Raw genomic sequence first — 72089 nt, forward strand, 5'->3', positions numbered from 1 at the left:
AATTGATACGTCACCACATACCTCGGTCACCCGCAAAGCTCATAACGTAATCAGATAAGTTCGGAATCACTTATCCAAAAAATAAGAAACATGCTTAAACAAAGTAGATCACTAAAACATAATATGATAACTAACCCATAAACTCGGATTGATCCAGAGAAAACGGATAAAATAACGTCTATAAAGCCGAACTAATATTCTCGGTTAAGGATCAGGTTCCATTCTCAATCTTTTATTCTTTACTTAACTCATTCACTAAAGATCACTATTGACTTGAGCGTCGGAGTATCTTTTGCAGGTATTTTCACCGCGGTGTTCGATCCAGGTCGACATATAGCTCTTCTTCTTTGACAGCCGCCTGTTCGAAATTACTAAAACTCGGCCAACCCAATACCAGGACGAATCAATAATAATAATAATAAAGCAAAAGATTCACTCGAGTATAGATTATAAATAGAGAGGGACCTATCTCTCTTCAAAGATATGTCATTTTTACTTTAATTAACCATTTCATTGTATAGATACTAACTTTAGCATCGGAATATCTTTATAGCCCACCAACGACCAAGACAACTTGTCAATTCAAAGAACTCGCGTCCAGGTCCAGATCTTTCATCACATAACCCAATGCTCTTGATCCGACAGCATCCGATCCGTCATTTTTCCGACCAACCGAACAAATAATAATAATAATAATAATAATAATACATATAATTTGAAAGACGATGAGAAATTTGATTGTATTGTTACCCTAATCGAAACCAAGCATAGACAAGAAACAGTAAAGGGTTGTGGCATAGGCATATAAGGTTTCCTTGAATGTTATAGAGGTCAATTGAAGTCCTACAGTAGAATCATTTATTTCCGGAAGCAATCAAACAACCCATGAAAATAACTTTACACCAAGGATAATGCAAAAAATAAAAAAAATAAAATATTATTACTACAAACCAAAAAAAGAAAAAAGAAAGAGGATTGATCTCAATCCGAAGAAACAGACCTCGTAGTCTCAACCAGAAGTGGATAAGAAGGGCGATGGAAGTAGCTATCCACATTCACATCCTCCAAACAACTTTAATTAGCCACCCACATACCTGGCCCCTAAACACATCACGACAATTTCAACTCATCAAAATTAATTTTATGTCCAAATACCAAAAAAAAAAAAAAAAAAAAAATTCTATCTCACTATAATAATAATAATAATAAGGAGAAGTATTTAATTTGGTGAAAATTTAGGTCCTGTCCACTTCACGTGAAATTGATAGTTGAGAGTCGTTAGATGAAAATTTAGTCAAATCAGTCAAATCATATAACGACTCTCAATTATCAACTTCACGTGAAATAGACTACACCTAAGTTTCCACTATTTAATTTTAATACACTCTTAATATAAAACAATTTTTCATACATATTCTATACAATTATATAATATTACATTAATAAATATAACTATCGTCTCTTAAATAATTATATAAATAATTATGTAAAAATATAAATATAACTGAATAAATATATAAAATATGTTATATTATCAAACTATATATTAAAATTAATAATGTCATTGTTTATTTATTACCTTTCGTGTGACAACAACAGCAAGTGTTCTCGTAGCCAAATGTTATGTTATTATTTGTGTATATAAACAACTCGCTACTTGCACTGTAGATATCTATGTAATAATATTATATATATTTTAATATATGAACATACATACAGTACGTAGTAGTCAGTACAGTTACATATATAACAATTCTACGTCTTTAACTAATTAATTAATTAAAGCAGCCAGAATTGATGATAAGATTCTTAAGAACAAGATTTATAACTATTCAATCTTCGTCCTTTTTTGAAGTATTGTTGCAACCTGATATATTAGTCTACACTTGTTCACATAAGTCGATGTAATTAAATAATAATAATTTTGAAAAGTATCTCATATATAAGATATAGTATATATGAAAATGACAAAATATATTTGAAAATTAAAGCTGTGAGGCCAGAAAAGTTCGTTGTCCTTTCCTAAATCCTAATTCCTTATAGTCGCAGGGATGATGGGGTCGCAAAATATCTTTGTGATTAAGCGCCAACTTGAAAGACCTGCTCATGATAATGCCTATACTTGGATTAACTATTCATACAATTGACAAATAATCATATAATTGGCTTATAATTATTGTATTTGATTAATTGGACCAACATTAATTATTGTCCAATAAATATAGTTGCCTTAGAAGTTAGAAATACTATTACTCTTATTTTATTAATTTCTCCAACATATCCCATCTCCTTCCTAATTTAGTTTTGTGTTTTGAGGTTGCTTTAGAGTATTGACAAGTGACATACAATAATATCTATCTGCGCAATCTCATTCATCATCCTATTGTTAGTCATATTTAATTTTGTTTTCATAGCGTCAATAAAATAACATTATTAGGGACTTCAACCCATATCACGTGTTTTAACTTTTAACTATCCCTGCATTTTCTTTTTCTAATTATGCAACGATGTTCTTTTTACAAATTAAAAAAGAATTATTTGGTTATTAGTTCTCGTTCTTGCATTAATTTCGACAGATCCAAGTCCCATAATCCACAATGGTGTAATGTATCAATGTACATCCCCATGTGGTTCATTTCTGGTAGTCCTAGCTATTTTCTTGTCTCCTTCCTCTAATTAATTAAATGTTATTGGAACACATAATGCATGAAACTATATATAAAATTTGATTAAAATAGGTTTAATTATTCTGTTGGTCTTATAATTTCACCAAATTTTTAATTAGATCCTTATACTTTTTTCCTTTTAATTGGGTCTCTACACTGCTTTTAATTTTGTAATTACATCATTTTCATGTTAAAAATGTTAAAATTAACATAATATTTTTACCAAAATACATGCGGTTAAAGATTTAATTAAGTTTTTAATTATAAATACCTTCAATTTGCGAAGAAATGTTCAGTTAACTCTAATATTTTTTACACTAGGAAGGACTTAATTACAAAATTAAAGCAGTGTAAGGATCCAATTGAAAGGAAAAAAAATATAGGGACCTAATTAAAAATTTGGTGAAAATATAAGGACCAACAGAATAATTAAACCATTAAAAAACTTATATATAAAATAAGTAAATTTAAAGAGGGAACTACCTACACACGGGTGGCATCTATATATATATATATATATATATATATATATATATATATATATATATATATATATATATATATATCCGAGTCACATTCCCTTTGTAATTTTGATTGGCATGGTTAGGGAAGAATTAAAGAGAGAAGAGAGGATCACAGATTTTGACATAGCCCTCCATTATTTGGTTTGGCCTTTGTGACAATAATAGTATCCACGTTAGTCTCTTTAGTCTTTAAAGCAGAGACTATTCTACTATATTTTCTCTAATGTTGCTTCATTTTGTACTAATAAAATGGAACACTTTGAGAAATAATGTTCCATACCTTTTTGCCTATGACACCATAGTGCAACAGTAATTACTAATAATACCTATCAAGTCCTGTATAACTTTATATATTGAGGTTCATAAGGTAGAGGACTATAAACATGTTTGAAGCCTTGACTCTTTCCATGTCTACATACACTATTTAAGATATTTTGTTTAGGTATAAAAAAATATATTTTACAAAGAAAAGGTCTAAGGCATGGTCCAAGGCGTTTGCCCATTGAAGATACCCTCCTAAGGCTGAAAGAGTCGCTTCTTCATCTTAACAATATTAATTAATTAATATCATAAAAGTCATGGCCACAATTATTCTGAACCTAAAAAAATATGTAACGTAGAAGAAAAGGAGCAAGGAAAGGTTTGGCCATTCCTACAAGCTACAAGTCAACTCTTTCAATCAATGATGAACATTTTTATTATTATTATTATTATTGGTAGTGTTGATGCTTTTTACAAGTTTCTATGGTACTGAGATTCCAATCAATGATGAGAATTTTTTTTGGAGGGGTCACTAGATTACTCGCTCATTTTCACGCCTTCTAAATATCAAAATCATAATCAACATGGTTGGTCTTCGATGGAAGTTGTGTTAATGTTGCAAGTGTGAGAAGTGTTAAAGTTAGTCTCATATCATAAAAAACAAGAAAGAATGAGAAGTTTATAAGATGAGAGATCCATTAACTTAGTATCTTAAGGAAAAATGAGGAGTTGGACAGTGGTCAGTGCTAGTGACATCATCACACACTCCACCTGGATTTTTTGTTAAATTTATATACACCATTTTTATATACATTTCTTTTTAAAATAATTAATAAAAAATAAAAAACAGAATATTTATCTTTAGTGTTATAAAAAACATGAAAAAAATGGAAAAAACATCAGATCCCTCATCTGATCTGAAATTGTAACAATTGTAGTAGATGAGGATCAACTACATTTTAGGCCTCAAAACTAGCCTTCACGAGATTTTCTTTTCTGAATTCTGTCAGAAGTTAGTTAAAAAAAAAAAACTATTCCCCGGTAACTTTTTGTTGAGAAATTCCTCTTTATTTAGAATTTCTTTTTATATGTAAATAAAATAAATCAATATTCGTAATTTTTTAAACATTTATCTATTTAAAATTTAAAATATATATCGGATGTAGCTAGTGGATATAAAATGATTATACATATGTTTCGAATATACTGTATCCGAAATATAGAAAGAATTTGAATGCATTGATCTCGAGTACACCTGAGATCTAATTTATTTGGTAAATTCACTAAATTGAGTGCACCCAAAATACATGCATAATCATCTTATACACATTGCATTCGATACGTGGTTCAGGTTTTAAATAGATAAATATTTTTGGTGTCACACATATTTGTAGTTCAATTTATTTATTTATTGTTTACATCAACTTCAATTCATGAGATACAACATAATTACCATATAGTAATATCAAGAATGACGCATTGGTGATAGAAAGGTCTATAATGAAACGTTGTTAGGAAATTATATTCCTCCAGCTGCTCCAAGAACATGGGTCTTTATCATCATGGTTGGATGATTTTGGGGTAGACAATCCCTAATGGATTACAATATTATGTCCTTTTCTGTTGCCTATTTTGCTCATAAATCATTTCTCAGTTCAATGCGAAGAGAAAACACATATATAACAAGACACGTAAGTAGAAAACCATTTGCCTCACGGCTCCTATATTTTTTACCTAATTCTCCATTTGTTCATTAAATCAATTGAAAACAGACTTGGACATGTGAAACATCCAAATTTTGCTTCACTCTCAAATCATCATTAATTCATAAATACTCTATATTAACTATACTGTACCCAAGAATTTCGGCTTCATCTGAGCTATACCTCGACGCAACGGTTGTTTCTCAACTGTTCATATGCTCGAATCTCGGAATCAGCATGCACGCCAGCATATCCGGCTAATCCACTCACCAAAATCTCAGATCTCACTGACCGTTTAGGCTACACGCTGAACCTATATATCCGAAGTGGAGAGTTGAATAACATATAGCACAAAATACCTCTACTAGACGAGGCTATTCCATCTCTAAGTCCACTCAAAATTACTTATCTCCGACCTTGTATATTCGGCTTTAGTTTCGTTTATTCTATTATTAACTTGAGCGTCGGAGTCCCTTTTGCAGGTACCATGCTCGGGTTCAAGTTCACAAGGATAACGTCGGATCAGGTGTATTAGATAGACAACCAGACCGACGTACAGTATCCTTGCAAGAACATTAACAATTAACATGTAACAAGTTTCTCTAATTCATCAACATTACTCTATTCATATGAAAATATCTTTATAAAAAAATAATTAAGATGTATTGAACACATATTTTCTGAAATAATTTGGTCAAATTAGCATATGAAGATTGTATTAAGCTTAAGAAGAGAAGATTATTGTAGTGTGAGGTGGGAAAAGCATGGGAATGGAATGGGAAGAATTAAAGGGAAGTAATAGAGAAGTAGGGATGGGTATTTAGTGTTGTTTTGTAATGGGCAGTGATGCGTTGTTGTTATATGTTTGTGGATATGGGAATCAATGTCTAAGTGGTGAGTGGCGACACATACATACATAAACGACCACATAAGGTGCTAAATGCTAATTCCTCTGCTTATGCTTATTTGTCAGACTGGCCGTACACACCACACATGCTATGCTCTTCAATTTTTGAGTGTGGTAGGCCTTCTTGCCCTGACACAACCTACCCAATACCAATTCTTCTTCTTCTTCCTCATCTCACTCTCTTTCTATTCACCTTCCTAATAATGTAACTCATCATACATACAATGCTTTCATTAAATAAATAATACAATGCACCGTACCTAATATTAAGACGTTATTATCAACATATATCTCATTCAAGTTAAATTATACTGTATTTTGGCGGGGTTGAATTCAGGAATTTCATTTTATCTGCCATATTTTTTCTTTTTTTGATGGTATGTTATTTATTTACCTTGTCGAATTATTTTAATTTTGGTTTGTCTTATTTTGGGCCATGAAAACAATAACCTTTATATAAATGATGGCCGTTTGTAAGTAATGAATAATCTTAACCTGTTAGAAGCAAACAAAATAGGGCTTTTAAGGTAAATTACAAAAAAAAGTTCTTGTTCTTATATCGCAACACCTAGACTTGGTCTTAGAAAGACAGGATGACCCAACATACAAATAAAAAGAAAATAATTGAAGGCCCAGTGGATCCTAATGTGTGCACATACCCACCAATTTTTGTTGGTATATTTAGGCCCATCTCATCTCGAACAAACTACAAAGGGTTCCAATCCTAAATAAGCTAAAAAATTATAGTAATTGTGGTGTGTGTGAGTGTTATGTGTGTTGTGTAAAAGAACAAAAAAAAAAAAAGGAGTAGGGGATGGATCATGACCAAAAAACGAAAAAGTAATTGATGGATCTTTCTATGGTCAAGATTAGATTGGAAGGTAGATCCAGCGCTCCTAATATCTATTTTTACTAAGCAATTTTGTTAGAAAATTAATAAAACTGAAAGAGTACATAAAAAGTACATGAGAGATAATGGTAATTATAAAGATAAAACTAAAAATATATAAACTGAAATTGTAATTATATTTATATATTCTATAAAGCTGAATTATGTCTCAATGGGAGACTCCTTTATTGTTGTCATGTGTTAAAATGAAAGAATAATTTAATAAAAATTATTATTTTTTAATTTAAAAATATTATTCGTCTACTAAAATCAATTATTAAAATCAACCACCAATGTGTATAAATATATTATGATTTAATTTACTTTTAATATTTATTTATATCTAAATATATATTTTAGATTAGTAATTAATTTTAGTAGTTAATTTTAATATACATATAACATGCTTATTTTTAACGAGTAATCGGCTAATAAAGCGGTGAACGCATAAAGTTAAGATAAAAAAAAAGAAAAATTTTAAACACAACGAATAAATATTAACTAATTATTGAGAGAAAAAAATTTCAATCGTTTTCTAATTGATTTTAACCATAAAAGATTTATGCAACATAAGAGTTTTACTATTATCTAGTACATTGATCACGAGGACAAGATTTAATAAAGTCCAATAAAAGTAAGAGAAAAAAGAAAAATTTTAAACACAAAAATAAATATTAACTAATTATTGAGAACAAAAATTTTCAATCATTTTCTAATTGATTTTAAGCATAAAAGACTTATGCCACATAAGAGTTTCCCGAGAATGAAGATCTAATAATACATGGTAATATCTAAAGGTTCATAAATCTATAAGATTATCAGACTTAAAACAGTTAATGGCTTGGATAAAGCTTAGGACAACACGTGAAGAAGCTCCATTAAAAGTTACTTGCTAATAATGATAGACATATTGGGAATCCCGAGACATGAAGCTTTCGGTGCTCTCCGCAAATCTAGCCGAGCCCTTGAAACCTTTTGCATCAGTTTTCAACTCTCAAGTTCGAATCAACACAAATGCTAGCAACTAATAGAAAGAGTAAATAGTAACATGATGTTCTAAGTGTAGCCTTGTTTGTATCTGCGGAAGAGATCCTCAGTGTTAGCATTTCTAAAAGCACAAAAGCCAACCAAATATATGATGATTAATGCAACGATGGAGATGATCAAAATGACATTGGCCCTCTTCCACTCCTTCCTGAGATGAGCCAACAAACCAGCCTTGCAGGAGTCACACGCATAGCAAAGTTGTGTTTGGTCGTTGCTCCACTGAAGGCAATCCATGTCCTCCGCACTGTTTATCGGGCTTATCCAATACGTTGGATTCACAAACGTGTACCCACATAGTGTTGGGGGCTTACAACACCCTGACTACAACACACACCACACCACCATTAATTGATTCATTAAAATCTTAAAGCTATTAAATAATAGAAAAGTCTAGTGACCAGCAATTTTTGTGTTTTGTAGCCAGCACTTAATCATCAAAAGAAAAATAAGTGATCTTTTACCATTGAATGTAATATCACACCGTTAAAAAGACTATTAATGGCTAATTGATGGTTACAAAACACAAAAGTTGCTGCCCCTACCACTCCTCTTAAATAATTATATGGAAGTTGGTACCTGCATTGGTGTAAGATGTGCGTTGAAGAAATCCTGAGGCATTCGGAATCTCTGATTGAGGTCGGCACACATGTTACTGGAGCTAAGGCAGGCTCTGATCTGGTCCCATTTGAAGGAGCTTCTCACCCGTCTTCTTAGGAACGAAGAGAAATCGTCCAGATGGTACTCCAAGTAAGCACGGTTGGGTTCTATCACTCCATGGCCACGAATGGTGACCATGTACACAAACACCACCATGATGACCAGCAACACTATGAGCACGAGCATGGCTACCAGGTACGATATAAGGAGGCAGGGGATCCTGAAGAAGGCTCCGACCAGACCTGCCAAAGCCACGACAAGCACGAGAATGCCGAGGATTATGACCGGCCATTGGAGGAACTTCACGCACGAGTCTGCTGGCTCGTTTGTTAGCCATATGCCGGCGCCGATTATGGGGATTGAGAGTATCACCGCCACTAGGTTTATGCCTCCGATCACATTGTTGCTGAGTGCCATTTTGCTTTGCTTCTTTGGGAAGAGTGGCTTTCAAGTGTGAATAAAATTGGATGCTGTGTGATTTTGTTTTTTCTTTGTTAGGCTAGGCAGCCCTACACATAATTAATTACTCACCTTGGATGCTTGCACCAACATACTACTCCTGTTCATTTCTTATTATTTTTATGTAAAAAATTTAAGTATAATCAATTTCACCTAAAGTTAATAATTGAGACAATAATAATATTATAAGAAGCTTATCGCGTATTAACGGTAATGAATTAATGATTAAATGGAATTGCTCTGATCTAAAATACATGCAGGGAGATCACCATGACCATATCACGTATTTAATGTTTTCATTCTTAGTAAATTTTCTATATAAATATTTACAAGTGCTAAAATATAATAATAATATAAGTGATAATTATAGTATTTAAAAAGGATGCTTAATTTATTAAAAATAAAATTAATATTTAATTTAAAAAATATAAAAAATAATTTTTAAATTTTTAAAATTTTATATAAAAAATAAATTAAGAAAAAAATAATCATGAAATAATGAACAGCATATAATTGGTCAATAATATAATAGAATATGGGATTTGGTCTTTGGAGGGATTATATATGTGAGGAGCGCTTTCCTTTCTGAAAAGGTGTACCTTGTACAGTAACAGTGACGTTGGGGGATGAGACGAGAGGGAGAGGGAAATTTTGGCGGGAAAGAGAGGAAGTGGTTGCCAGCAATATCCACATAAGGGGCAGGGGTAAGCTACAGGGGTAAAATTGGAACAAAATCACCCTCCTCATGCCTTGTCAGCTTCTTTGTTGACTATTTTGACATTCCTTCCATACAACTGTTTATGATTCCCTCCTCATGCTTTGTCATCTTCTCCTTCAAAGTAGCCCCTAAATAAATTGGGATTGCCTTCCAAACATGTTACACAAATTACAAATTACATTTTCAGTAGTTTATTTGTTTAGTATGTATACTTATTGTAAACTATGGACTGTTTTTAACACTTTATTTTTTTATACTGGGTTTACAATAGTGTTTATCCGGATTATGAATTGTTAGAGTGTTAATTTTAAATATGTTATTATTTAAATTAAAATATAAAAATCAAATTCTCTAATTTTTGGGATATAAAAGTTAAATTTTTTAATTTTTGAAATTAAACTTTTTATTTTTTAGAGAAAGTCTAAGGAGCTAGCAGATTTTGTAGTTTTTAACCATTAATTAGCCATCAATAATGTTTTTAATGGTGTAAGATTGTATCTAATTGTGTAGAATCATTCAATTTTCTTTTGATGGATAAGTGCTGATCAAAATTTAACAAAAGTGTAGCACTCTTCTATTTTTTATTTAAAAAAATTTAAAAATTTGGAGTATAGAAATTATGAAAACTTCTACTGTTTTTAATTGTATTTGCAAAAATATATATTTATTTATCTGAATAAAATATACTAGTGGTTAATCTATATTTACCATGTTTCTGAATAAGGTTATCCAGTTGTAATGAAATTGACGTATGAGAGATGAGAGCAGCAAAATGGTGATACTTGGACACATTGTATCCTCACAAAACCTCTTATCTCTTTCTTTCTGCTCTCTTCTCTCTTCTCTTGTGTTCCATTCTCAATGGCAGCAACATTAGAATCAGCACTCTCCATATTCGCATCTCACTCTCACCGTTTCTCCAACAACAACACTCGTCTCTCTCCAAACCTCTCTTCTCTCTCCTTCTCTTTCAATGCCTCCACACCAAGATCATTCTCCTTCCTCTGCTCCACATTGCAAGAAGCACAACCACACACACCTACAACTCAGGAACAACCCAAGAACGTCAAGAAGAAGCTCTATGTCTTCAACTTACCTTGGTCTATGTCCGTTGCTGACATCAAAGACCTGTTTGGCCAATGCGGGACTGTAACAGACGTCGAGGTTTGTTTGCCCAACATTCTTTTATTATTACCCGTTAAGTTATGCTTTTGCCTCTAATTTAAATAAGTATTATAGTAGATCATAAAGAACAAACAAGGCAAGAGCAGGGGTTTTGCCTTCGTTACTATGGCTTCAGGGGAAGAGGCTCTTGCTGTCGTTCACAAGTTCAATTCTCATGTAAGTTTTATTCATCCACAATTTAATATATAGTTTTCTCTTCTTGTCACATTGTTGATAGAGTCAGGTAAAAACTCAGTGCATTCGACTTCACGTGAAGTTGATATCTGAGAGTAGTCCTTAAATAATTTGACTGATTTGACTAAATTTTCATCTAACAACTCAGTTATCAATTTTACGTGAAGTCTACTACATATGAGTTTTTACCTTAATTAAATTGGTAATTTAGAAAATCAATGTATCTATGTATGACTTGCATTGAGGCTCATTAAGTGTTTTGTGATTCAGCAAATATCAGGAAGGGAAATAAGGATAGAGCTTGCCAAGAGATTCAAGAAGCCGCCGCCTCCTCCTCCACCGTCTCCGAGTCCCCCTGCCAGCGAGACACGTCACGTGGTATATGTAGCCAACCTTGCATGGAAAGTAAGATCACCCGTTCTCAGACAATTCTTCACTGATAATTTCAAAACCCCAGTTTCGTCCAGGGTTGTCTTTGACAGCCCTGCCGGAAGATCTGCAGGGTATGGATTTGTTTCTTTCCTCACAAAAGAGGATGCAGAGGCTGCAATTTCTGCTTTGGATGGGAAGGTACTTCTCAATTTTGCAATTTCATGATTTTGATGATTAATTGTGTTTAGTCCTTAATGCTAAATATAGAGAGCAACTTTAGCTGAAATTATTGTTCATCAGAAGAAATACTTCTATGTTATTGTTGGAATCTATTTAGGGTATTGTGTAACAATGTATCACATAATGTTGTGAGAAAAGAAGTGATTTATATTGCTATAGTTTACACAAATTAGTGCTTTCGATTTTTTTATATTGTTTTGTCTTTTAAAGGTTTAGTTACTCTGTTAGTTTCTATAGTTTTGTGAAATTTTTAATTAGGTCTTTGTACTTTTTTTCTTTTTAACTGAGTTCTTGCACCAAAATTTTTTTTAATTGAATCTTTACACTTTTTTTTTCTTTTTATTTGGATTCCCTGCACCACTATTTTTTTAGCTGGATCCTTATAAAATTAAGCTAATTATTGCCAAAAGAGACCTAATTGAAAAAAAATGGTGCAGGGACCCAATTAAAAGAAAAAAAAAAAAAGTATAGAGACCTAATTGAAAATTTCGCAAAACTATAGAAACTAATAGAGTAATTAAACATTTTTTAAACAAACGATTACAAATCGGACCGTCCAATTTTTATTTTCAAAATAAAAAAAATTTAAAAGTACAAATCGAACCCTCCAATTTGTAATTTATTTTTTTCTTCAAACAAATCGAACCGTCTTATTTGAATAATATCAATTAAAAAAAATGCTATATCAAAAAAAATCTAATATTTCAATAACAATATATTACACATATATTTAATCAATATAAAAAAAATTAGCCTGAATTTTTATGTTTATTTAGGTTGATTTTGTCATTGTGATTAAATTACATTCTTGGCCCATTATTAAATACTTCTTATTGTACATTCTCACAATAGTATATGAATTTGAAGTTTATTCTTAAATTATTATCATAAATTTAACATGTCATGATTCTATGGTCTTTTGTTTTTAGAATAAGCAAAATATAACTAATCTTTGTCATGGACTTAGAATTGCTATTTTTTTTTTTTTTGCTTTTTACTTATAAAAAGTTATATTAATATTGTTTGGTACAATTTTTTAAATGTCTTTAATTTTCTAAGAAATTGTTTCAAAGTTTTTGAAGAAGTCAAAATAATTTGACTTTTTCCTTTTCAAAAACTATAAATCACTCTTATTTATTAAAATAATTTGAAAATAAATATTTTTATGATAAAAATCTAAATACAAAATAACTTATTTATAAGCTATTTTTAATATAAGTTCTTTATGTTTTAAGTTATTTATGAACTCTATGTGTTATTTTGAGTTTCATTGTCTACTTGATTGAGCTTTTGGTTGTGTTTTCCTTTTGCAGGAATTAATGGAGCGACCACTTCGTCTTAAGTTGAGTGAAAAGAAAGTCAAAGCAGCTCCAACTGAAAGGGATGAAGACCAAGCTCCTGAATTGGATCAAGAGAAGCTCAAAGAAGCTGAAACTGAAAAGGAGGAAATCCATGATTCTGATGCTCAGCTGGAACAATCATAAATCCTAACCCTTTTTCTTATAATTGATTCTTGGAGCTGGATTGCCTCATTTATACACAACTTCGATGGATAACTCCTTTTTCACTCATGTTCACTTTTTCTAATACCCTTAAAAATGTGGTTGAAAAGCTTTTAAGAAATCAATTTTCGACATAAATCTTCATATATAGTATCTTTATTTCTAAGCAAGTTTTCCACTCACATTTTTAAGGGTGTAACTCAATAATCTTGCGAATTAATGAAGTTGCAAACAATGTACATTTGAGTTTGAAACTAATAAGTTCAACCATAAATCATTATACGATAAGACTTTGGTGTATGTATAAATAGGTTTTTCCTTTTATTGAACGCATTTATGCTTGGGCTATGCCAAAATCATAGAGACACGCAAGAAGTGGCACATAAATAAACCTTACATTAACTAACTTGGGTTGGTCGAGTGATCAGTTCACTTGTTCGTTTGGCCAGCAGTAAACCCTTAAATAGAGCTCAGATCCACGACGGATTAATCCTTAACCCGTTGGGTTGAGAAATATTATGGGCAAAAAAAAAAATAATAAAGCTTACATTCACAAAACATGCTTGCAACTGAATAAGACACAAATAGACTTGAAAACACACATTTTTATATATTTATCAAAACTCAACTCAACTCTTTCTCTTTGCCAACAATTCTTATCGTGTTACCTAGTTCGAAACCAAGAGAAGATATATATATTCCTCTAATTTTGTGAATATAATTACCAAATAATCATAAAGTGAACGTACGTATAAATTTATTTCTGAAGGAAAAGTGCTATTGCTTCCATCCCCCCAAAAAATTCATGCAAAAACAATGACAACCAGTCTTGATTCACGTCTTGTTCAATATTACAAAACACTTTGATTTAAAAGTTTAAGACTGTTTAACAGATTTTCTACAAATCAGAATTAAAAGGATTTTTGTAAGAAGTTTTTAGGTTGGTTTGAAATCTAATATTTAGGAGCAAAATCTACTCTTTTTTCGTGGATACTAATTTACCATGCATTAAAGTCTTTCATTTTTGTCATAATAAAGAAGAAAAGATTTTTGTTGATTTTTTTAAAAATGGACTAAAATAAAAATTAATAAAACTCGCAAATTGAAATAACTGAATGTAAAGTTTGTTGTAAATGTAAATAAAAAAAATAATAACAAATTTAGAAATGTAAAATAATTGAACTTTAAATTTGCTGAAAAAAATAAATTGCATTAATTGAAATTACACAAATTGTAAAGAAAAAAGTATAAACACATAGAAGAAATCCTATAAAGAAAGAACTCTTATCAGACTCAATTGTTAAATATGTGAGTGTGTTAGAACTTTTTATGAAAAAGAATTCCAATCTTTAAAGTGTTGTTGTGCTATCCTATTTATAAACATCTTTCACTAATTCTCTAGTGAGACTTGTTAATCTGACGATGGCTTAATAAAGTAACCGTTTTCGCCAAACATGTCATAATAACTGCTCCCTATGCTCCGTTTGGTTAATATATACGTTCATCAGAGACATGGACACAGTGGTACATGTATACTATTTGTTTGTTGAGACATAAAATTTTAAAAGACACGGTTATACACAGATACACATAAAAGACATATATTTAGTGTATCTCTTTCAAATTGTGACACTAAGACACAACCCATAAGACACAAATTTTTCCAATTCTATCCCTAATTATTTTTTAAAATTTCAACCATTGTCCTTTATCTTTAACACTTAAGTTGTTTTAGTTTGGGAATAAAATGGACTTTTGAATTAAATACATGTATCTTGTGTATTATCACCAAACATGTTATAAAATTTATGTATCTTTGTATTCATGTATATTTGTATCTTTGTGTCTATGTCTCTATTTTTTTGAGACAACAACCAAATACTGCCTTAGCTATGTTCATTACTCTACAAAAACTATTCTACCATCAAGTCGACTTCAATCCCAAATTGAATTATAACTCTCAAAATCAATTTAAGTCTTTCTTACTGTCGAAATTTTATAAACAAACATGCCAAATCTATCAATCGAACCTTTCTCTCGATCTCAATAAACATTATTAATCTGAATCTTGACTCATCGATCTGCCAATATTTTTATTGAGTAACAAAGCCACAATTGTTACCATAATGATTGTCATTTGGATTCAAGCTATGCATGTGCTCCTAGCTTTCTTTAGTAAAAAAGATTCGTTTTTGACCACATAAATAACAATAAGATCTAAGAGCTAGTAAAACTTTGAAGTTGGGTTACAACGTCAAATCATGCTTCAATCAAGAGCTTTCCTTTGCTGAGAAATGATATAGGCACAATTTTTAGAATTAAGAATTCTAGATAAAAAATAAAAAATATATTTTTATATTATAAAAATTAGACGTAAGAAATTTTTTTTTTGTCAAATAGATTAGACAGCCTCTAATCCTAGGCATTATTTATGTATTATACACCCATACAACACACTCACACACACTACACGAGTTCATTTAAGGGTTCATTTTCTTCTCATAAGACTTGAATTCGAGTGCAGCTTCTTATAAGACAGCAGATTCTGCCACTAGCTCCAAGTTTTGGCTGCAACTTAAAAAAATTATATAATCATCATTTTTCACTTAGAATATATTGAGAATTTTGTAAACAAATTCATATGTAATTTTATAGCTTCTTAAAACCAACTCAAACCCAATTACGAGTTTTCTTTTCATTTATTAATACCATAAATAGTTAAATACAAGTAAAATTTCCCTGAAAACCAAAAAAGGTAAAAGGGGCTCCATGAAGGTCATCTTTATTCTTTCGTCTTGCTGTTTGTCAAAAGACTCAAAAGGACTTGGATCAATAATGCATTGGATTTTGTGCATATGATTATGTCTTTGCATGGCCCTAGTAGAAGAATTGGGCCCTAATCATGTTTTTCAGCGACTTTTATTACAAATAACAGTATCAGGTTTAACATACATTTTAGTTCGTTGCAAAAAATTTGTTAATGTGTTTTAAGTTATTGCTTGTTAGTGTCAAAATGAATCTATAGCTTTAGATTCTTCTTAACTACATTATAATTTGATACTCTGATAAGATAAGAACCGGACATTCTTTTAAATGATTCTATTTTTTTCTCGTTATCTTTTTGAAAAATAATATTCTCCCACTTATAAGAACATATACTTTTCTCCTCTATCTGAAGAAAAAATAACTCAATATATAAACCACTTGAAGTACGATTATTATTATTATTATTATTATTATTATTATTATTATTATTATTATTATTATTATTATTATTTTGTGCGCTTTTTAATTTGAATATGGAAGTAAAGGAAGTGTTGGACTCGCGTATGGGAAGGAGGGGTGCTTCACCTCGTTGTGGGATCAGAGGAAGCAGAAATCTGACCCTGCGAGTTGTGTCCCTCAAAACGTAAAAAAAAAAATATCCAGAACATAAAACACGGAGGGTCCGAATCCCATGTTTCAGATTTCAAATTCCATCAGCTGCAAATCGGACCATGCGATTTGTGAAGCAAAATTTTATTACCAAAAAACTCGCATGGTCCGAATTGTTCTCCCTTTGGCTTAGAAAAAGTTGTCTCACATTTTTGTCTTGTACGCCATAACTCCATATCTAGGCAGATCACACCCAAGCCTTCCATATCCATAAATTTGAGCCTATTTTGTGACGGAATGGTTGAAAATGGAAGTGCATCAAAGGAAGGAAAAACAAAATATAAAGTCACAATTTCACAATTCACAACCTATTTTAATTTATTTTGCTTCTTGTGATCACAACAAGGGTAGCTAGACCCACAGACTCTTATTAATTACATATATATTATATCCTATGCAAGTTATATATCATTGGATATGGCACTTCCTAGATGAGAACAAGAAGTGCATTAAATGGGTAGCTTCTGAGAGAGGGAAACCCTCCTACATAGATAGCAACTAGCAAGTGAAGATGATGATGGTCCCAACTTTTGAGCAAAATGGTTGGTTAGGTTTTAGGTGACAAGTCACAACTATATCTGACTCTAACTTGATTTAAGACACAAACCAAGTATTTAATTTTTAACTGTAACTTTATTTCTCCGAGCATATATTCTCGTAATCTAAAGTTGACTAGCAAATATAGTTTAGTGTAACTTAGCAAATATAATCTCGTACTTTTTTTTCATATAAAAAGAGGAAAAATGATAATCTAACTTGTATTTCTTTAGGAACAAGTTAGTCCCACATTGGAGCTTGGAATCATGAGGAGAATATATGCAAAGTAGAATAACACAGAATAGTCATATGTTGAAGGCCCACCCAAAAATTAAAAAAAAATAATAAAAATGGTACCTTGTCATTGTGTTCCCAAAACATATCAATTCCCTGCTATTCTGTTCTTGAGATCTTTTATTTTTCTTTCAAGAGAGTACAATCTACTTTCACTCAACTCAAGTATTAACCAAGTTGCACAAGTTATTAGGACATTTCATTTTGAATTATTTATATCCAAAATATCAACATTAAAGTGGTGGCTAATTTTTTTTATATGAGATTAACATGTGAGTTATGCTGAGTTATAGAGTATTGGGGAGATATACACGATTGTGACGGCTTTCAATTTTTTGTTTTAGTAGGAAGAAATCGGACCCAGAATTTTTTGCCAGTACACAAATCGGACCCAGGGTTTTCACAAATTAGACCCAAGATTTTCTGCCAGTACACAAATCGGACTTAGGGTTTTCTGCACAGTACACAAATAGGACCCAGGATTTTCTGCACAGTACACAAATCGGACCTAGGGTTTTCTGCACAATTCTCATACCCTGGTAAAACACCATATACCTTCATAATTCTGCTATACACCAACCCTTCCTCCATATTAAAATTAATAAGTTCTAAAGTGGTACATAACATAAAAATGTAGTTAGCAGGTGAATGAATTCATAGCAACAAAAGCATGACTCTTAAGTCTTAACACTTTTGTGTCAAAGCACAATGATAAAGCTAACGTGACGGCCAAAATTGGCTCCACAAACACACATTAATGAACTTCTTGGAGCTAATTTTAGATTTCACTTTATAAAGCACTCATTCAATTCATCAATAAAAGATAAATAATGAAATGATTATTGTTAATAAATTCTCAACCAACATGACCTTGAGCACCATTGTAAGTTAACCAAAAGAGATAAAAACTAGAGAGCAGAGAAAGCTATGAACAGAAAAAAGAAAAAGGGGAAATAAAAAAAGTTAAAGTATTCCCATTTTCATTGTCTTTGGCCCCTTTTCCACGCTATCTTTTTCCCCTTTCATAGAAAACACACATTCTCACTGTCTTCTTGCCCCTTTCACTTGCAAACATATAATCTTATAAGAAACAACATTACCCCTCTTATCTTTTGCTTGTGTGCTAGTTAATAATTCTTATCAGATAAAAAACTTCTCATAACAATATCAGCCACCAGTTAGATTTCATGTCATGATAACATATCTCATGCCCATCTTCTGTTTGTGTTTTTGCTTCACTGAACAAGAAAAGCTCCTCCTATTCTCTTGTATCTTAAGTTCCATTTCAATTGTTCTCAGTGGTAATTAATGTTTTATAATTCATAGCATATTCTTCTTCTTCTTCTCCTCTAAAACCCCATGATTATTAGATGGCTTATACTAGTACTAAATATTAGTATATAGTTATTTTTTGTTGTAAGGTTCTGATGCCATGGCATCTCTTGGCAACCCAAGAACTTGGGTTCCATATGTGAACAGCAAAGACTGTTCTCAAGGATTTTGCAGCTTGTACTGTCCACAGTGGTGTTATACAGTGTACCCTCCACCTCCTCCTCCTCCATTTGAATTCCCTGATGAAGATTCAGGTCCGAATTTCTCACCTCTTGTTATTGCAATCATTGGAGTGTTGGCAAGTGCTTTTCTCCTTGTGAGTTACTACACCATAATTTCCAAGTACTGTGGCAGAAGAGAATCATCCTCAGCAGAACATGAAGAAGAAGTAACAAATGTTGAGATTTTGGAAGACAACCACAACCCTTCACTCCATGAGCCATGGCATGCCTCAACAACAGGTCTAGATGAGGCACTCATCAAGACCATAACTGTTTGCAAGTACAAGAAAGGCGAAGGACTCGTTGAGGTAACGGATTGTTCCGTTTGCCTCAGCGAGTTCCAAGATGGCGAGAGCATTCGGCTCTTGCCAAAGTGTAGCCATGCTTTTCACATTCTTTGCATTGATACATGGCTCAAGTCTCACTCCAATTGCCCTCTTTGCCGCGCCACGCTTTTCACCTTCAATGCTGCAGTGCCATTTCATCCGCTGCCGCCGGCATCCCAAGTGTTGGAACTACCTTCTTCAGCAAGAAATGAAGGTTCTTCTGAGAATGTGGTTCATGTAGATGAAAATGTGTATAATGGAACAAGGGAGAGTGATGAGTTATTGGATGTGGTGTTGGACGAAGGTGTACTGAATGGTAACAGAGAAGTTCCAAAGACTAATAATGCATTCAGAGCTCTCAGTGACTTGGGGAATTTGAGGGGAAGGCATGTTGAGATTAGAGATGAGGATTACTATGAATCAATAAGAAGATCAGTGTCTATGGACCATTCCTTTCAAAATGGTGTTACACTTTCAGTAGCTGATGTTCTTCACATGAATCATGATCAAGATTCAAATGAAGAAGTTGGCACTTCAAAGAGATCATCATCATCAATGGGTGAAAGTAGCAAATCAAGCTATAGAAGAAGGGTGTTGCATTGTGTTCTGAGTCCAATTTCAATGAAGAGATCATTCTCAAGTGGAAGATTCTCTCTTAGTGGAAGAAATGGCAGGGGAAGGCAGGGGATTTTACCTTTATGATGAGAAGTGTCTCATTTTAATTTTTTGTTTTTTATGTTAAATTTCAATTCTCTTTCTGATATAGTATATGATGATGATTGAAGAGGAGATTGACCAATTTTGTGTGTGAAGATCTTAATGCTAGATATGATTGAATCTTTATATGTACATTAACCAGTGTGATGATTATTATGTTTATCTTTGTTGTAGCAATATTCTTGGAACTTGGAAGTCACATGTTCTTCTTCTTCTCGCTATGATGATGCTCCAAATCTATGCATCGAACTATCACCCCGGTAACTGAAAGTATTGGCACTTTCTTTCTCATAATTCTGTTTTCAGTTTTCACATGATTTCTCTATCAAGTCTCATTCTAGTAATAGAATCTTAACCTCAATTTCTTAAACAATGCATTTATACATTAAATGAATTATTTAAAATGTGTACTAGAGAGTGGTTCATCCAAGAATTTCTCTATCATCAAATGAATCATCAGTGGTAATTTCTAGTTCTCAATAACAATACAGTATTAAACTATATTAACAATAAAAGTACTACTATTACAATATTAATTTTGATTGCTATATCATCAAAAATATATATTAGTTGAATCATTTAAAACATTGTGGAGATGAAAATGATGTATACTATATAAGGATGGAGAAGGCACATTGAAGGTTTCTCTTTCATAATGTGCTGGTTGTGCTATCCAATTAGTAGACCATGAATGTGTGCATGATGTTGATTTATGATGTGGCCATAAGGTGGTGACACACAGGGTTGGTATTAAGGACCATAGTCCTCTCCAATCTTCATTATTGAACAACGAGCCCTTAAATTATTGTGTCTGCTTGTCACTCCAATTGGGCCATGAGGATGATCAATCTTTAGATTCCCTTTCATTTTTCTTTCTAATTTCAATCAAACTACGAAATCATATATGTATCTTTTGGAACAGAAAAATCTTTATCAGACGATATTTCAGTTTACAATGTAAAATTACATTCATGTGTATTCATGTAGTACTTATGTTACAAGACTTTTGTGTTAAACTGTGATAGGAACCTGTTTAGTAATATGAAAGAGACATATAGTTGGATTCATGGTGAATAAGGGGGAATGAATTGGTTCGTTCTTTGTTCGGGTTACTAGGTTGTGACTACATAAGATGAGAAAACACCACGTCCAATTCAAAACCTTAAGGTGTCAAGTTAATGGATCTCTCATCTTATAAACTCTTCACTCTTCCTTACTTTTTTTGATGTGCGACTAACTTCATGCACTCCTCACACTTGAAACATTAACAAAAACGAAGTTCGATTTGTCTATATTTGCTTAAGTAGACGAGTAGCTCATTCAATAAATCTAAATTAGTTAGATGCTATAATTAGTTTCTGAAAGTTAAACTGCTCAAAATAATCAAGAAAATCTCGTGGGTGGTCAGATTGTATGTAGACTTAGTTACTGCTCATCTTTTGTTCTCTATGTATCTCTTATTTATATTTGGATAAATACGAGAAAAAATTAAACAATAAATAAAAAAACAGTAGTCAACAACTAATTAATATGAATTTTGCACATGCATGCGGTTTTTAAATTGTTGAATGTGCGAATTTTTGGCTTATATATAATTAACTATTTTTTGTTATTTTTCCTTGCAAACATATATATTATACGTTGTGTACTCCACCATCAGGACTTGATTTAACACTTTCTCAGGTCTTGTTATCATAAGAAGTTCAAGAATGATTGCATTGCACTCAAAACATTATGAAATTAGGTAGGTCACAAACTCACAATGCCGAACCACGCTTTGATATTGCAGAAAAAACTATACTAGTGGATAATGAAAGTGTTCCATAAAATTAGAGTAGTTTTGAAAAAAAAGGGCTATCGCATTATAATATCGTGCTTAAAAGGTTGTTAACCAATTCTGTGGCCTTTATTATTCTGAATGAGCTTTCTTTTCTTTCACTCTTCTAGACATTAATGATTATCACTGCAAGAAATATAATTTTTTGTGACGATAATTTTCATGACAACTTTTTGAATTATTTTTAGTGACAAAAAACCGTCACAAAAACTAAAACCTATTTAATTTTTACAATTTATTTAAACATTAAAATTAATATATATTATGCAACAATAAAAACATTATTCTTACATCAACGAACAATTTTATCAATCCATAGAAAAACCCAAATGCTAACAGTAACCAAATTTTGTCATATGATTAGTTGGGGAGGGGGACTCAAAAAAGAAGAAGCCATTAATTATTTGTATTTTCATAGAACAATAAACAAAAGCTTAAAACTACATATTTTTAGAGTATATTTAATTTTGAATTTGTCAATGAATTTCATCGGCTCAAATATCTTGTAAAAAATTTTAGGACCTATTTTTTATCTAGTTAATTTATAGTAATAAGAATATATAGGGAATAATATATATAAAAGAACAAAGAAAAAAAATATACGTATAGACGATAATAATGATTTGATTGTTTGGCAGTTTGCAAGCTAAGACCACACTGCAAAGAAATCTATCCCCACTACAACAAAGTTATGTAGGGAATCATCCATGCATGTCTGTATCTGCTTCTAGCTTTCACTACTCGACACTCTGTCTTAATGAACACATCAATTGCAAACAAAGAAACAAATTTGGAAGCTAAGAATTAAAACAAACCAAAGTTTTGCATTCTTTTCAAAATTATTAAAAAAACGTATCACTTATCCCAATGTACCAACACCATGTCGTAGAGCCTCAAAATGAAATTAATTTACATCCATACATTATTCTCATTTTGTTTCTCTTTGCCAACAATATGAGAATATATAGTATCGCGCTAAATTAAAATCTTAATCCCTTGTTTCCTTAATTGAGCTTAATAGAACTTTTACGAATGAGTAATCATGATTCACGCTTCTATATATAGATTGACAAAATAAATTTAAGAGTAAAGTATTGTTTTTATTCTCAATGTTTGTGGTAAGTCCTGTTTGTGTTCCTAACGTTTAAATCGTCCTATTTGTATCCTTAACATTTATAAAAGTAATTTAATGTTATCCTACTATCAATTATACTAACAAATCAAATTATATTTTTCAATTATTCTCACTTGGATGTATTCATTCTCAATTAGGTCTCACTTGGATGTGTTCGATTTTAATATTATACCCACTATTTGTGTTTAGATTCAATTATGTCCCTAGAAAAGTGAATTATGTAAATGTTGTAGGAATTAGTTTCAATATTTGATGAGTTATTTTTCGGAATAGAACTTCAAGAAGAGATTTTTAAAACTAAAACTAAAGCGCTCATTATGTGTAATTGACGGCAGGATAATATTAAATCACTTTTACAAACGTTAGGGATACAAATAGGATTTACCCCAAACATTTGGGACAAAAACGATACTTTACTCTAAATTTAATTAATATATAAGATATATAGCAACATTGGTTAAATTTGACTTTATTAAAATGTAAAAAAAAAAAAAAAAGTGTTACATTTTTTCATGATTCAATGTATTTGTACCCACATCTAGTTTCTATCAAAGACAATAACCACTGATAGATAGCAAACTCAAATGAGTCCAAAATGTATCTTTAAATGTTCTAAGCTGATTCTTTCTTTTTATTACTTATATTATACCTTTCTCGACAAAGTAATGGCTGGTGACTTATCTAAAATATTTACTATCCCTTCGGTCCACAACTCAAATAATTAAAAAAAAAAAAAATATTGAGTGTGGTCACAACCTAGATACCTGGCCAGTTTTGTTTTCTACTTCATCTTCCTGCTGTATAATAATAGAGAGCTTTTTCATGGGTAAGTGAGTAAGTCAACTAACAAGTACATTATATATTATAAATTATTTTAAACACAAAGTTTCTAATGTACCATCATACGGTGGAAATTAAAATGCCTATTTTGGTTTGCATTTGTTGTTATTATAGTTTCATCCAAATAGCTAGACAATTAATGAAAACCATTCTTGTTTATATATTAATAAATAAATTGAGATTAATATTATAATAATCATATGAACCTTATTGAGAAAGAAAACAAAGGAAGCTAAGTGAAGTACTTATTAGTGTTAAGGCAATGTAGGACAATACATCCATTCAGCACTGCAAACAAGATAAAACCTTGTCAGTACTTTTATTTTTTTTCCCCTTTGCTTTTTTACATTTTAACCAAAATTAAACCACTCTCAAGTTTGGTGCAAAATGTTCTCAAAACATGTACTTAGAAGGACCCTAATAAACAACATTAACCGTGAATTAAACTACCTTAGTTCTTAGAATAATTAACACTTAAAACTATGCACACCTGATTTTGAGAAATTAATTAAAACAGACAATAAATTTTAAAAAGAAAAAGCAGCTAGCTGAGAGAATATTCTGTGTTTGAATTCTCTAGTGAGTCTTGAAGGGGAGAGGGGGTTGATTTGGTAACTTCACCGTATAAACTGCAAAGGGAATCTTCTTCTTCAATCATTTTAAGCAAGTTGTGAACTGCACTTGCAATGTCATCTACAGAACCAAGTTGGCATTCTTCTTCAACCTTCATTTGAATTAAACAATGAATTATTCATTAATCAAATAGTAAGTCTAATAGATGAACAAAAATGTTGGTGTTAATTATATTAACATACCTTGGCGCTAATGGAATAGAGTACTAAGGGGTCCATGGAGGTGACATTGAGATGCAAAATGGTGAGAGAGAGATTCTGAAAACCAGAAAGCAACTTTGAAAGTTGCTTGGGGCTTTTCCTTGAGAGGATTCTGAGGTTTGCATGGGTTTCAATCAAAGTAACCTCAATGTCAGCCATGGCTGCTTGATTATTATTATTATTGTTAGTCTTGTTGTGGTGGGAAGCATATTTGTTTGGAGCCTGAGACCAAGTGAACTGAGGATGCACAAAGAAATGGGAAAAAGGGGCTGATCCCATCACCATCATCATCATCATCATCAACTCATTGGAAGAAGAAGAAGCATCTTCATTGTTATTCTTGTTGGATTGTTGTGCTGCCATTCCTTGATGTACAAGCTTCAACTTTTGAGCCTCAAGACACTGCAACAGCTGCTCTAGCTCCTTCACAAATTCTATAGCTCCACCTACTATTGATGCTTGATCACCCTAATTAACATTTTAAATCATTCAATCTTCAATTAGTATATATGCATGAACTCATCAGAGAAAGCAGGTTATATTTCTGAGAAAAAATTTTGAGAAGAGAATGAGGTTTTGAAAGAAACCCTTTGGACATAGGATTCAGGCATGAGTGAGCGAAGAACAGCAAGATGCTCATTCATCAGCTTCCTTCTGTTCCTTTCAACAGTAATGTGGATCATTCTTTGATTCTCAGCTTCTTCCTTGTTCTTGCATACCCTTGGCTTTCTCCTTCTCTTCTTCTTCCCTTGCCCAGCTTCACCCGATTGCCGTTTTCGTGTTGTTGTTGTTGTCCTCTCTCCATACTCTTCAACCTTGTTTTCTTCTACCAAGAAAGAAGTAGATGAACTTCCATGGCTGCTAAAAGGGGTTGCAGAAATAGTATCATACACAACGAAGTTGGAAAAATCATTTGATGATGAAAGATGATGATCTTCTAATAAGGCCATTGCTTTTTTGCTCTCAATAATAATAAGGTTTCTCAATGTAACATAACACACCACCACAATCTTTTATATCAGAATCTAACTTGATGATTATATATGACTCTGCCCTTAGAGAAAGAAAAAAAAAATTGAGAAAAGGGTAAATTTAGATATGAGGTTATGCAGCACGTGACCTGCACAGAAAAGGAGTTACACTTTTCAGCAATAACAAAGTTAGTAAATTAGAAAATTTGTAATTGCAATTGCAATTGCAATTTGCTTTGGTTGGCTCCCTAATTGGATAGATGCTGTGAAAGAGTGCAGAGAATCTGCAATGAGAGAGTGAGGTGAGGGACCCAAATCGATATGGAAAGTGTATATATATATGCATAATGCATGCATATACATACATACATACATCACATTCACATATTAATATTATGAGTAAAGTATCGTTTTTATCCCAATGTTTGTGGTAAATCATATTTGTGTCCCTAACGTTTAAATCGTCTTATTCGTATCCTAAAGTTTGTAAAAGTGATTCAATGTTATCCTGCCGTCAATTACACATCATGAACGCTTTAGTTTGAGTTTTAAAAATCTCTTCTTGAAGTTAGAATACAAATGTCTATGATAGAATCGATGATCTACTCCGAAAAATAGCTCATCAAAAGTTGAAACTAATTCCTACAATATTTACATAATTCACTTTTCTATGGACATAATTGAATCTAAACACAAATAGTAGGTATAATATTAAAATCAAATACATCCAAATGAGACCTAATTGAAAATGAATACATCCTGTTCGGTAAGTCGGTTATCGGACGGTTCGGGCTGAACTCCTGGATGATGGTAGGGGCTCGTCAAGTCGCGGATTTCCGGTCAAGGGTGTGCGAGGTCCCGGGTACTTCGTGTGAAAGGGGGGTGCCACCTGCAAAGACACTCCGACGCTCTTGTCAATAAATGTGCAGGCGAAAGGGGTAATGTGATATGTGACGTACCTCCTGGAGAAGAGCAAATCTTCCCCTTATATACTGTCAGAGGTGGGCCCTGCGTAGGCAGGCCCACTATTCCCGAGACGCTCCTTTCACAGCTGTGGGTGAGTTGTTGTGGACGCGTGTCCGGGTCGGCGATGGAGCATCCTATCCCTGACCGCCCGGGTCGGGTGGAGTTCGGGTCGGCCCAAGCTAGCAGAGGGTTTGGGCCAGGCCGTAACACATCCAAATGAGAATAATTGAAAAATATAATCTGATTTGTTAGTAAAATTGATAATAGGATAACATTGAATCACTTTTATAAACGTTAGGAATACAAATAGAACGATTTAAACGTTAAGGACACAAATAGGACTGCCCAAGTAGAGATTCCTCCCAAAAATTATTATTATGGCTTCCTAATTTGACAATACAGTTTACATTCCACATGTCAATTGCATATATCAACATTTTCCTCTTCCTCAAGCTTAGTCATTTTGATGTGTCATGTATATATGGATGCAACTTCATTTCTATTATGAGTTATGACAAACGCATCTGTCCCCTACTACATGGTGCGTACTTCCCGACCCGTTGTTACTTTGATTTTCAAGTGAATAGTGTGCTTTATTTCTGATCTTTTTAAGAACTTCTTATACCTTTGGTATGCTAGATTGTAATCACATTAATGATCGTCAGGACCACCATGTACTTCACAATTAGGAAAATAATCTTTCAAGCTAAGTCAATCACCTTTGTTAATGTAATGCGTATCATCTAAAACAGACAAATGCATGTAACTGAATGCAATTAAGGCCTCGTTTGATGGAAAATAAAGACTTGACGTGCATCATTGAACTATTATAAAATATAATGTGTATACAAAAACTAATTATTAAATTAGATATACATATTATATATTTGTGTATTGTTTCAGTATTGTTGAGCATTTCGAGGTATATTTCGTTTTTTTGTGAAGAGAAGTTCGATTCTTCTTCGTCCAACCAGTTATACTTCCGTCAAGTAGAATATAGAAATGACTTTTGAAATATAGGTATTCATAATAGTAAAAAGTCACTTATGGTTATATTTATGAAAAATTGATATTTAAAAATTATTAGATGATTTAATAAATTTATTTAAATTATTATTTAATAATTTTTAAATATTAATTTTATATAAAAATAAAGAAAAGTCTAGGGGTCAGCAATTTTTTTAAATTCTGACTAGCATATAATCAGCAAAGAAAAGTGAGTTATTGGATGAAATCTCACAATAATTTCACACCATTAAAATTATTATTGATGGCTACAAAATCACAAAAGTTGCTGGCCCCTAGCACTCTTCTAAAAATAATTGTATATAAATTTTTACTATTTATAATTAGATGAATTATTTTAAAGTTACCGAATTGAAATAAATGAATAATTAATTTAATGATTAAGTTATTATTTCGTAGTTACAACCGAGTTATAAGTTAGGGAATGGCTTATTTGTATAATTTGTACAATGGGTTATATGAGTTACAAAATGAACATCACCTATAATATTCAGAATAACCATCCGGATACTATAGGATAATAAAAGCTTAAGTTGATTTTGGAGTTCATTAAGGATGGGGTTATCAATGATCAAACTCTTGACTTTTTGGATCTAGAGCTCTAATAACATGTCATGATACCACTCATCCCGGAAGTTTATACTGATAAAAAAATGTAACACTAATGGTTATATCTCTAATACTCCCTAAACTTCCATTGTACGCATTATACAAATATTCCATTAGCTCTCCATACTTTCTCATAAAAAAAATTATGTATATATATACATGTTATTTCACATATTTTTATTGTATATTTCGTATTCTAAAATATATTTTAGATTGATAACTGATTTGTTGACTGAATTTATATATAAACCTGAATGTAATTATTATATTGTTAGAAAATTATTGCAGAATCCTTATTATTTAGTTTAAAATAATTGAGAAATAATAAAAATTAATCTAAAATAATTCAAACTTTTAAATTTTGTATTTATTAATTATTACTAAAATAAATAAGTAATTTTAGATATAATGAACATATAAATATAAATATTACATATATGAAATTATAAGTACTAAGTTAAATAAAGTAACTTTGTGTTATTGTGTACTTATTAACATTATTTCTTACCTAATTAATAGTATAATATTAGTTATCGAAAGTTTTAATTTCAAAAGTAAGTAATTGAAATTAACAAGATGCATGAGAATGATAGGGTTTGATAGGAAGAGAGAAGAAAGGAAAGAGAAATGGTAGAAAAACAAGATACCCTTTTTATAGCGTTTTGTGGGTGATGAAGACATATGAAGGAGAGAGAAGTTTTGAGAGGAGAGGTTGGACCACGGTCCAATGTGTCAGAACCCCTCGATCTCACCATGTGAATCTGGTTTGCAAAGCCTTCCCTTCACGGAAAAAGTACATCTCTCTCACCTCTGCAACTGCAAGCACTCACATTTTGAAATCATGTCATTCAATTTTCCACATTCTTCTTCTCCCATTCTATATATATAAATATAAATATATTACTCTTTCTACTTTCTTGAAAATGAAGTTTTTATCAACTATCAAACAATGAGTTGTGAGTTTCTTTCATGATCTATCAATGTCCGTGCACAGACCATAACATGCAATTGCATGTGCAACCACATCCATGCCTATCGTTAATTTTTATGTGCCGTCAAGCTTATATATATAACTCACAATTTCTAATGTATGTCAGAATTTGAAATTGCCAATTCACTAGCTCATATTATATACTAGATAATACCACCTTATAACTACTCCTTCGTAAATCCTGAGTCGAATTCAATTGGATTATGCTTCACAGGTGAGATTAGAACTCACCAGTTAAATATAAATTTGTAACAATAGTTGATGATTTTTTACTCATGATTGATATTTGAGAAAGTATAGGGAGTCAATGAAATATTTGTACAATGTATACAATAGAGGTTTAAGGATGTCTGATTCAGTATTAGAGATATAACTATTAGTGTTATCTTTTCCCATCAGCTGAAGTTTTTGGGATGAGTGGTGTTATTAATTGGTATTAGAGCTCTAAATTTGAAATGTCAAGAGTTCGATCCTTGGTGAACTCTAAAATTAGTTACCCGGATGGTTATTTTGAATAATATAGGTGATGTTTATTTTTTAACTCTAGCCCATTGTACACATACGTATTAAGTTTTTTTTATAGTATTTAAAAGGTGAACTAAAAAAAAATTCGAATAGATATTTGGTGGATATGATCTAGTTTACGATCTGTATGGATTGATATGCCTCTAGAAAGGATATTATTGAAGCGACCATAGCTTAGACCTAATTTTAAAGTTCTACCGTAACAGTTTAATTGAATTAATCATAACATGCAATTGAATCATTGCATGTGCAAGTAGACCGCTACTCTTTGATATTTATGTTCTATCAACAACGTTAATAAACCCTGTATTATTCACTTTATAGTTTATAATAACCGGTATCACACTATTACAAGGCATTAGAAATAGACAACTATTTCAATAATAAAGACGTCTAAAACGTTTTTTTTTTTAAATATTTTTTAATAATTAAAATTTAATATATATAATTAATTAAATTGTGTTATTTTTATTAAAATTATGGTAGAAAAATTAATTTGACTAAAAAAATAGTGAAATAAATCTTAAATCAGTCTAAATTAATATTATTTTTTATAAAAATAACTATAATATTTTTATTATAGAAAATGACTAAAATACTCCTATTATATATATATATATATACATATATAGAATAATACTACACATCCAAATTTTTCTATTAACCAAGTCCAACCAAGTTGGTTTAACATAACAAAAATCAGTTATAGCTAACATTATTCTAAATTTTATTGTTTAGTTTGATTAGACTTGGTTCATAAAAAGATTTGGATATATAACATTACTTTTATTTATTTATATATATATATATATTTAAAAATTATAAATTCTAACCCTATAATAGTAGAAAAGTAAAGAGTTAGAATTTAAGATTCTTAAAATTAATATATATATATATATATATATATATATATATATATAAAATAGGAGTATTTTAGTCATTTTTTATAATAAGAATATTGTAGTCATCTTTTATATAAAAAAATAATATTAATTTAGATCAGTTCAAGATTTGATTCACTATTTTTCGGTCAAATTAATTTGGCGGGCCTAATTTTAACAAAAATAACACGGTTTGATCGATTATATATGTTAAATTTTAATTAATAAAAAACATCTTTAAAAAAAGACATTTTAGTCGTTTTTATTTGAGTGGCTCCCTTTCAATAAAGATGTCAAAATATTTTGCTACGATGATCTTAATTTAAAAAGTATAATTTATTTATTTTGTTACATTTTAAACAAAAATAATATTTTTATATCATATGAAAATCAAATTTTAAAATCTATCATCTAATAGTCAAAATAAAATATTTTTATACAATAACAATTATTAATCTATCACCTTAAAAATATACCATGAAATTGAAATTGCCAAATCAGTTGAATTGATCAACACAGAGGGGCAAAAAAGTATTTCTATAGCTGCCAATGGCTTGCAACAAAATTAACATCAACATATGAAATACTGTTAATATCCAACGGTAGTTGGTAGATATGGACATAAATAATACAAGCAAAGATAGAAAGACTAACAAAAATGCATGCACAGAGGATCGGATATCAGCAAACAAGTTTACCAATTTTGTCAGGATATATTTCCTGCATAAAATTTATTGAAAGAAATTATAATTTATAATTAAAGATGGAGATAAAGCATATATCAAGTTTGAATCCTCAATTAAATGCTTCTTCAAAGTAGTGACAGCTTTAATTCCACGAATGGTATCAGACTGCATCAGAAGTACAAATACAGCTAAAAAATGGTGTCATTCAAATAGTCAAAGCAATCTCTTATAACATCAATAATTGGAAAAAACATTGGCAGTGACAGACCCTAATGCTGATAATGAAATTAGTGTTATAAGACTGAAGTGAAATCCCCTATCATTTCATCTTTTATCCATATATTTAGTCTAAAAAATGATCCTAATAAGTGGATGAATTATGTTTTGATAGTAATTGAAACTATCTAATAATGTTGTTATCTTTATAAAACACCACATCCAACTCAAAATCTTAAGGTAATAAGTTAATGGATTTCTTATCTTATAAACTCTTCACTCTTTTTTGCTTTTTTTTATGTGAGACTAACTTCAACACTTCTCACATTTGCAACATTAACATAAATGTTCCAATTCCACCTTGAAAAGCAAAAGAACAAGATTGAAATTGAGTATACATAAATATGAGTTGCTATTGCTAAGTAAAAATGATTCTCCTAAAGGCTTTATTACCGGATTAACAAGAAAAATATTCTAATATACATAAATAGCTACATATATACTAAGAAATTAATTAAATCAAGTATCAGTTAGCACCAACACGCGAAGAAGAAGAAGGAGCGGAGAGAGTGTGATGATCAACATAACCACAGTTAGTACAAGGCGGAACAAGGGGCTTAGCCGCCGCCATCATCATCATCATCTCCTTGTAACTCTCGCAGCTTCTCGAGTATTGGTGATTCTTCTTCTTCTTCATATCATTGTTAACAACTCTCAACTCTGCATCCTCCTGCAACCTCAACCTATACCTATCATCATCTTCGTCGTTTCTTCCTTCTTCTCTAACCATAACTATTGAATGCCCCGTCGAATGCGACCGCAAGAATCTGTTAATACCGTCGTCGTCGCCTTCTTTGACGTCAATGCAGACGTCATCATCACCATTACCGTCGTCTCCAACAGCAGCACTCTGCCTGTCGTGATCGTGAGTAATCGAAGAAGCAGAAGACTTTCTGGTTTCAAGATCAGTGCGGCAAACGGGGCAGGTCTTGTGTCGTTGAAGCCAGAGATCAACGCACTCTTGGTGGAACACGTGGCGGCAAACGGTGAGCAAGCGGAGAACGGTGTCGTCCTCGAACTCCAAGAGACAGATGGCGCATTCAAGGGCGTACTTCTTCTCCTTGCGGAGATCCTTGACGGAGGAATAAGGGAAGGTGGGGAATTCGTGGAGGAGGGAAGCGTCGAGGCCCATGAAGGGGGAATTAGGAGCGTTGTTGATGGTGTTGGCGGTGGCGGAGGCGGTGGTGGTGGTGGCTGCGTTGGCAGAGGGGGAGCGGTGGAAGGCGAGGGTGTGGATGATGCTGACGAAGTAGCAGCGGCAGAAGTAGAGGAGGGTGAAGCAGACGAAGCAGATGACGAGGACGATGAGGACGAGAGCTACGAGTATTGGTGGTGTGTTGTATGCTGTTGATGCTGCTGTTCCTCCTCTGTGATCTGATTCTGATGATGGTGAAGACGAAGAAGACGACATAGTAACATTTGCATTATTTGCATGGATGGATGAAAAGAAATCAAAAGGAATGAATGATGTTGCTTTGTTATGCTCTTTCTCCTTCTCCTCTCTTGCATGGATGAGAGTACTTTCAGCACTGCAAACGTGGAATATGATCAACCTTCTTTCCTTTTATTTTATTTTATTTTCATTTAATATATGCACCATTACTTTTCTCACCTGTAACAACCACAACCCTTAATGTTCCATAACTAATTTAGGATATAAAATAACAACACTTTTTGCCTCCATGTCTCAACACACGTATTAAAAGGAACTAGTCTGCTGAAGATGTCAAAAAATATCTTTTCATGATAACTCTTTTATATATATAATCACACTTTAAATAAAATAACTCTTTTATAACATACGCCGGAGTAGTCACTCGGTGTTTGCGGTGCGGTTTGGTTCGGTTTTAAGAAAAAAAGTCATCCGATTCGAACACTTAATTTATGTGCAGTGTGGTTTGGATTGGATGAAATCTTTTTGAAAATTCAATTCGATCCGATCCGATTACAAGCGGTTTGGATTTGCGGTTTTTTAAATAAAAAAATTAAATACATATATCAAGTCTCAACATCAAATTTTAAATAATCAACAATCACATAACAAGTCTTAACAATATCTTAAAAACACAATGATAACATAACAATAGAAATAACAATAGAAATAAAATTATATGTTAGTTAAAATAAATAAATAAATAACATTTTGAATATAAAATATTTATTAAATAATAATAATACATGAATAATAGAAAAATGTATAACAAATTGAACATGTTACAAGTATAATTGTAAATATAATAATAAAATAATAATATTATAACACATTGTGCGGTTTGGATTGGATTGGATCGAATCGGTTATGAAAAGTAGATCCGAAATCCGATCCAATCCAGCGGTTTACAAAAAATATAATCCAACCAAATCCGAATTAGTGCGGTTTTAATTATTTTTCAATTTGAATCGGATTGAATGAACGGTTTAATTTGGATCGGTTTAGATTTAAACACCCCTAGAACTAGTCACCATATTAAAAAAAGAGCTACTCAAAAAAAAATACCAAAAATATTTTATATAAAAATATAATTTATTATTTACCTACATTTTAACTAAAAATAACACTTTTATAATATTAAAATCTAACTCTATAATTCATTGTCTAAGAGTAAAAAAAAAAATTTTTCACATAAAAATAATTATAAAATTTTTATTAGAGTATCTACCTGTTAAAAATAATACGTGTACATATATTATATTTTATACCATAAGGGGTCCTATAACCATTGTTTGGTGACAGTGAAAGACCTTTTGAGAAGATTTTCCCTTGTATAAACCCGTTAGGCAGGGTCCCCCTACATGTGATTTCTCGAATATGTTTAGTTGAACGAAAAAATTATACGAATGGAAATCCTTGCATAAACAAGGTTCTTTCACTTTTCTTTCTTTTCTTTCCTCTTCCAACAAGAACATAAACATACATTATCACATCACATTACATACTCGGTTTCATGGTAATACATAGGATCATTCGAGTCCTGTTCCATTATTTTTCACGTTACAAAGGCATGGATTGCCACTCTACTCTATTCAATGTCGTCAATCCAATCACCATATATTCTACTGATTTTATCAGGACCTTTCCACTTCTGGTGCGCTCTCTGTCCAGGCCTCTGAAGCACAATCGTAGGCCTTTGTGAAGGAACTCCCATGTGATACATCGAATCCGAATGCGCAACCGGGGTAACTGATGCAACCACATTATCAGCAGGAGATTTTGAAGGTACGCCTCCCTGCTTCGCGTCGGGAGCAGCAGCAGAAGCAGGGTCTCTACTTTCTCCCTCTACAAGCCCACCTCCATACCGATGCAATTCTGCGGTCATAACACCAGAGTCAAACTTTTTTCCATGTAGGTGGCTTGCTAGATACAATTTTGACAGAACCAGTGTTAGAGAGTAATTAAGTTGCTATGTGCCAGCATCAGACAAAATGTTCTTAAATGCAATGTAGTTACACTCAAGGACAAGTAGTGTGATTGACACTGAAATTGAGAAATTCTATTGCAACCATTAATAATACAGAGGAGCATTTCAGTGCCACAAAAAGTTACTGCAGGCATTCGTTGAATTTGTGCGTAGAAGACGATAACTAGCATATTCATGAACCCAGGCCTCAACATAACAACACTAACCTTAAGGATGAGCTCAAGACTCATCCTACCCTCAAGTTAATTGCTGCAAATTTCATTCTCTAACCAATTCCACACACAAGCAATCACAGAACTTAACAGGGACAAAGACTCAGGGAAAGCCATCAGATGATAGAATATATATTGAAGGGAGCAAAACTTGGGCAAAATACTGTCTTTTCCAACAGTTATTCACACACATTTGCATTTTTTCCTGAAACTTGCCTAGCTTTAGCAAAATGTTAGCTTTTGATTCAGACTGCTGATTTTGACTCTCTTATTTATTTATTGCTAATTCCAAAATGTGAAGTTGAAAACATTTTATGCCATCTAATTATTAATAATTGTGGTACCTTGTTTAAATTTAATCCCCATTCTCAGTATCATGAAAAATATCCCTTATGTAAGGAAGGTAGAAAATAGGTTTCTCAAAATAGTTTATCTACTTCATTTCCTGTTTCTTGAAGTTATTGTTGCATTCTCCAAGCATAATATGCAACTTGAAAGAGGCTATTGTCATGGTTGAAAGAAACCTAGTGCATGGTTCTAAACCGAATCAGTTTCTTCTTGTATAGGTTCAACTTCACTTATGAAGAGTTGAAAGGAACAGACAAGAAAGCATGCATATATTTTTATGAAGTTTCGCTTTTCATCGACTTTGCTTCCACTATGTATGCAGAAGTTGCCAAAAGTGTTTAGTTTCGATCAATTTCTACTACTGAACATCTACCTAAGAGCTATAAGGATGTCACATACTACCCTGTTTTCATTTTAGAAGGAACCTAACATAAGCTTTAGTCTCTGATAATAAGCATGTCAATTGAAAGAAAACCTACGGAGATATGTGACCACCACAACACACAGCATTTATGAGTTTCCAATTCTAAGACAAATTAAATAAAACGATTATTCCAAACTTCCACTGCACTAAATAGCCATTATTCAAGTCCTAGTTTGCAAATGAAAAGAAGGGAATTGAAACCATACCTGCTGCACCATGAGCAAAATGGCACTTGTTTCCGAAGGGACAATACCCTGTCATCTCCCACTTGTTACAAATCCTCGTCTTCCAATTCGAAGGCTTCGAATTAGGCCCATTCCCATTCCCACCTCCACCAGCACCAGCAGCAGCACCAGCACTGGCACCACCGCCACTTCCAGTACCTCCACCACCCCCTCCTCCACCGGCACCACCCCCTCCACCACCATAGCCACCAGGGCCCAAGCTTATAGCCACACTCTCTCTATACTTGGATTGCTCATCATGAAGAAAAGTGCAACTATCCCCATAGGGACACCCTTCTTCTGTATAGAACTTCTTGCAATGCCTACCCTTGTAAGACCGCTGCGACTCGCCGGAGTAATTGGAAGACCCCAAAATGGGAATCTGGAACTCCTCCCTGGCGGGAACAACAGTGTCGGAGCCAGCGTTGGCCCTCTCCTCCTCGTGAGCCGCGACGATCTCCTGCCAGTTGGGTGGAGGGCGGCGGAGCTCTTCGACGGAGTGGGCGAAGTTGCAGTTGGTGACGTAAGGGCAGGTTCCGGCACGGAACTTGCAGCACAGTTTGGTCTTGAAGAACATCTTCCCTATGGCCTTCGCCCTGTTGCTATTGTTGTTGCTCGACGACGTCGTTGCGTTGTTGTCCTGAGAGCTTCTTGCCTTCTTCCTCTGGTCGTACCCGCTTCCTCCGCCGGAATTGGAAGGCGTGCTGTCACCGTCGTTGTTCCAGAATTTGTAGTCCTCTTCGGTTGCCCAGACGGAAGGGTCATTAGCGGCGCCGGCGATGATTTGAACGACGTCGCCGTCTCGGCTGTAATCCATCGCCGGGAATGGGGATCGGAAAACCCTAATTTCACGGAAAACGAGGACAAGCTGAGAAGTGGGTTGAGTTTAGTGTGTGTTAGGTGAGAGAAATGATTCTAGTGTTAGTGATAGTCCTAGGAGTATCCGAAAGAGATGAAATTTAAGAATTTTATGAATGACGAAGAAGAAGAAGAAGAAGATGGTATGAATTGGATTAGATCTAGGGACAGAAGTAGCTTGCTTCTCAAATCCCAAAATGGATTGAATTTCAAAGGCATGTGTTAGTAAGATTTGCCGAAATAATGGCATTGTCTTGTAATGACCAAGACATAACAGATATTATTACTTACACAACCTCTTCTTAGATTTTTATTTTCATAGGAATTTCAGATACAAATGTAACTAACTAGTAACTACATTACATGACGAACTATTTATTACTAGCATTTTTAGTGCGACAAAAAAAAATTTTTTTTTTATATCTTTTTTCGAGGATGGCAAATGGCAATTATAGTGTATTAGGATTTATTTAGGAGTGCTGTAGTACTAACTCCTTGCTCCCTCTGCCATGAACAATTTGTTGATGATTTTCCTTTTTTTTTTCCTGTCATATGATTTTCTGCTTTTTATTTCTATTTTCTTTTCTTTTTTGGGTTTTAAGAGCAGAAAAATCATATGACCAAAAGCAAACGAAAACAGAAAATCATTTTTTCATCATGGTTCGTAGAGGCTTCTCTTTTCTTTTCTTTACCACGGTAACAAAAACGCTGGAATGGGTTCAGTCCATCTTAGAGATTGGTCAAAGCCCTCGGCCCAATTTTCTTTAAAATACTTTAATGGCCCATGGTTCTTCGAGTGTCCTACAGACATAGCCCAATGTAAGATCCGTCAGAACTTGCAAAACCTTGAGCTATGTTTTAGTAAATAACTTGTCAGCTTAACGGGCCTAGGCCCCATATGAATAAAAAAACAATCCCGCTACATTACCAACAATATTTCTGTCAACTTCTGCCAACTCTTATTTATAGCTGTATCTAATGGAAGTGTCTAATAAAAGTGTCTTTTTTATAGCTGTGTTTAATAGAAGTGTCTTTATAAATATATTTTTTGGATGTGTCTCTTTATATATGTGTTTAAAATATAATAATTAATTATTATTGACAATAAATTGACAGATAATATGTTGGTACCCTATACTTTTCCATAAAAAAAAACTTGTGGGATTATAAGTAAGTGAACACGTCTTTAATATGCGGCAGTTCATTAGTCAACTACAAACTATTAAATAAAACTCTGATTTACCACTGATTATTCCTTAACATACCAAGTTAAGAAATATCATGAAAAAAAAAAAAAGACAAAGCAACCTTCATAAGATGTATTGTTTTTCTTAAATGAGTATCAATTCTCTTCAAAAGATGTATTTTTTTTTCCATGTGAATCTATTCCTAATATAATTGCAGCTGGAAGTCAACTCAATGAACATATGTAGAGAATTAGCTGAACAGTGTTGTTGATGTGTTTAGGGGGAAGAACCGAAGAATTAATGGTTCAGATGATTAATATGTACCCCAGAAAAATAGTTAAACACTTCAAATCGTAAGTATTATTTTCAAAACATGACTAAGCAGAAAAGAAAAACGGAAAAAAATAGCACAATCTTACATTATATAATTCTCAGTTATCAACGAACTACAAATTAATGAAAAACAGTATAGTATTATTAGGGAATATTCCGATTCACATTATTCTCATCAAATTAAGATGTATGATAAAGAAATGAAACGACTAATTAACTACTTGGCTGAAGGAAAATTAAATGAAACAGCAACGTAAGATCTGCATCTCTGCTTCCAGCAACAATCATGAAGTATGCCATGCTGTAGTTTCATTAGTTGACCTTTTTCAATAAATACATCATTCAATTTTAGGAAGAAGCTAAGAGAAAAGTCGATCATTCAACGCGGAACAAATTTATTAGGTGGCTGAAAATTAAACCCAACTACGTATTGTTTAAAAGAAAAAACATTTGATAAACTACTTTTGGCAGAAGAAGCTCGCAGCAAATGCTGATTGAAAAAAAATGGTATATGGTCAACCTACCAACATTCATCGCATTTTGCACAACTCAATTTAATCATGTTCTTCGATTCCACTATATATTTTAAGAAATATATTTTTTGCATGGACATATTTGATTTTATATTTTATCTAATAACGATGAAAACTATGCCTCAAATCAATATGTGAGACACTCATACACAACTTTTACTTGATCATAAAAATAACTTAGATAAAATCATTCTACATACTATTTTATTTGTATTTTTATTATTATTATTATTACAATAATGCCTGGAACTAAGATAGTTTCAGCCAAAAACCAGCCAAATACCTTTAGATGAATCCAAAACCTCTACGTGGATGGTGTTTATGCTAGGTATTAGGATGTTTCTTTTCTTTGTAAATTGGATGGTTATGAATCTATTTTCTGATTTATCATGTTTTAGGCATTTGGAGAGAGAAGGAGGATGAAGAGACGGAAGTTAATTAAATCAGTTTCTGTGATTCAAGTTGCAATGATACTGAACGTATCTCTTCCTAATTTGAATGTGGTAAAACATTTAATAACCAATATTTTAAATCATAACTAAATAAAATTAATTACTATATTTATAATTAATTAAGTTATTTTATTTTTGGCTGATTTAAAGTTGGTTACCTATATTTTTTCTTATTATTATTATTATCTGGATTTAGCTGGGGTAGTGTTAATTGCCATTATCTTTATTTTACTTTGCGAAGTGTTGAGGCAAGTTATGTAGCCAATAATAAATAGCAAAGGGCTTTAATTTTTGGTTTAATTGCATTCGCATTTATGCAATAATAATGGCAATGCCACCACGGTCTTAGCTTTCATTTTGCCAACTATATTTAATTTAACCATAGGAACTAGCTAGTAGTCCTTCTTCTTCTTCTTCTTCATCTTCTAGATTTTCTGCTTTCCACCACCGACCGATCCGACTTATGAATTTATAAGCCAGCTAAGGTTCTTTGTGTTGGTCCACTCGAGAGTCTCCTGGTTGCAGTTGCTTTCTGCTCTACCATGCATTTTGATGGGTCATTTAATTTTCTCATACTCAACCACATGTGCTTGCTCCACCAACACATTCTATTATGTCACGCCATCAACTTGTTTTATTTTATTTTAGTTTAATGTTACCCTAGTAGCCACATCAAAATTCAACTTAATTGGGCCCAACAAAATAACTCGCATGCTATTTCTATTTAAGATTTACTTAATTTTTCCCTTTATATGGGGTACATGTTAAAAAAAAGGTAAAAGGAGTTACTCTTTTAATAATTGTTAATCAAATATTCCTTTTTATTATGTTTTTAAAGTATACTTTTTGGACGAGTAGTAATTGGAAGATGAAAAAAAATTGAGTACGAGCTGAATTTATTATTGTTGATGAGTATATTTAACTATTAGTCTAATACCTTTAATTTAGCAATCCAATAATATATTTTTAGTTTACATTTTTTATATTATTTGTTAACTACCAATTAAAAATAATTTCTATTAGTTTTCTAATATTTCTCTTACAGGATGAATGTCCAATGAATATGATGGTGTACTATCACTATTTAACAGATTGATTTTTTTATAACGAGGGTTGTGCATATATATTATTCCGTGGGTTACCTGAAATCGGATGTAAATTAGGCTAAAAAGGAAGGCCCAAATCTAAATAAAAGGTGGTTTTCGACTTAATCTGCGTCAAAGAGTCCCGTTCGAGTTGTGTGTTTCAAGAAATGGGAGATGATATCTGCAAAGCACTCCGAAGGCTAAGTTACCACCGTTGAGATAGTTTCACTTCTAATTGTGAATAACTGTTCATTTATCTTAAGACAGTTAAAATCACTCTTCTAGAAGTGGGTGAGAGATTTAAGGAGACAGTTACTTATTTGAATAAGTGTCATCTGTCGTTGAATCCGACCACTTTAGAGAGTATACCATTTGAGGTAGGGCTGGAAGTGAGCCGAGCTAGACCAAGCTCAAGCTCGGCTCACGAAAATTGAGCTTGACTCACGGCTCGACTCATTAACAATCGAACTTATTTCTTAAGTTCAAGCTCGGCTCACCAAAAGCTCACGAACTGGCTCGAGCTCACGAGCTGGCTCAAATAAGAGAAACATAAATACATAATCTATAATTTTATATCAATAAATTATAACTTATATATTTTTAAAAATATTTGAAAATATCAATTTTATATATTGTTTATCTATCAATAAATTATAAATTTTTTATTTATGTCCTATATTAAAATTATATGTAAAAAATAAATATAAATATTAAATAATTAAAATTGTTATAATATATATATAATCGAGCCAGCTCACGAGCTAATGAGCTGAGCTTATCCAAGTTCAAGCTCGACTCATTTAATTTATGAGCTCAATTTCAGGCTCAAGCTTGACTCACCAGCTCACGAGCTTAGCTTATCGAGCTGTTAACGAGTCGAGCTCGAGCTGACTCATGAGCTGGCTTGACTCATTTCCAGCCCTAATTTGAGGTATAGCTCATTGGTTTGATAATATTTTTCTTTAATCTATTAGTTTGTAGTGTAAATATTTTTATACCATCAGTATATATACACAAATTAACTTCGTCTTTTAATTAACTATAAATAATTTAATCATTAATTAAGTTGATGATTTCCAATTATTTAACACAATTTTTTACTTTTTTCTTCCAAAAATAAGAAAATATAAAGCCATAAACAAAAGAATTGAAAACTGCAGACAATTATGTGGCACAAATAAATAAATAAATATAAATAATAAAGAAATAATTATAATTATTTAGTTTAAAAATGAGATAAATTCATTTTGTGACTCATGGGGACATGGGGGCATACATACAAACAAATAATTCTACTAATAATTAACATGGTAACATTGTACACACAGTATGTATTTTCTCTTTGGTTTCCAACAAAAATCATTCATAATTCAAGCCTCAAAGTCGACCATCAACTTGTTCAGCTTCTTGTTGCTTATTCTCTGCTCTATAAAACTCTTCCCACACTCCTCTCTGCACAAAAAAAAATTTAGTCAAATATGTCACCTGAGATGCTACACTAAAATACAAAAGTCAAAGTGACCAAAAACGTAAAAGGCAAATTAAATAAAATATTTTATAAATGAAAAAGTGAGTAACCTTTGAGGCAAGGAAGAAGCAGCATCAGGGGTCAAGATGCGGGCGAGGCGAAGGGCATCGTCTTGGGTGTTAATAATATGATTGAAGCACAAATAACGACCGTAGGATGAGACATCCTCGTAGACGCAGATGTGTGCGTCGACGAGAAAAGGAAGATCAACGGTTACAAAGACACCATCCTCGTACATCTCAGCGGCTCCTCTGAGGTAAGGATTGCTGATGGAGAGATCAGGAGACATCAAAAGACCTGCGTTGATTGACACCATATTCATCCCTCTGTCCATTGCTAGGGCCCACGCTGTCTTCTCTGCCATCGTCTTTGACATTGCATGCCACAACTGTTTCACAGATATCAACTATTCATTAATTAATTAATTATCACTTTTCTTTTTCCATCTTTTCAATTCCTCACTTCCCTACTTTTCAACTTTGTACAATTCCTAATTTACGTTTTTTTACACCAACTGACTAAAATGTATTTTCTGCTTTTTAATTATTTGTCCAAAATTTTTGAATTATCTACTAATTTACTGTCAACAATAATTAATTATTATATTTTAAATATATATATAAAGAGATATCTAAAAAATATATTTATAAAGAGTTAAAGACACTTTTATTAAATACAGCCATAATTTATTAGATACATCTATAAAAATACTTTCATTAAACATAGTTATAACTAAAAATTGACAGAAATTGATAGAAATACTGTTGATACAACTAGCGGGATTGTAGAAATATTTTTTATACTCTTTAAACCGTAGTCATGTAGTTTTGCTTCTAGATGGAAAATAATTCTCTTTTGTCTAGAAGCTAAGGTGTAGACACTATACATACCTTGAATTTACGACAGAAATTGACATCGCTCCAATGCCTCTCGTCCAAGTCAAGTTCCATGCTTTTACGATCCTCTCTCCAAACAACAGCGGTGGCTGAGGATGTAAAAACAACTTTCTCAATGCTTTCTGTTTGTGCACAAGCTTCAAGCACGTTGTGTGCAGCCCTTACCTCCACGTCAGCCATGTATTCCTGCGTACATGACAACTCATCAATTCAATTCAATTTCTACCGTATTTACAGCTTCTTTTTTTTTACAATTTTTGACAACTTTCTTTTGCCAAATTAATTTGGTTGGATGGTCGACTCATTCGTTTATTGCTTACTTTCAAACTTGGAAGGAAGTAAAAATATTTTAAAGAATATTAATGTGGTTTAATTTTCTCTTAATTAATCCACTGGTTACTATTTAAAATTTACAAAAACTAGCACCACCAAAAAGAATCATAATACCTATACGATTTAAATAGAGATGATCAAGCAGTCATGTTTTAATGAGATTAGAGCCATTGCATGTGTTCCATATTGCGCGGGAGCCTACCAAATTTTCCATCATGATTACTAATATTTTAGTATAAGAGGCAATGATATGATTGGATAGTTATTGGAGTAAGGATATTACTCCTATATCCTTACCCGAAAAGAAAAATTTAAAAAAAAAAAAAAAAGTGGGGGATTAACCAACTGAATGGACGACAATGACATATGGGTTAGCTACATTATTATTATGATTAACTAAAACTGTGAATCAAGTATGAAGTGCTTAGTTGTCATAATCTTAAGCGTTGGGTGGGGAAATTAGAGTTGCGATGGAATAGAAGAAGAAGTAAGTTGGGAAAATTCAGGCAAATGATGCCTACCACAATAAATGGAAGCTATATTATATCTCAAAGTTTAAAGACTAACGCAAACAAACACTGCTGGTATTTTCACCCAACCACAACCTCCCCAACAGAAACTGCATGCATTAACTCTATCTTATAAATAAATGAAAAAAAATAATATAATATAATATAATATTTGTGAGTGGAACAATTCCAAGGAAGGGTAATTAAAAAGGAGGTTGCTTGCTTGCTTACATCATAATCAGGTTGATCAGAAGGAGGTTGAAAAGAGTAGAACAAAGCAGAGCAGCCTTTAAGGGAATCCATGATGCTTTGATAATCAAATGGGTCTGAGCGGAATATCTTAAGCTTGTTTGGGTCAGTAGAAATCCCCTTCAACATATCTTCCCCTAATTAACAAGTAATTAATTAAGATAAAAAGAGGAAATATATAGTAAGAATAATCCCATTTACATACCTTGTGTTTGAAAGGAGGCATGAACGGTGTAGCCCCTATGAAGGAGTGTGTGGACAAGGGCGAAGCCCAAATGGGCCGAAGCGTCCATTACACAAACGGTTTGAGCGGTGTGGTCGAATGAGGGTGCCATCTTATGATCTTAATCGGCGATTGAGTGGAAAATAAAAGAGGGGGTTATGTGAAGAAGGTGTAGATTGATTTATAGAGAGAGAGAAGGGCATTCAAAGAGTGTGGAGGGTAGATAGGTAGGAAGGAGGTAGTTGTCGTTTAGGAGATTGACACGCGCACGCACCTTTCTCTCTCTAATTTCATTTATTATTCACACAATATTAAGCTCTTAATATAAAAAGAGGAGGCTCATGGGGTCAAAGGGTCAAAACAAAGGGGGAACGTATTGGAGTTTCTTCAACTTTCAACCCATTATAAATGTAGTTTGGTGGGAATGTGCGTGCCTAGTTATATGCACCTAACTCACCATCTTACCATCTCTTCTCTTCTAATTTCACAAAGCTTTTAACACTCTCTTAATATTATTAATTCAAAAATATACTTATTATGTATTTATTCAATAAGAAATGTTAATTTTTTATTAATAATAATCTTAATGTGTTTTCTTAAAAGGTACATATTAATTAAATTTTTTTAAGAATTAACAAGCTAAGTGGCCTTCTTAAATTATTAAATTGTTATGCTCTCACTCTTAGTCAATTACTACGTCTTTGACTATGTATTGATTTTCAAAACTATTATTCTTACATTAAAATTAGACACCGATAAATTTGTATATAAATATATGTGTGATTTAATTTTATTTTTAATGTATATTTATATTTTATACTAATAACTAATTTTAGTGTACACATAACATAATCAATTAATTTTAAGGTGTTGCATGACTAAGGTAAACTAATTTGTCTTTTATTAAAAAAATAGTTAATAGTATATTTTAAGAGTAAAATAATAAAATTTAAGATATCTTTCGATGGGATATTTTTAAATTTCATGTATTTTTAATATAAGAAAACTTAAACATTGTAACTATATTTCATTTAATTTAAGAATATTTTATTTGGTTGAACTATCAATATTAGTTGTATTTTTAAAATATCCTATCAAATGCATTTTATGAGGTTGAGAGATCAGAGGAAAAAATTAAAATTCTTTCGTTATAGGTGGAAATTGAAATCTCTTATTTTTAGTAGTTAAAAATTTGGATAAATCACCTAAATAAATTGTTTAGAATAAAATTTTAGGTGAATGTCCTCATTATTTCAAATTAATTACATTGTATTTTTATATTTTTCTTTCATGCATGTACATCGTTGTATTTTACCACAATTTAGTAGGTGGTGTCATTTGAGTAAATCAACGATGTAATAGGAAAGTACATTCCTTCACTAATGCTAGCTAAACAAAAAAAAACAGCCAAAACTTACTTTATTTAACATTAATTAATTGTCGCAACAATTAATGAATGCTAAATAAGGCAAGTTATGACTGTTTTTTGTTGATTTTTTTTTTATTACCAAACATTTTTGTATACTAAATTGTGTCATGTTACAACGGTTTACCATGCGTCCATGCCACAAGAATGGATGCCAATGATTTAGTGTAGCAAACAATTGTTATAATTCGTGCTCGACACACAATTTAATATAAATTTTGGGCATGTACACAATGCATTTTTATAAAGTTTAAAATTTTTCATTATAGTTATCACATTTTGTAAAGTTAAAAAATTTAAAATATTATCTATCCATACTATTCTAAAGTAAAAAAAAAAATTAACATATAAAAATTTTCATGTATTGTATCAATTATACTTTTATAATAAAATTAGATTTTTATATTAACAAAATTAAACAATAATAACTAGAATACTCACTCTCTCCCTATTCCATCCCAATTTGTTTGTGCCGGCAAGTCTTCATCTTCATATGGGCTTATGGTGGATCACATTTGTAATAGATAATCTCCATGACTACTCTTTCTGCGATTTCTTTTCAATTTTTCATCCCAAGTTCTATTTTCCTCGTAACAAAATATTTGAATAGTCACATTTATGTACTCTTCGAGAAAACGGTATTAAATGAATAAATGATAATGTATGCAAGTACGTAATTCATGGTGATGACATGGTGTCTCATGTATTTTTAGATTATTTTTAGTGGTATTTGTCTCCCTACATGTACCTAGCTAGCTAGCACATGGAATCAATCCATAATAGAACACCATATTTGAATATGCAACTTAATAAATTTAATTCAAAGGAAGTTAACCCATGCGATAACTTTCTTTTATAATTAACGACGTAGACTTTAGTTATTTTTAGTCGTTATAAGAAAATTTTCAGTAAACAATGAATAAATATCCTCATAAATATTCATTCACTACAAAAAATTATTAAAATAGCAACCAATTTTAACGACTTAAAAAATTGATTGCTAATAACAACTGATTTAGTGATCGATATAAAATTTTTAGGACTAGAGAAAAGTTAGTCGCTAAATCGGTTGCTAATTACATTCAGCGACCGATAAGTTTTTTATATAACTAAAATAAAATTGATCGTTAAATCGGTCGCTATTTTTTTAAGTTAACAATCGAATTAGCAACCAAAACAAGAGAAATAACGTCTTTGGGGTTCTTGGTCACAAAATCGGTCGCTATTTTTAATTTAGCGATCGATTTTGCAACCAATAGAGAATTAGTAAAAATTTATTTGGTCATTAAGGCAGTGGTCGTTAAATCGGTCACTAATAGCAATCGAATTAGCGACCGATTACTTTTTTATACAATCAGGATAAAGTTGGTCGCTAAAATCGGTCGCTATTTTTTAATTTAGTGACCGAATTAGCAACCAAAATAAAGAAGTACCATCTTTGGGACTCTTGGTCACAAAATCGATCACTAATTTTTAATTTAGCGACCGATTTTGCAACCGATAAAAAAATATGATGAAAAATTATTTGGTCGCTATAAACTCATCAGTCACTAAATTAGTCGCTAATTTAGAAAAATAAAATAGTTACTAAATTACCGTCACCAACCCTAATTCACCACACCATTCTCATATTCTCCCTTCAGTTACTGAGTTACACGCCAGAAGCACAGCACCGTCTTCTTCGTCTTCTGAGTTACTCACACCATTGTCGTCTCTTCGTCGCAGCGCCGTCTTTATCATCTTCTGATTGCAGTGTCGTTTTCTGAGGTCTTGGCGTCGTCGCCTTCTTCTTTGAGATTCCGGCGGTGTTGGCGTCATCTGAGTTCGCAGATCGTCTTATCACCATCCAGATCTGGTAGTTAAGGTTTATACACATGTCAACAAATAACAAGATTTTCCAGCGAGCCATCACTTTCCGTTCTCAATCTCGAACATCCAACGAAAGAGAATCAGGTTTCCAAAACCAAGAAACGCCTCGATTTCTTAATTTGTATGTTCTTGATTTGTTTTCTTACTGTTTGTTCACCTTGTTTCAATTTGCAACTATAGCTGAAGCACGCGCATGAGGTTCCAAATCACTCTCAAAGCAGTTACACACTCGATGGCATCCTCTTCCAACACGTTTGGTTGTAGGTACTTACAAGATATTTATTTAAAAAATTGATCTCTATTTGATATTTTTTATATTTTGTTGAAATATAATTATTTATGAAAATCGAATTTTAATAATGGTATATGTGAAATTAGTAAAAATCTATAATTAAAAAATCAGTAACAGCGATTAATTTTAGATTTTATAATGAGACATCAGCGACTGATTTAGCGACTGAATAGTTGGTTGCTATTTGAAGGTTGTGGTAGGCTTAGAGAAGGGGGGTTGAATCTATGCCTTCCTTTTAATTACTGTTGTTACCCCTTTTAAAACAGATTTGCAATTCTAATTCTGTTGTAACTTAGCAGCGGAAATTTATGAGACAATTTATTTTTGTCTCATGAATATCAGAAAACAGAACACAGCAGAGAAGAGAAAGGCTAACACCAGCATGTATCCTGGTTCGGTTGCCTTGTGCTATGCAACCTACATCCAGTCTCCTCCACAACTGTGGAAGAATTTCACTATAGTAAACAGTATTACATACACCAATAACACAGGATTGACCCAATCCTTTCACACTCAAGTTCTAACCTAACTTGACATTGGCTATGCTAATACCTAACTATACCTCTTAGTGCTAACCCAACTAAGAAAGGGATACCATTCAGATACTAGATACAAAACACTTAATCAACCTAAAGAAATCAGAAAATAACTCTAGGCTTTTCTCTCAAGTGTTTCTCTCAGCCTTTTTCCACCCATGGCTTTTTCTCAAGCTTTCTCACAATGCCTTTTCTCTCAAGAAATTACAGAAAGATAAGCTTAGAAAAGTACATTACAATCAGTAAAACATGAAGGAGATTGACTTCATCAACAGCCTCTGTGCTATGCGAAAAACCAGATTAGCAAGCCTCTGATTTAGTTCTTCATACTGGCGGAATGCACCTTTGATTAGGTTACACTGTCCAGTTAGTTGAACTTCTTCAAAGAACTCTCTTAGAACAAACACCTCAGGTTCACTGGTTTTCTCTCCTTAGTTTCTGAATGAACAGCAAACTCCTTATATCTCCTTGCATGTGGCTGAGTTCATCTTCCAATGTCAACACCTTGAGCCTTGAGCTTCACCAACCCACAAGCTTACTTTTTCTTCTCAAGCATCAAAGTAGAACTTTTGCTTCTGACTTTTCCAACTTGACCGAAAGCCACAAAGCAGTAACCATGGAAATCTTCTCATGGTCAACCAAATCTGAACCATTGAACACCAACTTGGTCCCCAAGTCTTGATTAAGACCGTAGATACACAGCAGAATAGGGCAGCGAACAACTTTCCCTTCAATGCCATTTTCGGGTAGTGCAGAGAGTTGGGAAGAAGAGATGAGGATTTGATGCATGCAAGATGAGATGGATTACCTTTCTTAAGCTTGATTTAGCTTGGGATTTCTGTTTTAGCTTCTGTGCTTCAAGCTTCAACTCTCTCTCTCTTGCTTCTTTGGTTATTAGCTTATGGAGGAAGCTTTTTCTCTCTTTCTCTTTCTTACTTTTCTGAACTCTTGATTTGACTTGATTAGAGAGGAGAAGAACGTTGCTTTAGTTGGAGCAAGATGGAGGGAATTGTTTGCTGAAACAAAATTGGGCTTGGATTGGGTTCTTCTCTCTTTAGCCCGTGGTGCCTTGCTATGCTTCTTTGATGAATTTGTTTGAGATGAATGGCTTGGGTTTGATCTATTTATACTTACCATTCAGCCCATTAGCCTTGTTTTGTCATTCATTCAACTTGGGCTGCTTAAATTGAATTATGGCCTGCAGCATAACATAAATAATTAGCAATGTATATTTATTAGTTAAACAACTCTAATTATTTATTTTGCCAAAAATAATGTTTGTCATCACTGATTAATTTTGTTAATTTCTTAACTCAACAATCTCCCCCTTGATGACAAACATGATTTAAGCAATAATCAAAAGGAAGTAAGTTTGAGTTAGGTTTAGAAAACTCCCTTTGATTTTATGTTGCTCCCCCTGAATCTATGCTTTCCTCTTTGTCCCTGTTTCACATTGTACTTAAAGGAAGCACAATAAAGAGTTATGTACAGTATATCTTGTACAATGGATATCAAATGAGCAACATCACATAATCAGCTCAACATCAAGCTATTACCATCAGCAAACGGATTCAGCATGTGAGAAACAAGTATTAATGCAGCAAAAATAAGTAACAAGTCTACTATCCTATCCTGTTGCTATTGCTATTTTATTGCTATTTTACTCCCCCTTTTGTCATCAAGGGCGGATAAGAGCAATAAAAACAAAGTCTTGCATCCTGCAGAAAAGAGTTAGAGCACAGATCAATGTACTAATTAAGCTGTCTAAAGAGCATCAGTAGTAAGAGTTATTACAGTCATCCAAAAGGAAATAGTTCAAAAGTAGCAAAAGAAGCAGAAATCATGAGACAAAAAGAGAGCAGCAGCAGTTTTTATGAGACAAATCCTAGGCATCAGAACCATTCCCTTCCGAAACAGCATCCTCTTCAACATCAGTGGCAGCATCTTCATCATTTTGAAGGTTATCAATGAAGGTCATCAGTACAGCCACCCTATCCCTTGACTTCTTCAGGAAGTTCTCATGCTTGCTAGCCAGCTTCCTTTTCTCTTTGCTCAATTCAATCAAGTGGTTCGATTGAGAGACAAACTCTTGAGCAACATCCCTGACTACATTCAGCAGAGTGGATTTCTTCCCAGTGGAAATGGAAGTACCCTCAGTGGAAGGAGCAGTGGAATCCTCAGGGACAAAATCCTCATCTTCATCATCTAGGACGACTCGTTCAGATCGAGTGGGTCCTTTGTTCTGTTTCACTGAACCACCCCCCTTTAGGTATGAATGTCTATTCTCATATTTCTCATTGGTCAAGTCAACACCAAAATACTCAAAAATACAAGTTAGAAACATGCCATAAGGTAGAGCTTTGTCCTTTTCACTTCTAACCGAATCAAACATGTATCTTACCATCAAATATGCAAATGAAATTTCAGTTTTGGTGAGAAGGGCATATAAAACAAGAGTGTCAGTGTATGAAACCCTTTGATATGAACCACTTTGAGGAAGTATAATGTGGTTGACCATGCGGTGCAACTGAGCACGTTCATATCCTAGGGCTTTGTGTGTGGGTGTAATACCATTTATCAAGGAGATATGTTCACAAATACTAGCCAGGGCATCATTGTAAGAGACACCAACTCCTTCATCCCACTTAACTGACGTGTAGGCACAGGGCCCAACATCAGTATACTTCAAAGCATCACTGATGGTCTCATTGTTTAAAACGATATCTCGACCCTTGACATACGAATGAGCAGTGCCCTCATGATAAGTCATGTTTGCATAAAACTCTTTAACCAACAAGGGATAAACAGGTTTTTTGATATCAAAAAGGTGATTCCAGTCCAGAAAAATCAAGTTATCAACAAAAGGAAAACCTTTTCTTTTCAAAGATGGCAAATCAGCAAGAAAAGAGGGACAAAGGGTACGATACTGGATAACCTTCTCATAAAAATCATTGTTCATGGCAGATTTGAATCTATAAGGGTTATAGTTCGAATGAGAAGTCAAAAAATGAGCTTTGTGATCAAAAGGTCCAATGTCTGGTTCTTTAACATTCTGGAGAGGGACTTGAGTGTTACCTCGTTGAGATCGCATTGGAACCGACCTGGATTTTGGTTGTGTTGGTTCGGGTATGGGTTCCTCAGTCGCCTGACGTTTGCCTTTGGAGGAGCCAGGCTTTGCTGAACTTGGTTTTGAGGAGCCAGGCTTGGAAGGTGTGGCCTTTGGTGGTGGCGTCGGCTTGGCAGAGGCAGGAAACCTGGGAGTGTTTTTGGTCCGAGCCATGGGGTCACAGCGATGAGGAGAGGTAGGAGGAGAAGGAGAAGGGGTAAAGGTGTGGTCTTGAGAGCGAGTGGATGGCTTTGTGGGTAGCTTGAAAACCTTCTCTCGAGGAGCCCTTTTTGCAATGGTTTTCTTCCTCATTTGGTTAGTTTCAATTTAAGAAGTAGAGAGAGTAGTAAGGGTAGTGGTGAAAACCGAAGTGATGGAGAAGGAGTTATGGAGGGAAGAGAGGGAGTGTTGGTAACCGTACCCAAAAGCAAGTTTCCTAAACCATGCAACTGCATCACCATTTGAAAAGACTTGAAAAGACATGACCTCATTCAAGAAAGATTTTATTTGATTTCAAAAATTAATTTTAAAATTTAAAAAAAAAACAACACTATTAACCTGAAACACCTTTTTGGGCCAAAATTAAATCCTCTTGAAATCTATTTGGGCCACAAAACATTTATTGAAAACCTTTTAAGAAACACACAAGTCATCAAAAAAAATAACAAACAAGATTGTAACATTCATGTTAGGGCCTTGAGGTGATTTAGATTAAATGAAACATATAGGACAACCCAGATCTGAATTGAGGTTGGTCCAGATCAATTTTTTTCTTGAAGCAAGCCCAGAACACGTTGACATGAGGGAAACATTCATCACCTGCCCAGAATTGTCTCATACCTGTTTATGAGACAAAAAGCTCCAGCAAATACATTAGCATTTTTCAAACAAGGAATCATAACTCAAAATTCCTAAACAAGTCCTAAGCATGCAGAATCTATCCTCAGCTAATGGTTTTGTAAAAATATCTGCTAATTGCTCCTCTGATTTAACAAATTGAATACTAATATCCCCCTTTTGGACATGTTCCCTTATTGAGTGAAATTTCACTTCAATATGTTTAGTCCTAGAGTGCAAAACTGGATTTTTAGAAATATTAATGGCACTCATATTATCACACAGCAGGGGAATATTTTCAGCCTTTAATTTGTAATCAGCAAGCTGTGTTTTTAACCATAAAAGCTGAGAACAACAAGAAGAAGCAGCTATATACTCAGCCTCTGCAGTGGAAAGAGCCACTGTTGGTTGCTTCTTACTTGACCATACATTTAAGGACTTCCCAAGGAAGCAACATAAACCAGAAGTGCTCCTTCTATCAACTCTATCACCAGCAAAATCTGCATCACAGTAACCAACTGCAGAAAAATCATCAATCTTAGGATACCAAAGACCAAAATTGGATGTGCCATGAACATATCTAATGATCCTTTTAGCTGCAGAAAGATGTGACTCTTTTGGTTTGGATTGGAACCTAGAACACAATCCAACGCTTTGCACAATATCGGGTCTAGAGGAAGTTAAGTACATAAGAGAGCCAATCATTCCTCTATACCTAGTCTCATCAACATCTTTCTCAGTTTCTCCCTTATCTAATTTAGAATTAGGATGCATGGGAGTTCCCATGGGTTTGGCATTTTCCATACCAAATTTCTTAACTAATTCCTTGGCATACTTCTCTTGATGAATGAAAATACCTTTTTCAGTTTGTTTAATTTGCATCCCAAGGAAGAAATTAAGTTCACCCATCATACTCATGTCAAATTCACTTGTCATGAGTTTTCCAAATTCAGAACAAAGGGATTCATTAGCTGATCCAAAAATAATGTCATCAACATATATTTGGACTAGGATAAAAGAATCATTAGAATTCTTGATAAATAGAGTTGTATCAGTGGTGCCTCTTTGAAAACCATTTTTCAAAAGAAAAGAGCTAAGTCTCTCATACCAAGCTCTAGGAGCTTGTCTTAAACCATAGAGAGCTTTAGAAAGTTTGAAAACATGATCAAAATGCTCTTTATTTTCAAAACCAGGAGGCTGCTCCACATACACTTCTCTATCTATCACTCCATTCAAAAATGCACATTTCACATCCATTTGGTATAATTTAAAACCACAAAATGCAGCATAGGCTAAGAGAAGTCTTATGGCTTCCATTCGGGCAACAGGGGCAAAGGATTCATCAAAGTCGATTCCTTCTTCTTGGTCATATCCTTGTGCCACCAGCCTTGCCTTGTTCCTTGCAATGCTACCATCTTCTCCCAATTTGTTCCGGAATATCCACTTGGTGCCGGTCACTTTCTTTCCACTTGGCCTTGGAACCAACGTCCACACTTGGTTCTTTTCAAACTCAAGAAGTTCATCCTCCATAGCTTTAACCCAAGAAGGGTCACTAAGTGCTTCCTTGACGTTTTGAGGCTCTATTTGTGAAAGAAGGGCAATGTTTGAACCTTCATTTGCCTTTCTAGTGGAGGACCTTGTTTGCACCCCATGAGAGACGTCCCCAATGACAAATTCCTCAGGATAATTCTTCAAGAATCTCCATTCACGAGGTCTGGTGGACTTGGAGGCAGATTCAGTCACCAAGGGATTCTGTGTGCTGCTGTCTGCAGAATTTCCTTCAGATTCATGAGACAAAATGGAATTGTCTCTTGAATTTTCATCATTTGCTGTTTCTGGTTCAGCTTGTCCAGAATTCTCTTTTCCATGATTCTGAGCATTCTCATCCTCCTTTTGAGCTTGATTTCCTGCATCAACATCTTCCAAAATGCTTTGCACCAAGTTAGTATCACAGAATGTAACATGTATGGACTCTTCAATAATTCTAGCATCTTGATGATAAACCCTATATGCTTTACTAGTTGTGGAATATCCAACAAACAAACACTCATAAGCCTTTGGATCAAATTTTCCCAAATTTTCTTTGTTATTTAAAACAAAACATTTGCATCCAAAGATGTGCAAGTAATCTAAGTTTGGTGGGTAGCCTTTCCAAAGTTCATAAGGGGTTTTCTTCAAAAATTTCCTTATGATTGTTCTATTTAAAATGTGGCAAGCTGTGTTAACCGCTTCAGCCCAAAGGAATTTTGGAACATTGCTCTCACAAAGCATGGCTCTTGTCATTTCTTGTATGCTTCTATTTCTTCTTTCCACAACACCATTTTGTTGTGGTGTTCTTGGACAAGAGAAGTTGTGAGATATTCCAAATTCCTCACAAAAGGATTCAAACAAATTATTTTCAAATTCAGTTCCATGATCACTTCTTATAGAAGAGATTTTCAAATCCTTTTCATTTTGAATTTTCTTGCAAAAAGGTTCAAAGGCCGAAAAGGCTTCATTTTTGTGTGCAAGAAATAAAACCCAACCAAACCTAGTGTAGTCATCCACAATTACTAAACCATAATATTTACCACCTAGGCTTTGAGTTCTTGTTGGACCAAATAAATCAATGTGTAGCAACTCAAGTGGTCTTTTAGTAGAGATGTCTTCCTTTGGTTTAAAAGAACTTTTTGTTTGTTTTCCCATTTGGCAAGCATCACAAGTGATGTCTTTGTCAAACTTTATCAAAGGAAGACCTCTTACTAATTCTTTCTTTACAAGTTTGTTTATTTGAAACATACTTGCATGGCCCAATCTCTTGTGCCATAACCACTTTTCAGATTCTTTAGAGTGAAGACAAGCTACATTTTGATTCTTTAGTTCATCAAGAGTAAGTCCATACATATTATTGAAACGCTTGGCAACAAACATCACTTCATTTGTCTTTTCATTAACAACACAGCATTCAAGCCTTTTGAAAACAACTAAATATCCCAAGTCACACAGCTGACTTATACTTAAAAGATTGTGCTTTAAACCACAAACTAAAAGTACATCATCAATGAAAGTAGATTGCTCATTACCTACTTTTCCAACAGCAATGATTTTACCTTTACCATCATCTCCAAAGGTCACAAAACCTCCATCATACTTATTTAGTTTGATGAAGTAGGTTGACCTTCCAGTCATGTGCCTTGAACATCCACTATCCATGTACCACAAGTCCTTTTTGTTCTTGGATGCTAGGCAAATCTCATCAAGATTGTTGTTTCCAGCCATGAAGCAGTCTTTGTCATCTCCTTCAGATTCATCTTCTTCATTTGAGTCATTCTCAAGATCCTCCCAAGCTGCCATGAGTACTCTCTTCCTTTCCCTCTTGTCTTTGTCCTCCTTTTTGAGCTTTGGACAGTTTGACTTGAAGTGTCCAGCCTCCTTGCAATGATGGCATGTCACCTTGCTCAAGTCCATCTTTTGCTCCTTTGAACTTGAACCCTTGTATTTGCTCTTGCTTTTCATCATCCTTCTAAATTTCCTAGCAAAAAACAAAAGTTCGTCATCTGAAATACCATCACTAGACTCACTCTCTTTTGGTTCTATTTGTGACTTGAGGGCTATTCCCTTTTTCTTTGAGTATGTGTTTGTGTGTGTGGCTTCATAGGCAAGGAGTTTTCCTCTCAGCTCATCATAGGTTATGGGACTTATGTTGTTACTCTCGGTTAGGACAGTGGCAGTGTTTTCCCACTCTTTTGTGAGGCTTCTGAGGAGTTTTCTCACCAAGGTTTGTTCTGCATAGTTTGTACCCATAGCATCTAGGTTGTTGATTATGATTGAGAATCTCTCAAATGCTTCATCAATGCTTTCTCCATCCTTCATGCTAAACATCTCATACTCTTTTCGCAGCATATCAATCCTCGTTTCTTTGACTTGTTTAGTGCCTTCGTGTGTAACCTGAAGTTTTTCCCAGATTTCTTTGGCTGTCTTGCATCTAGACACCTTCCGGTACTCTTCAAAGCTGATCGCACAGTGAAGAAGGTTGATTGCTTTAGCGTTCAGCTCTATCTTCTTCTTGTCATCTTCATTCCATTCAGCTTCTTCTTTCGGAGTCACCACTCCATCAGCACTTGTTTTTGTTGGGATCTTGGGACCACTCACAACGATCTTCCATAAGTTGTAGTCAATGGATTGGATGAAGATCCTTATCCTTTCTTTCCAGTAGGAATAGTTCTTTCCGTTAAAGAAAGGTGGCCGGTTGTTTGACTGGCCTTCAGTGAGGGTGTAGGCAATTGTGGTTGTGCCCAGATTGTTCGCCATTGGATCTTTGCTCCAAGCGGTTAAGCTTGATTCTTGAGACCTTAGCTCCTGATACCAATTGAAGGTTGTGGTAGGCTTAGAGAAGGGGGGGTTGAATCTATGCCTTCCTTTTAATTACTGTTGTTACCCCTTTTAAAACAGATTTGCAATTCTAATTCTGTTGTAACTTAGCAGCGGAAATTTATGAGACAATTTATTTTTGTCTCATGAATATCAGAAAACAGAACACAGCAGAGAAGAGAAAGGCTAACACCAGCATGTATCCTGGTTCGGTTGCCTTGTGCTATGCAACCTACATCCAGTCTCCTCCACAACTGTGGAAGAATTTCACTATAGTAAACAGTATTACATACACCAATAACACAGGATTGACCCAATCCTTTCACACTCAAGTTCTAACCTAACTTGACATTGGCTATGCTAATACCTAACTATACCTCTTAGTGCTAACCCAACTAAGAAAGGGATACCATTCAGATACTAGATACAAAACACTTAATCAACCTAAAGAAATCAGAAAATAACTCTAGGCTTTTCTCTCAAGTGTTTCTCTCAGCCTTTTTCCACTCATGGCTTTTTCTCAAGCTTTCTCACAATGCCTTTTCTCTCAAGAAATTACAGAAAGATAAGCTTAGAAAAGTACATTACAATCAGTAAAACATGAAGGAGATTGACTTCATCAACAGCCTCTGTGCTATGCGAAAAACCAGATTAGCAAGCCTCTGATTTAGTTCTTCATACTGGCGGAATGCACCTTTGATTAGGTTACACTGTCCAGTTAGTTGAACTTCTTCAAAGAACTCTCTTAGAACAAACACCTCAGGTTCACTGGTTTTCTCTCCTTAGTTTCTGAATGAACAGCAAACTCCTTATATCTCCTTGCATGTGGCTGAGTTCATCTTCCAATGTCAACACCTTGAGGCTTGAGCTTCACCAACCCACAAGCTTACTTTTTCTTCTCAAGCATCAAAGTAGAACTTTTGCTTCTGACTTTTCCAACTTGACCGAAAGCCACAAAGCAGTAACCATGGAAATCTTCTCATGGTCAACCAAATCTGAACCATTGAACACCAACTTGGTCCCCAAGTCTTGATTAAGACCGTAGATACACAGCAGAATAGGGCAGCGAACAACTTTCCCTTCAATGCCATTTTCGGGTAGTGCAGAGAGTTGGGAAGAAGAGATGAGGATTTGATGCATGCAAGATGAGATGGATTACCTTTCTTAAGCTTGATTTAGCTTGAGATTTCTGTTTTAGCTTCTGTGCTTCAAGCTTCAACTCTCTCTCTCTTGCTTCTTTGGTTATTAGCTTATGGAGGAAGCTTTTTCTCTCTTTCTCTTTCTTACTTTTCTGAACTCTTGATTTGACTTGATTAGAGAGGAGAGGAACGTTGCTTTAGTTGGAGCAAGATGGAGGGAATTGTTTGCTGAAACAAAATTGGGCTTGGATCGGGTTCTTCTCTCTTTAGCCCGTGGTGCCTTGCTATGCTTCTTTGATGAATTTGTTTGAGATGAATGGCTTGGGTTTGATCTATTTATACTTACCATTCAGCCCATTAGCCTTGTTTTGTCATTCATTCAACTTGGGCTGCTTAAATTGAATTATGGCCTGCAGCATAACATAAATAATTAGCAATGTATATTTATTAGTTAAACAACTCTAATTATTTATTTTGCCAAAAATAATGTTTGTCATCACTGATTAATTTTGTTAATTTCTTAACTCAACACTATTTACCAACCGATTTTTTCACCGACCAATTTAGTAACCGAAAAATTGGTCGCCGATTTTATTAGCAACCAATATCGTTTTGTACTAGTTTGGTAGCATTGGTTGAAGATCGGTCGCTAACGGTTAGCGACCGAAGTTGGTTGCTATTTTCTAATTAGCGACCAAGGTTTTAAAAATCATCATAATTGGTCGATATTTCGATAATTTTTTGTAGTGATTAAGCTCAAAGAAATACATATTATTATTTTTAATGTTAATAAACTAATTAATTGGTGTGAAACACACTTACTTTTTGAGTTAATATTCAATTTGTCTCTGAAATTTTAGGTTGAACTCAAATTAATCCTTAAAATTATAATTGACTCAGTTTGGATCCCAAAATTTATAACAGTAACTCGCGTTAGTCTCTGAACTAATTTACGTGAACGGCGTGTTAATTTTACACGTTAATTTATCAAGATTTAGACTTATTATCTAGATTTCAAGTGACTGAGATGTAGTAGACCTTCTATAAATTTGATTGGTTCGCTAATATCCTTACGAAGACGACAATAACAAGTTCAGTTTGAAAATTTTGGGGTTCTACAAGTAATGGCTAAGCTTCTGAAAGTTCATAGGTCTAGATCACATGAAACTTGAACGAGGAATTTAAATTACAGCAAGTAGGGGTGTCCGCGGATCGGATCGGATCGGATATGACTAAAATTTCAATCCGATCCGCACTAAAATCATCGGATCGGATCGGATCCAATATCCGCAGTTTTTAAGGTTGGATCCGATCCGATCCGCACATTTGCGGATCGGATCGGATTGGATATCGGATATATCCGCAAAACACAAAAATATTTTTAAAAACTTATTTTTATTAAAAAAATATCAATAAAATTTATTTTTTCTATTCTTTTAAATATGTTTACTCTTAAAATAATATTAAACATACTTTTTTTGAATAATAAATTAAAATAATTTAACATATATGATAATTATTAGTTAAAATAAAACATAAAAAGAATATTTTACTTATTTATTTCTTTATTTTTGCGGATACGCGGATATGCGGATACCAACACAAAATCCGCAATCTGATCCGATTAGTGTGTGGATCCGATCCGATCCGATCCGAAAGCCTTGCGGATCGGATCCATATCCGCAATTTTCGGATCGGATTCGGATAAACACCGCGGATATGCGGATCGGATCCGATCCATGGACACCCCTAACAGCAAGTTAATATATCAAATCAACACGTCGTTAATAAAAATCAGCTCAAGAGTTAATACCGAATTATGATTATACATTTTAAAATTCAATTTAATTCAATTAAAATTTTGAGAATATGATCAAATTGAATCCGACCTCAAAATTTAAATTTAAAAAATTTATTTGAGTATTAACTCCTGATTTTTCGCTTGTAACAAGAAAAATGTACGAAGGGATCGGATTTTTGGGAGAAAACAAAAAAAGGAAATTGGAGTGAAAGTAGGGAAGAAGAATGACGATAAGCAAGTTTTGAAAGGTTCATAGTCTGGATATATTTGTATGCATTGAAGGGAATATTAATAATGAACATTTGAAAGGAAAACAGGACATGTGTATGTACCTTGAGTACTTGCTGTTTAAACTAACATTACAAGAAAGAAAAAGACATTGCACACAAGGCTGAGTTTTGTGGTGTTATTATTTACCTAGCAAAATTTTTAAATATGTTCTAATAATTTTGATTTGCAAAGGATAAAAAGAAAAAAAAAAGTTGACACACCATAAAATAAATTTTACAATGTCCATGTAAAGATTCCAAACAAACACAAGATTTCTTTTTTTTTTTTTTTTTTAATCCTAATTGTATAGAGAGCTTAATTATCTGCCGCTTTAATTAATTGCCAAGTACACAATGACTCAGTCCAAAGTTGTGGCTTTGGTTTTGAAAACGACAACTGCGACAACGGCAAACTTAGTTGGTCCCGGAGTTGGAAAAGTCTGCAAATTACAACATATATAATTCATAGGCGAAACACTTTGACTTTATCCAAATCATAAAAACTTGGAAACTAAATATGATCGAAAAATATTAACCAAAAAAGAAATAATCATAAACTCAATACTAACAAACTCAAAAGCTAATTTGAAATATACACACATTCCATTTATGGAATTTTTATATGACTAATATGTTGACGTTAAGATTTCATCCTACAAATTAATGTCTATTTTATCATTTTTTTAATATACCATCGTATCTGGAACACCGAACACTCAAATTTTTTCTTTTTTTATTGTTTGGTGTCTATTAATTATTCTTTTTTGAGGAAAAATTCTGCCCTGATAATAACATTAAAAGATAACGAGATCCCTTAAAAAAAAAAAAACTCTTTTTCAGCTCCTATTTTTTAACTCCGTTAAATAAGTTAGTCCTTCCATTAATAATTTGTCTCTAGAGTTAATTGACCATGTCTACGTAACACGTTTACGTTAATGATATGTCAGTTAAATGCCAACCTGGATGCACAGATTAATGGGCCACTTAATCTGGTCCCTAACAATTTTATTAAAAAAAGAAGATCCATATGTGATAACACAAAACCCTCTTTCACTCTCTAAAATTACAAAAATCCTAATTCTCTCCCTTCCAAAATTCGTTGAAGACCCTTCACTTGGAGGAAGACAGTGCTCCCGACGGAATTATTGACGGCGTTTTGACGGTACCGTGACGAAAAAATTGTCTGTTGAGAAGTAAGCTTTGTTACTCACTTTCTTTGCCATTGCATGTGTATGATCAAGTTGAAGCTGGTTTTATTCACACTCTCTGCTATTGAACATGCTTTGAAACTTATGATTTGGAGTATAGTTTATATTCAAATTTTGCATGAAGGGCTGAATTAGATCATGGCTTAGGATTCAATAACAACAAATATGCTCTGTATATTTTGACCAAAAAACTTAGGTGTTTTATTGAGGTTGATGCTTCGATTCCTTATTGTTCATAAGTTTGCATTTTAGTCTAATGCAATGCAATATTATGTCTGTTTTGAATCTTACATGCTCTTCTTAAAAATGATATTTGTCTTTGTTCCACCACATATACGCATACACAAAAATGTTCCATTGGTCATAGATTTTCATTAACTTGTTACATAGTTTTATTTAAATTTTTGCAAGAGTTTAAACAAGTATACCTTGAAATTATTTGGTATGAACTAATCTATCTGAATTTTAGATAAATTAATATATAATTCATATTGACATGTTTAATGAATAATCTACATTAAAATCTGTCTATCTATCTATTAAAATTTAAAGTTTAATTATGATGTTATGTGTTTTCCAAAAGGTGCAGCACTTACTCTCTTTGCCAACATCATAACCACGCAGCGTGCAACCCCTAGTTTCTGAAAAATGATCTTCATGGCTCATGGTGGTAGACAGTTAGGATTCTACAAAAGAAGGAAGGAAGAAGAGGCGTTTAGGGTTGGTCATGTTCTGTGCAGATAAAACACGAAATTATATTTTTCAAAAATTGTCAAAGGTCGGATTGGGTGATTCATTAATATGCCAATCCAAGCTAGCACTTAACGGACATATCACCATCTTAACTTGCCATATATTCACGTTCCGTTAACCCCAGAAACATACTATTGACGTAGGGGCTAATTTGTCTCACGGAAAAAAAATATCAGGAGCCGGAAAGTGTTTTTTTTTTTTTTCTAAGGACCTCGTTGTCTTTCGAAAAAATTGTCAAGAGTTAAATTGGGTATTCACTTTTTTTTTTTTTTGGACGTCCGTCTATTAATTAATTAATTATTTGAATTCCATTTCTGTAATATCAAGAGTTTGATAAAACCCAACAGATGTTGAGCCCAACTTAAAGAGATCCGGTATATCGATAATTCATTAATTGGGTGTTTAATACATATATGTCCATCATCCAAACCTATTGGTAAACCCTCTGATCCAAAAGAGTCATTATTTTTTGTTGGGGTAGCTGATGCACAAATATCATATTGACCAAGAGCCCAAAATTTTGTGTGTGGAAGTCTATACAAAGTTTTTGATGGTTTGCATTGCTAAAATCCTGTTTGTATTGGACATTAATGAAAATTGAAAGATCCATCATTCTCATAATATTTCTCTTCTTTACACACTACTTTTAGGTTCATTAGTAATTTAGTATATCCACAAAATTTGTACATAAATACATTAAATTGTCAATGAATCTAAAAAATAGAAAAGTTAAATATTTTAAGAAATTATTAATAAGTGTTCTAAAACCACTTGTTAAGGGCATCAATATAATAAGTCTGTAATAAAAAATAAATATTTTAAAATTTCAATATATTTATTGTGTATTTAATAAAAATAACCTTAAAATGATACGAATGGATTTTTATATTATATTTTAACTTTAGGGTTAATTGTGTTATATTTATTATTTTCTGTTATATATTTTAAAACTTTTTTGCAATTAATATTTACTGATATTCACAAAGATCTGTCATCTCCAAAAAAACTGATAAATAAGCATCTATGACGAAAATAAACAAACAATGAAAAGCATTCTATTATATATATTATGGAAGGCATTCTTCTTTTTTTTTTTCAACTATTACAAGAATTGTATAAAAATTTTGACAAAATCATATGTTTGGATTTTTCGGTTGGTATATGCATATTTTCTAAAAGTTTAAATATTGTGATTGTAAAATATTTCTTTTCCTTTTAATTCAAACAAATTCTTGAAAATCAATAAATTTTAAGAAATTCAATAATTTTTCTTTGAGTAAAGTATTGTTTTTGTCCCTAACGTTTGGGGTAAGTCTTATTTGTGTCTCTAACGTTTAAATCGTTCTATTTGTATCCCTAATGTTTATAAAAGTGATTCAATGATATTCTATTATCAATTATACTAACAAATCAGATTATATTTTTCAATTATTCTAACTTGGATGCATTCATTCTCAATTATGTCTAATTTGAATGTGTTCGATTTTAATATTATACCCACTATTTGTGTTAGATTCAATTATGTCCCTAAAAAAGTGAATTATGTAAATGTTGTAGGAATTAGTTTCAACTTTTGATAAGCTATTTTTCGGAGTAGATCATCGATTCTATCCCAGACATTTGTATTCTAACTTCAAGAAGAGATTTTTAAAACTCAAACTAAAGCGTTCATGATGTGTAATTTACAGCAGGATAACATTGAATCACTTTTACAAATGTTAGGGATACAAATAAGACAATTTAAACGTTAGGGACACAAATAAGATTTACCCAAAACGTTGGAGACAAAAACGATATTTACTCTTTTTCTTTTCAATTTTAAGTTGAAAAGTTAAAAAATATAAATTGTAGCATAGAAATTCAATAATCAATCTTATCTTGTGAAGTCAATCGAAATGGGAGAGTGCCAAAAATGGAACAAAGGAGATGAACCTTATCCTAGTGTTTACTATCCAATGTCCTCTCCTTTTTCAAGATTCTTTTTCAACCATTTTGTCTGTATTCTCCAATCTCCATGCAATGCAAAACCATTTTCGCACGAAAACCACAGCAAGCACCCTTACCATACCGTTTGCCCATTCCGTTGACGGGAGATTTTACAATAATAATGACGTGATGAGTCTTGGAATTTTCTTCCCTTCTTCTTCAAACACATTTTAATGTCCCTACCAATTATTTCTTAGGAGGAGGACTTGAATCTTTTATATATGGCGACTCCATGATTGTAAATTAAAGATATAATATCAAAATTTACTTCCTAACTAATAGGAAGAAACAAAAGTGTTGTCACCCAAAAAGAAATATGCATATGATTTAATTGTTATATTATATATTTATTATTCGTAGTGAGTAGCTGTATTTGAGAGCATGACTCTTTTTGAGTTTTTTGTTTAATTTGAATTTAATTTGAGAGAAAGACAACGTTTTTTTATCTATTTTTTTATTATTTTAGAAAATAACTCAACGTGATAAATTGATAATCCTAGATCAAACAAGCAAATAAGCTTTCACCTAATATGTATCCATTTTTTTTTGTTGTCTACGGTATCCTTCAGTCCGATAGGTCAAAGACTAATCCGTCGTGGATCGGAACTCCATTTAAGGATCTACCGCTGGCCAATGAATTGCTGTATACACAATGCGAGATTCAAACTCCCGATACTTACTTAAACGGACGAGTGAGCTAACCACTCGACCAACCCAAGTTGGTTGCGTAATACCCGATTGTTCATTCCATTTAATCAGCTCTTCTAACACATTGATTCATGATTTTAATTGCAGAGTAGTATGACATTCTTGTTAAACCCCACACAACAGGAACCATTAGCACACACTTTCACATTGCCCCTTGCATTGATCACATAAGTTACCCACCAATTATGATAATAGTAAGAACAATCAACCAAAGACAATATTACATCTACATGAAAGTATTTCACCACATCAGTTTCACTTCACATTCTTCTTTATGTAAGTTTCACTTCACTACTTTTCAATACTCCATCACGTGATCTTTTTCTACGTGGCGTAATATTTACTATTTAGAGTTTGGACTCCATCAAACCATTTCACAAACCGCCCGTGAATCAATTTTCTTGCGCCTCCCTCCCACAGAAAAGTCTCTGCTCCTTTAGAACTTTCCATAATTAACTTGTACTCAACACCATAATAGTGTTAATCTTAAGTATACATTCAAAATTAACAATTAAATCAATTATTAATATAAAATGTACATTAAAAATATAATAGTTATTTTGATAAATAATTTTTTAATATACATGTAACATTTTTACTATAATAATTAAATTGGCTTTAGTATTTCCTTCAAAATATGATAAAGCAAATCAAATAAAGTACCATGCTTAAATAATCTTAAAGGATACATTTGATTTGATATAAGTAAACTTTATGTAAAATAATACTAAAGAAAGAATTTTAAGTATACCGAAAATATCGGTATTTCAATTGTTTTAACCGTTCATCTGAATTATAAAAAATATGTATAATATTTATTAATTGAAATCAACAGTTAATACAACTGGAATATTAATGTTCTCCGGTACACTTAAAATTTTTTCAATACTAAAATATTCTCGTATTATTTTTTATTCACACAATAATTAGAAAACAAGCCTGCTATTTGGGGGGGTACACGTGTGACCACAAAAACGTGTCATAATCTAGTAGAATCAGGGGGTCAACCCTTTCAGCGGTGCTAAACTGCTAATGGTTCAGATGCAATACAATCATACACTATAAGATTAAATACCCCTTTTGCCCCTCCATTAAATCCCCTTAATAAAGGGGGTCCTTTGAACTCTTCTAGTAGGTGGGGGTGATCGCCTCTTATCTTACGCACAATACCAAAAAATCAAACACTCGAAACTTCTCATAAGAGCTATGAGAGCTTCTCTCATAAGAACCGGATCCGTGCCGGTCCTGAATCCGGTCCGGAACTGTTCACCTCGCCTCTCTCTCCCGCGCCAAGCGTCCTTCTCCGGTGACAACAGCCGTGTTCAGTCGCCGAGCCTCTCGATACATTTAGACTCCGACGGCCGCAGAGACCTTCCGCCAAGCGGAATCCGCCGAGTGATGTCGGAGTCATCGATTCGGTCCGCGAGCGAAGGATTCGGCGCTATCCAGGATCTGAAACGAAGAGGAACGCGGCCTTTCCCGGTGATCGTGCGAGAGGACGAAGATGAAGAAGTCGGTGGCGGATCCGGCTACGGCGGCGGCGATAGAAGAATCGCGACGGCGACCGGAGGAAACGGCGGCGATAGGATGAAGATTGGCGCATACTACGAGGAAATGCTGAAGTCAAACCCTACGGACGCTCTTTTGCTTAGAAACTACGGGAAATTCCTGCACGAGGTGATTGAAAAATGAAAACTCAATTTCTAATGCACTCGTTTAATGAATCTTTTCACCTAAAAAGGTGTAAGAGGAAAATTTCATGGATCTGATGATGGATGATGAAATTGCAGGTTGAGAAAGACACGGCGAAAGCGGAGGAATATTACGGAAGAGCGATCCTCGCTAATCCCGGCGACGGCGAACTTCTTTCTTTGTACGGAACGCTGATTTGGGAGACGCAGCGAGATGAAGAGAGAGCCAAATCTTACTTTGACCAGGCCGTTTACGCTGCTCCTGATGATTGGTACTTCCTCCATCTTTTCTTAATAATAATAATAAATCACATAGTAAAGTAATTAGTAATTACAACAATAATTGATATTTTTTTATGTGCAGCACGGTGCTGGGATCCTATGCGCACTTCATGTGGGAAGCAGAGGAAGAAGAGGAGGAGGAGGAGGAAGTTAATGGCTGTGTTTTAAAGTGATTTTTGGTATTTAGAGGTTGTAGAGAGTGCTATATTTTCTATAAATGGCATTTGAATCTGAAAGTTACAGAATAAGGATCGTTGTTGTTTGATATGTCTAACCGGAAATAGCTCCAAGTTATAGAATATCAGAGACTGAAAAGTAAATGGCTGCCTCTGTCCCTTCACCCTTCTCCTCCGTTCTTGCCACTTCCGGAGACTGTAACATTCTAATATAACTTTGTAGATCCCGCTTAAATTATGTATGATAGATATTATTGGGATAGACATAGACTTGTAAAATTTTGTTAATGCAATTAATAATAGTGCTAATCGTTTTTACCCAGCATTATCTTTCCATATCTTCATAATCAATAGTAACGCAGATCTTTTATCTTCTTCTGAGATAATTTTTAGCTAAATCTTAGATTAGTTGTGGACTCTACGTTTATAGTACTCGTTTACTATGTAGCTTTAGATCTGAAAATTAGTATAAAATGGATACTGAATAAATTAGTTGGTAAACTCATCCGCTATTAGGCCATTACTCTTCTAAAACAAACAGAGAGAGATACCTTAACCTTTTTGTACCAAAATTGGTTTTGAGTTTCTTTATCCGTTGTTACTTTTCAATTTGCTTCACTTTATTCACTCCTCCTTTTAAGTTTTAATATTAAGATTAAAGCTCAATTCGTCAATATTAATCAATTCCCCGATTAAACTACAGTCTCCAAAAGTATATTTAGATTAGTGTTAAGCCGCTTATCTCACCGATAGACTGATAGAGATAACCACATGCCGGCTAATTAAAATTAGCACAATCCAATCAGGGATTATCTTTTTGTTAATTGCACAGTAAGCAATCTCATCACAACTAACTATACATCATGCTCACTTTCACTGTTCCATTAGAAAAATATCTTAAGTGGGTTTATGAATTAGAGTGAACTCTTGTTCTACAAACAAACAAAGTATTGTTGTTCAATCCTTCAATTGGATTTGCAACATGTCATTTCATGTGGGGAAGAGGAATATCATAATCTACTTAATGTAATGGACGACAACGCACCTGGTTTTCTCTTATACGCTATATGATTAACAATTTAAACACATAATTGAAGGAAAATAAAAAATAAAAAAACCATATGCTTCAATGTGATAATATCTACTTCTATTGATTACACTAAGATCTTATTTTGTTTTTGTTTTATAATGTGATAATATCACACCTGCTTCAGCGAATGAGAAGACAAATTTATGGAGGCCACAGAAAAGAAAAAAATGTCAAAAATATCAATTTTGATTACATGCAATCATTTAGCTCCCATTTATGATCCCTGCTGGAGGATGAAAGCTACCTTCTTTTACATGCTAGATACATTAAAAGCACCATCGCTCTCCGGTTGAATGAAACTCTTAATTTTATATAACACGAACAATGAATATTGATGTAATCACTCATTACAAGTTTGTTTAAATATTGCCGAAAATATATAAAAATAAAAGAAAAATAAAAAAATGACGGAATAGTATATAAATTATGTAGGCTAAGTTTAAATGAAGTAAGCTAAGTTTATAAAATTATGTCTTTCTTTTAACATACCACTCATCACATCAAACATGCACGAACTTTGTTATGTCTTAATCTAGTTGTTTAATGCTCTTGTTTACTCAATTTTGATACACAGCTGGCCTAATTGTACCACAATTTCATTATGAAGGACCACTATTTTTTTTCCTGAACTACTGTTTGTTGATTCCTCTCTTAAGTCGTACTCTTGGTATTGATTTGAAGATGTTTTTATACCAATATATTGAAGTACTCGTTATTCGTTGATCAAATTCTAATCCAATTTATATTTCTAATACTTATCAAATTTGAATTAGCCACCGCAGACAATCAGAGCAAGAAGCAAGAAGGAGGCAGAGAGGATTGTCCAATTTATTAAACTCGTAATTTTTTTTTTTTCATTGAATTGGATTGTCGGATAATATTCGATAAAATCCAACAAAATCCGGTTTACAGATTAGGTCACCAAATTCACATGATTATTATCTAGTTGGAGATTTGTAGGATCATTGTCCTTGTGTGATGTTTTAATTTCAAAATGATTAACCGGATTAAGGACCTCTATTTAGAGGCTTATGGTTGCAACTTCTTTTGGATTAGGCAACATTGTGAGTCGTAATGTTATTTCGACAATCTTACTAGTGTTTAAAGGTTGGAGTGATTTTGAAAAAGTAATTTATTTAGTTTGAGTTTTTATTTCTGGTTTTGGAAAATGCTACGTTTAAAATTCATCTTTAATCAATCTTTTAATTCAAATAATATTATTTAATTAAATTTTAATTAAAATATATTTCTATAGCTAAACATGTTAGTAATTAAAATTAATTTAAATTTTAAATACTATAATTTCTCTAATTTTCTACCTACTTTATAAAGTAGTTACTTTAACATTTTTTCACTCTCCGTGTACGTTCTTCTCTCTCGTACATTCTTTTTTTCTTCTCTCTTTTACGTTCGTGTTTTTCACAAAATTTTTCATAAAAGAATACTACTCCTTTGCTAGTAAATTTACTAGTTCATACTTAATATTTTATTATTATTATTAGATGAGTCGTACTATTTTGTTTCTATTTGACTCGAGTAATTATGCATGCTAACTCAAAACTCATTCATCATCAATGTTGAATGAAATTTTAAAAAAATTATATCAATATTTGAATTAAACAATAAATGAATTATCAGTCTATACATCAATATTCTTTTCTTCTTTTTCCCTTTCTTTTTTCTTTCTTTCTTTTGTTCTTTTAATATTTATCTCTAGAATGATTAGAGAAGACTACCAACAAAAAATTATTTAACCGAATTAAAGATAAATAAAAAAGTAATTACACATCTAAAATTATTAAGTTATCCAAAAAATATTTTTAAAACACATCCAAAATCATAAATCTAAAATTTAAATTTAAACATTAAAAATAAAATTAATTTTTTATATCTTATTCGATTAAAACTCATCTAATATTTCTTTTTTTTAATAGTTAGAATTTTTTGTTACTTATTTGAATATTAACGCTTTAAAAATTATTAAAACGTATATAAAAATTTATTTTTGTTTTCAATTGTAACACATCTAAAATTATTAAGTGATACACAAAATATTTATGAAACACATCCAAAATCATAAATAAAAAATTTAAATTTAAACGTTGAATATAAAATTAATATTTTTTATATCTTATTCGATAAAATTAATCTAATATTTCTTATTTTTTTATTATTAGTTGAATTTTATGGTTACTTATTTGAACATTAACGCTTTTAAAATGATTAAAATGTATATTTGTAAAAATTGATTAATTTTTTCAATTATTAGACATTTAAAATTATTGACTTATATACAAAATATGTTTGAAACACATCCAAAATTATAAATCTAAAATTTAAATTTAAACGTTAAAAATAAAATTAAGTTTTTTTATAGCTTATTCGATAAAAACGTATCTAATATTCTTATTTTTTTTATTAATTTTTTTAGATTATTAAAATGAATAATTAAGCTAATTTTTTTAGATCTTATTCAATAAAAACATATCTAACATATTAGTTCAAAATATGATATTTTGTAGGGTTTTAGATGTGTGGGTTAATAATTAAAGCCCTTAAGATTTACTTTTTGAATTTTAAAATTAAAATCTTTAATTTTACTGAATTTAATTTTTGGATGTATAGTTAAATGATAATCTATTAATAATTAAAAATGCTAAAACTGAAACAAAAATTTTAAATTTCAGTTTTATTTAATTTGTATTTTAAATATATATTTAATTTTAAAAGACACTAAATCTATTTAAATATGTTTGTTTCAATTTTTTTAATTATTGTAATAAAAAACTGAATAAAGTATCACTTTTAAGGGATATCTAGTCGTACTTTTTTTTATACTTATTTTAAAAAATCCAGCTATTCAACTATTAGTGGCAGAGAGTTACCATTTGTGGATTGAAGAGTAAATCCTCATAATAGTCCCTGAGATTTGCGTAAATACTCAATGTAGTTCTCAAGATCTCGATTTTTCTATTGTAGTCCTCCAGATAGAGCTCCGAGTATTCATAATGATTCCTAGACATATTTCTGGTGATGAGTCATCACCGGAGCGCTGACGTGGCCACATTTTACCACGCTGGAGGGTTCCAACGGCTAGCTGAGCTAGCTCATTTCTAATTTATACCTATGTTGGTCCCTCCTACTATATTTAATCCTAAATCCCTAAATTTTCATAAATTTTATCTCTTCTTCTTGTTTATCGCTCTCTTCTCATTCTTCCGTCTGAGGCTCTTACTCATTTCTACTTCTCACCTTCCAACATGCAAAAAATATGTATTGGGCATTTACAATGTAATATCTATTTGTCTTCTCATAGTAGTTTAAATCATCGATGGATGATATTATTATTAACAACAGCAATGACATAAATGATAATTTAGTAACAGTGTTATATATAAAGAGAAATGTTATTAACAAGGAGGAAAGGATATTGCAATAGGCCTCGAGTCCTCAATAAAAAAGAAAAGCATAGCTCAACAATATTAGAAATATCCAAAAACAAATAAAATCAGTTGACAAAGGTTTTTTGCCCTGAAGTCAGAATCTTGAAATGCAATTGAGCATGTCATTTCAGTAACGCCAAAGGTTATTAACAGTGACATGTGAATATTCAATTCTTTCTCCCTATCTTAATTATAATAAATAAATAAATAAATTCTATATGTTCTCATATTTATTCAGTATACCAATTCTGAATTGCTTTTACAAACTTACTATTCAAATATTTACTCTCTTTTTCTTTTTCTCTTTTAAGGTTACTATATTAAATATGTACCATTCACATCAAACCATCACGCTTCTTATTTTAACATCAAAATTTATTGTTAATACATTAAATTCACAAGTAGAACAACTGTACCGGACCAAGTAGCTACATGAAGTAAATGTACTTTAATTTGGTTCAAGGCCGAGAACTTCAGACCAGTCATATCCAAAACCTTTACACATGTGGTGATAGGTTCTCCATGTTTCTTTGATGAAGAAGGCTACAGACAAATATGGTTAAAAACTCAGA

The 72089-nt window shown here is 32.8% G+C and overlaps 7 protein-coding genes, 1 long non-coding RNA gene and 2 pseudogenes across 10 annotated transcripts; 4 read left to right on the plus strand and 6 right to left on the minus strand.

Annotated features, from left to right (window-relative positions):
• Nucleotides 1-7632: 7632 nt before the first annotated feature.
• On the minus strand, nt 7633-9147 carry TRN2 (Tetraspanin family protein). Its single transcript, XM_016345093.3, has 2 exons — nt 8574-9147; nt 7633-8318 (listed from the first exon to the last, which is right to left on the minus strand). The coding sequence occupies exons 1-2, from the start codon at nt 9069-9071 to the stop codon at nt 8007-8009; spliced, it is 810 nt and encodes a 269-aa protein (XP_016200579.1). The 5' UTR covers nt 9072-9147; the 3' UTR covers nt 7633-8006.
• Nucleotides 9148-10582: 1435 nt separating this feature from the next.
• Nucleotides 10583-13634, plus strand: LOC107642326 (28 kDa ribonucleoprotein, chloroplastic). Its single transcript, XM_016345637.3, has 4 exons — nt 10583-10995; nt 11074-11172; nt 11461-11760; nt 13116-13634. Exons 1-4 carry the CDS (start codon nt 10693-10695, stop codon nt 13284-13286), a joined length of 873 nt encoding a protein of 290 aa, XP_016201123.1. The 5' UTR covers nt 10583-10692; the 3' UTR covers nt 13287-13634.
• Nucleotides 13635-18458: 4824 nt separating this feature from the next.
• Nucleotides 18459-21182, plus strand: LOC148563189 (uncharacterized). Its single transcript, XR_015883498.1, has 2 exons — nt 18459-18871; nt 20341-21182. It is a non-coding gene; the product is annotated as an uncharacterized LOC148563189 (long non-coding RNA).
• On the plus strand, nt 18869-20307 carry LOC107642327 (RING-H2 finger protein ATL52 pseudogene; annotated as a pseudogene). The gene has a single exon (XR_015883497.1). The product of XR_015883497.1 is annotated as an RING-H2 finger protein ATL52 pseudogene (transcript).
• Nucleotides 21183-24276: 3094 nt separating the features above from the next.
• On the minus strand, nt 24277-26051 carry BHLH071 (beta HLH protein 71). The gene is made up of 3 exons (XM_016345641.3): nt 25399-26051; nt 24794-25279; nt 24277-24702 (listed from the first exon to the last, which is right to left on the minus strand). Exons 1-3 carry the CDS (start codon nt 25759-25761, stop codon nt 24523-24525), a joined length of 1029 nt encoding a protein of 342 aa, XP_016201127.1. The 5' UTR covers nt 25762-26051; the 3' UTR covers nt 24277-24522.
• A 6157-nt stretch (nt 26052-32208) lies between these two features.
• Nucleotides 32209-33290, minus strand: LOC107639919 (RING-H2 finger protein ATL29-like). The gene has a single exon (XM_016343482.3). The coding sequence runs from the start codon at nt 33151-33153 to the stop codon at nt 32209-32211; it is 945 nt and encodes a 314-aa protein (XP_016198968.1). The 5' UTR covers nt 33154-33290.
• Nucleotides 33291-34575: 1285 nt separating this feature from the next.
• On the minus strand, nt 34576-37576 carry LOC107642329 (Zinc finger (CCCH-type) family protein). Of its 2 annotated transcripts, none has more exons than XM_016345643.3 (2): nt 36352-37576; nt 34576-35049 (listed from the first exon to the last, which is right to left on the minus strand). In XM_016345643.3, the coding sequence occupies exons 1-2, from the start codon at nt 37184-37186 to the stop codon at nt 34763-34765; spliced, it is 1122 nt and encodes a 373-aa protein (XP_016201129.1). In that variant the 5' UTR covers nt 37187-37576; the 3' UTR covers nt 34576-34762. The 2 variants fall into 2 exon arrangements, with proteins under 2 accessions (XP_016201129.1, XP_016201128.1); XM_016345642.3 differs by having other exon boundaries at nt 34576-35097; nt 36352-37546.
• A 4423-nt stretch (nt 37577-41999) lies between these two features.
• LOC107642330 (cinnamoyl-CoA reductase-like SNL6) lies at nt 42000-44851 on the minus strand. Its single transcript, XM_016345644.3, has 5 exons — nt 44538-44851; nt 44315-44469; nt 43236-43427; nt 42396-42733; nt 42000-42269 (listed from the first exon to the last, which is right to left on the minus strand). Exons 1-5 carry the CDS (start codon nt 44665-44667, stop codon nt 42188-42190), a joined length of 897 nt encoding a protein of 298 aa, XP_016201130.1. The 5' UTR covers nt 44668-44851; the 3' UTR covers nt 42000-42187.
• Nucleotides 44852-50563: 5712 nt separating this feature from the next.
• On the minus strand, nt 50564-52267 carry LOC148563190 (uncharacterized; annotated as a pseudogene).
• A 13666-nt stretch (nt 52268-65933) lies between these two features.
• On the plus strand, nt 65934-67309 carry LOC107642331 (uncharacterized). Its single transcript, XM_016345645.3, has 3 exons — nt 65934-66512; nt 66626-66798; nt 66891-67309. Exons 1-3 carry the CDS (start codon nt 66042-66044, stop codon nt 66979-66981), a joined length of 735 nt encoding a protein of 244 aa, XP_016201131.1. The 5' UTR covers nt 65934-66041; the 3' UTR covers nt 66982-67309.
• Nucleotides 67310-72089: the final 4780 nt, after the last annotated feature.

This window comes from Arachis ipaensis, chromosome B5 (genome assembly GCF_059453495.1).
Source record: "Arachis ipaensis isolate K30076 ecotype BB chromosome B5, ASM5945349v1, whole genome shotgun sequence".
In the NCBI taxonomy this organism is placed as follows: Eukaryota; Viridiplantae; Streptophyta; class Magnoliopsida; order Fabales; family Fabaceae; genus Arachis; species Arachis ipaensis.

Bases quoted from the DNA above. Each gene is read 5' to 3' on its own strand.
- LOC107642329 (XM_016345642.3), bottom strand. From the start codon at position 37,186: ATGGATTACAGCCGAGACGGCGACGTCGTTCAAATCATCGCCGGCGCC. The intron at 35,098-36,351 runs GTATGGTTTCAA...AATTGTATCTAG, and splicing joins TTTTGCTCATGGTGCAGCAG to CAAGCCACCTACATGGAAAA.
- BHLH071 (XM_016345641.3), bottom strand. From the start codon at position 25,761: ATGGCCTTATTAGAAGATCATCATCTTTCATCATCAAATGATTTTTCC. The intron at 25,280-25,398 runs GTTTCTTTCAAA...AATGTTAATTAG, and splicing joins CTGAATCCTATGTCCAAAGG to GGTGATCAAGCATCAATAGT. The intron at 24,703-24,793 runs GTATGTTAATAT...ATTCAAATGAAG, and splicing joins TCTATTCCATTAGCGCCAAG to GTTGAAGAAGAATGCCAACT.
- TRN2 (XM_016345093.3), bottom strand. From the start codon at position 9,071: ATGGCACTCAGCAACAATGTGATCGGAGGCATAAACCTAGTGGCGGTG. The intron at 8,319-8,573 runs GTACCAACTTCC...TGTGTGTTGTAG, and splicing joins CACATCTTACACCAATGCAG to TCAGGGTGTTGTAAGCCCCC.
- LOC107639919 (XM_016343482.3), bottom strand. From the start codon at position 33,153: ATGTCGTCTTCTTCGTCTTCACCATCATCAGAATCAGATCACAGAGGA.
- LOC107642331 (XM_016345645.3), top strand. From the start codon at position 66,042: ATGAGAGCTTCTCTCATAAGAACCGGATCCGTGCCGGTCCTGAATCCG. The intron at 66,513-66,625 runs GTGATTGAAAAA...ATGAAATTGCAG, and splicing joins ACGGGAAATTCCTGCACGAG to GTTGAGAAAGACACGGCGAA. The intron at 66,799-66,890 runs GTACTTCCTCCA...TTTTATGTGCAG, and splicing joins TACGCTGCTCCTGATGATTG to CACGGTGCTGGGATCCTATG.
- LOC107642330 (XM_016345644.3), bottom strand. From the start codon at position 44,667: ATGGCACCCTCATTCGACCACACCGCTCAAACCGTTTGTGTAATGGAC. The intron at 44,470-44,537 runs GTATGTAAATGG...CTTGTTAATTAG, and splicing joins TGCCTCCTTTCAAACACAAG to GGGAAGATATGTTGAAGGGG. The intron at 43,428-44,314 runs GTAAGCAAGCAA...TCATGTACGCAG, and splicing joins CTGATCAACCTGATTATGAT to GAATACATGGCTGACGTGGA.
- LOC107642326 (XM_016345637.3), top strand. From the start codon at position 10,693: ATGGCAGCAACATTAGAATCAGCACTCTCCATATTCGCATCTCACTCT. The intron at 10,996-11,073 runs GTTTGTTTGCCC...GTATTATAGTAG, and splicing joins GGACTGTAACAGACGTCGAG to ATCATAAAGAACAAACAAGG. The intron at 11,173-11,460 runs GTAAGTTTTATT...TTTGTGATTCAG, and splicing joins TTCACAAGTTCAATTCTCAT to CAAATATCAGGAAGGGAAAT.